This window comes from Marmota monax, unplaced genomic scaffold (genome assembly GCF_021218885.2).
Source record: "Marmota monax isolate L192 unplaced genomic scaffold, Marmota_monax_Labrador192_F-V1.1 WCK01_AAM20220418_F8-fsc00108, whole genome shotgun sequence".
NCBI classification, from domain to species: Eukaryota; Metazoa; Chordata; class Mammalia; order Rodentia; family Sciuridae; genus Marmota; species Marmota monax.
The window spans coordinates 6,077,675-6,139,240 of NW_026694593.1; the positions used below are offsets into that span (position 1 = coordinate 6,077,675).

General features: G+C 40.4%; 1 protein-coding gene and 1 pseudogene across 3 annotated transcripts; one reads left to right on the forward strand and one right to left on the reverse strand.

The window, feature by feature from the left end:
- Window positions 1-4,997: 4,997 nt before the first annotated feature.
- Anp32e (acidic nuclear phosphoprotein 32 family member E) lies at window positions 4,998-20,420 on the forward strand. 3 transcript variants are annotated; one of them, XM_058571998.1, is made up of 8 exons: window positions 5,044-5,061; window positions 5,281-5,405; window positions 8,364-8,513; window positions 9,378-9,500; window positions 11,198-11,363; window positions 12,924-13,096; window positions 17,165-17,219; window positions 18,090-20,420. In XM_058571998.1, the coding sequence occupies exons 2-8, from the start codon at window positions 5,352-5,354 to the stop codon at window positions 18,158-18,160; spliced, it is 792 nt and encodes a 263-aa protein (XP_058427981.1). In that variant the 5' UTR covers window positions 5,044-5,061; window positions 5,281-5,351; the 3' UTR covers window positions 18,161-20,420. The 3 variants fall into 3 exon arrangements, with proteins under 3 accessions (XP_046277695.1, XP_058427981.1, XP_058427982.1); XM_058571999.1 differs by lacking the exons at window positions 5,044-5,061; window positions 5,281-5,405 and adding an exon at window positions 5,892-5,998; XM_046421739.2 differs by lacking the exons at window positions 11,198-11,363; window positions 17,165-17,219; window positions 18,090-20,420 and having other exon boundaries at window positions 4,998-5,405; window positions 12,924-13,079.
- A 13,402-nt stretch (window positions 20,421-33,822) lies between these two features.
- On the reverse strand, window positions 33,823-35,552 carry LOC124077267 (T-complex protein 1 subunit gamma-like; annotated as a pseudogene).
- Window positions 35,553-61,566: the final 26,014 nt, after the last annotated feature.

Below are 61,566 nucleotides of genomic sequence, written 5' to 3' on the forward strand. Positions count from 1 at the left end.
TATCCTGATGCGTATTTCTTTTTTTCTGTGTGTGCCAGACATGGAACCCAGGGGGTGATTAACCACTGAGTCATATCCCCAGCCCTTTTTATTTTGAGAAAGGTGTTAGATAGAATTTGATATAGGCAACGCCATTTTGAAACATATCCTCCATCATTTTTTTTGGGGGGGGGCAGGGATTGAACATGGGGGCACTCAATCACTGAGCCACATCCCTAGCCCTACTTTGTATTTTATTTAGAGACAAGGTCTCACTAAGTTGCTTAGCACCTCGCTTTTGCTGAGGCTGGCTTTGAACTTGCCTCAGCCTCCCAAACCACTGAGATTACAGGTGTGCGCCACCATACCTGGCCATATTAAAACCAGGTCCACTCTGACTCAGCCAGACCTAAACCCTAGACAATACTCCATCATCATGCAAAGAAACCCCAAAACACTCCATCATCATAAGAAAGGAAATTGTTGGGCTCGTGTTGTAGCTCAGTGGTAGAGCTCTTGCCTAGCATATGTGAAACACTGGGTTCTATCCGCAGCACCACATTAAAAATAAGTAAGTTGGGCTAGGGATGTGGCTCAAGCAGTAGCGCGCTTGCTTGGCATGTGCGGGGTGCTGGGTTCGATCCTCAGCACCACATAAAAATAAAATAAAATAAAATAAAGATGTTGTGTCCACAGAAAACTAAAAAATAAATATTAAAAAAATTCTAAAATTCTCTCTGTCTCTCTTTCTTTAAAATAAATAAATAAATGAATAAATAAATAAATAAAAATAAAATAAATAAAGTATTGTGTCCATCTACAACTTTAAAAAAAAAAAATGGAAATTGTTATGTGGGACTGAAATCCTAAAAACACATAGGGCCTTATGAAGGTGACACCACAAGGACCCTTCCCTGACAATCCCTAAGTAATGGCCTAATTCCCCCCTTCCTCATTCCCCTATATCTACCCCAGGCTGTAAGCAGGAAGACAGGTTTCAGTCTCCACTGGGCCGCCCTCTGTAGGTTTGTCCTGGATAAACTTGTGTTACTATTGAGCCACCTCTCCTCTGTTTATTTCCTTCACTCACATCTTTCTTCACAAGGATCTGGCTAAGCTGATTAGGTCCTAGCTAAATTGCTGAGCCTGGCCTTGTACTTGACATCTTTCTGGCTCAGCCTCCCAAACCGCTGTGATTACAGGTGTGCACCCCTATGCCAAACTACTACTACTACTGATACTACTACTTCTTCTTTTTTCAATATTTTTTTCAGTTGTAGATGGACACAATATCTTTATTTTTATTTATTTTTATGTGGTGCTGAGGATCAAATCCAGAGCCTCATGCATGTGAGGCAAGTGCTTTGCCACTGAGCTACAGCCCCAGCCCACTATGGCCAACTTCTGATGCCTGTTTCTTTTTGGTGAACTAAAGGAATCTTCTGAACCCTTTCACTCATTCTAGGTCTTTTTCATCTTCTTTCTCATGACTTAATCTTACTTTTCAGTCTACCAATTAACCTTGCCTAACAACTTCGTCTTAAGACATGTTCCAGTTCATGAGTTTGGTTTTTCTCCTGGCTGTATTTCACTTCCCATTTTAACACCAGTATACCCATCTTATATCCTGGTAATGTTCTTCATCTAACTCCTCTCCAGGTACCTTCCTTTCTGTGTATCAGCCATACAGGTGAGATCAGGGCAGACATAGGTAGCTGATTGTCAAAGAAAAGGGATAGCACCCTCCTTCACCCAGTTGCTAAAAGTGCAGGGGGAGGGGAAGGATCACATTTTCCAACACAAGAAATCACCCTTGGATGGTTCTCTTCCTGCTCTTTTGGTCTCTTTTGGTCAGGTAGGCAGGATGGGAGGAAACCTGAAATCTATAAAAGGGGAAAGTCACCCCCATTCCCTCAGGCACCAACTCTGGACCCCCTCCTCTCTGGAGGAATCTCTCTTTCTTCCTCTCTCTGTTCTGTTTCTTAAATAAAATTTACTTTTTGTCGTGCCTCAATGTTTCTAGGCTGTTTAATCTTCAACACCAGGGGAACAAGAACGAGATCCTGATTTTCAAGACAGGTTTCGCAGGGACTCTCTCCTTCCCCTGTACCTTATTTATCACCACCGACCCCCCATGCAAGGGATCAAAGCCAGGGTCTCACCCATGCTAGGCCAGTGCTCCACCATTAAACCACCCTCCCAGGCTTAACCTAGCTTGTTGGTTGAAAATATAAAGAGGTAAGTTTCAAAATGTCACGGTAACAGAGATGAAAGAAGACATGAAAGTGGGGGCGAAGGGTATGGGGGGGGAGGCTCACTTTGGTGGGTCTCTGGGCTGTCATGGTGTGTTTTCTGCTGCAACTACTCCATGGTGAAATGAATGTGCGTACCGTACTTCCCATCCTGTCTCCTGTGCTCCAAGACAAAGACCACGCTATTTAACCCCATGATTATCTGCTATCTGTCCTTTGGCTTCCACAAAATTTTTCTTTCTTCCCGACCTACTCCTCAGTTTCCTTGAGTAGTTTGCTGGACAATTTCTCCCTTCTCTCTCTTTTCCTCCTCAACCATGTTTTACTCTCCTGGGCCTGATAATCTTATTAAATACACCTTATGGACATCTTATTTTTTCTCATGGCCTCAAATATCACTGCATGCCAATGATTTCTAAATCAGGATCTTCCTCCTTGAGCTCCTCTGCATTTCATTCTAGACTCTGCATGTCTCAGGTGGGATTAGAATTCAGGATTTACTACCAAGCTAGAACTAAAATGTTGCTCTTTCTTTTTATTTATTTTGGTACCAGGATTGAATTTAGGGGCACGTAACCACTGAGTCACATCTGCAGTCCTTTATATTTTTTTTGTTTTGAGACAGGGTCTCACTAAATTGCTGAGGCTGGCATTGAACTTGCAATCCTCCTGCCTTGGCCTCCCAAGTAGCCAGGATTACAGGCATGATTTAAGATGCCCCCTGCCACAATACCTTTATTCTATTTATTTATTTTTAAGTGGTGCTGAGGATCAAATCCAGGGCCTCACGTGTGCTAGGCAAGTGCTCTACCACTGAGCTATAGCCCCAGCCTCCAACTGTGTCTTTTGAACTATTCTGTTTTCTTCCCTTGTTTTTAACTCTTCCTTGAACTGTCGCTCAGTACATTTTGGCTCAGTTTTCATGTCATCTTGGCTTCCTTTAGCATTGGTTGCATTAAAATAAACAAAACTAGCTGGTGGTGGTTCATACCTGTAATGCCAGGGGCTTGGGAGGCTGAGGCAGAGGAATCTTGAGCTCAAAGCTAGCCCCAGCAATTTAGTGAAGTCCTAAGCAACTCAGCAAGACCCTTTTTTTTTAAATTTACTTTTATATTTTATTTTTAGGTGGACACAATATCTTTATTTTTTATTTTTATGTGGTGCTGAGGATCGAACCCAGTGCCTCATGTATTCTAGGTGAGCGCTCTACCACTGAGCCCCAGCCCCAGCCCCAGCCCTGTCTTTAAAAAAGGGCTGAGCATGTGCCTCAGTGGTTAAGTCCCTGGGTTCAATTCCTGGTATAAATAAATAATTAAATATTAAAAACAAACGAATTCTTATACTGCCCCAGAGGTGCCATTTTATTATTTAATTATTAATTCTAAGCCTATTTGTTTGTGTCTATGGGGACAAGAGTATGGGTGGAGTGGTGAGGAGTCTGTGTTGGAAAGTAAAAGATCTCTAACCCGAGAAATTGGAAAGTGCAAACAATTCTGGAAGTCGAGGGACTAATTTCACTCACTTTCCCCAAATTATCTGGAATTTCTTTGGGTATTTATCCTGAAAATGGTGTAAGGAAATGCAGACAAAATTTAAGCCAGAATTAAGAAAAGTTAGACCCTAAAGACAAAAATTTTAAAAAATCATTCTTATTGTCGGGCACGGTGGTGCATGCTTGTAATCCCAGTGGCTCTGGAGGCTGAGGCAGGAGGATTGCAACTTCAAAGCCAGCCTCAGCAAGGGTGAGGCACTAAGCAACTCAGTGAGACCCTGTCTCTCAATATAATACAAAGTAGGGCTGGGATGTGGCTCAGTGGTCGAGTGCCCCTGAGTTCAATCCCTGGGACCCCCCCCCCCCCCCCCCCCCCCACAAAAATCATTCTTAGCCTATTGTTAATATCCCAAATAGGTAGACTTATAAAACACACTTTATCTACAGATTTCCATGGAAACTGGTGTACCAAAGGGAAATTAGAAAGGAGAGAAATTGTTGTGCTGATTCTACGCAAATTAATGTCTGATTTTCATTCGGTTAGCGCTGTTCTTCCTCCAAGGTCTAAGCGTTTATTACCAGCAACAAGCACCTCAGTAACAATTCATCCAGGATACTTTTATTTAAAGGATCCTAACTTATAGGCTTCACTCAACTTCTCTCAATATTGTTTACTCTTCCATGGTGGAAGTTAAAATATCTTTATCCTAGCTCTGGTTCCACACTGCGGAAGGCCTCGGTCCCCTCTTAGTGAGAAGCCCGTCCCCAGCAGGGGTGCCACGGAGACCGGCTTCTAACGTGATGTGCGCGTTGCCCTACACCTTGGCCGCAGCAGAGGCTGCGCTTCAAAACCGCCAAGAATCAGTGCGTGCCGCCCGCTGGATCGTCAGTTTCGCAACTTGGGCATGCCTGCTCCCTCCCTTTAATACTGAAACCGGCGGAAGAACACAAAAACAAAAACAATAACAAAACCGACCCTAAAAGCGAAAAACAAATCCAACAGACATCAAAACCGCACAAATGCCCAGGGAAAGCGCGCCAACCACACAAAGAAAAGGAGGGGGGCTGCTGGGATTCAAAATCGTTTCGCTGAGACGTACACCCCCCTGGACCTATCGGAGTTAACTGCGCGCTTGGTCGTAGCCAATAGACGCAGAGTTTCTGGTCCAGGTCCTCCCTGAAGACTGATGGACATTTAGCTAGCCCAATGCAATAGGGTGACGCTAAAGAACCAACCAATACGTTCGGAAGGTGGGTGGAGTGTAGGCCAGGGGGTTGGCGGTGCCGTGTCATGGAGGCTCAGTCTCTGAGCAGCCATTGAAGGGGAAGGAACTGCTGGTGTGTGCGTGTGTGTGTGTGTGCGCGCGTGTGTGTGTGCGTGCGTGTGTGTGCGCGCGCGGGTGTGTGGACAAGGAGGTGGGGGCAGCCGAGTTAGAGTCCCAACTCCTTGGACTCCATTTGCTATTCTTTTCTTTCTCCCCCACATCTATCTGGTGGTAGTGGGCGTTTAAATTTGCGTTTCTTTTCATTCATTTCCAAATCTTTTTAAAATTTCAGGGTTGGGGGGTAGTGGGAAGAGCAGGAAAGGGGAAAGGAGGCGAGTAGGAGCAGAAGAGCAGGAGGAGGACATGGAGATGAAGAAGAGGATTAACATGGAGTTAAGGAACCGAGCCCCGGAGGAGGTGAGATGACTCAGCCCCCACCCCTTCCCCACTGCCCCCGTATCCTGGGGGTTGGATTTCTGGGTGCTGAGGGTGGGTGGGGAGAGCTAACAGATCAGTCTCCACCGGGGGTCCAGGTTGGTGGAAATGTTTAATTTTGTTTAAAATCATTAGGATTTTCTACTTAAAATGGCGAAGGGCTTAAGTTTCTAGGGGCGTATGTGTGCGCGCGGGGGCTCAGCCCCTTTCTGCGCTCCTGGCGTCGGGCGTCCTGGCCTCGCGGGGGCGGGAAGAGCGCGCGGGGCCCTCGGCTGCCGCGCGGGGCGCGTTCCTCCCGGGGCCGGCGGCGCGCGCGACCCCCCGGTCCGCTCGGCCCCTGCGCAGCGGTGGCCGCCTGCGAACTTGGTCCAACTTTTCTGCAGTACTGCCAACTAGGGCTTTTGGGGGGTGGGCGCCCCGGCCTCTAGGCCTCGGGGCGTCGGGCGTCGCGCCGGCCCTGGCGGAGGTCGGTGGCCGAGTCCGCTCCCCCGCTCCGGGGCGCCCACTCCCCCGGGAAGCGGCGCGCGCCGACCGCCGCCGGCGGAATCTGGGTCAGCGGCGACTTCGGACCGCGGGTGGGTACGGGGAGCTGTCGCGATGACCGGCGGTGGGGAGGGACGCGAGCGTGACCCGCTTCTGCCGCCGCGGTGTAAGTGTCCAGCTGGTCTGAACTTGATTCCCGCTGACGGCTTGGACCTCGGCGGAGGGTCTGCGTAGCCTGCGCCCTGGAGGCTCGGCGAGGCTAGCGCGGCGCCCTCGCCGCGGTCGCCCGAGTTAAAGAGCCGGCGCGGGGAGGGGCCACGCGAGGCGGGGACGCGGCCAACTTTCCCGGGGCCGGGCGGGGGCGTCGCGGGGCCCCGCGCTGCCCTCCCCGCCGGCGGCGGAGCGCGGGCACCGGGGTAGCGACCCTTGTCTTCCTGGGGGAGTCCCCGCCCGGCGTGGGGTTCCTGTCGGTCCCGCGCATTTCTCTGGTCGCAGCGGACGGCGGCAGCAGCCGGCTAGTTTGCGGTCCCAGAAATGACCCTTGGTACGGATGGCAGTCCCAGGCTCTGCGGGACCTAGGGCCGCGCCCGCACACGCCGGCCGAGAATTGCCCCGGTGCCGCCTGCCTTCCGCGTGGGACGGTGCAGTGGGGACCCGGGGTCTTGCCCCTGCCCCGCTTCTTCCCGGGTCAGCGTCCCTGAAGCTGGCCGCGGGCGGGAGGAGGAAACAGTCATACCATCAGGGTCAGCCCTCGGAGAACGTGAACTTTTCTAGAACTTATTCTTAGGGGCTTCAGAAAAGAAACAGGACAAACACAACCACACCTAAAAAGCGGTCTCGGAAGCACATGTTTAGAATGCCTTCATTATTATTTTATATGTCTTGGGACAGAAAAAGGGACTTGTCCTCTCTCCTGTTCTTTTACCTAGTGAGCCGAGTAATTTCCTTCCAGTTCTGGGGTTGCAGTTACCTTTCTGCAGGCTCCCTTCCTGTGCCGGGTGTGATAACGGTCCCTCTGTTTGTGTATATTTGTGTAGACCGTTTACAAAGCACTTTTAACGTTTATTTACTTTTCTCTTTCCGACATACTTGTAAGGTGGATTGTATTATTCTAGAATCCAGACTAACAGAGGAGTCGTAGGGCAATTCAGTGATTTCCTTACGTGGAAGAACTGGCTTTCTGACACCAAATGTAGTAGTCCTCCCCACTCAGTTAAAACTGGAAGGCATAGCTCTACCGCACACCAACTGTGTGACCCAAGGCAAGTCATTCTCCTTTATTGGTCCTGGGTCTCCTCATCTTCAAATAGGAGATCATGGTGCCATCTCTGGTTTACTAAAATAATGCTGTCAAAATCATACTCAGATAGAAAAGGTGTCATGCTTAGTTGCTGATTTTTAGCCCTTTAATATAGTTTTGCATTGGGAGTAAGAGAAGCAGGGTCTCCTCGTTCCCCCTTAAGGTTAAACCCATTTACACACTCATCAGTAACTTTTGTTTCTGCAATTCTGACCTAATAGGGAATCCAGCCCCCCACTCCCAAGAATGGGAAAATGTCCACAAAAATGTACCACAGTGACAGAAATAACATTTTTCCAAGGGTGTATCATTCTGGATGATATTGTTTGTCCTCAAATAACACTGGCAAGATGGGCTGACCCAGAAGGAGCTTTCTGACATTTCTTCTTGAGGGGTAACAAGGTTTTTTAAGTTCCTGTGGCATTTATCAACCAAAGATGAAGTGGTTTAAAAGTGATAAAATGGTTTCCTCCATTCCCTACTTTTTAGGTAGGTTGTTCACGTGAATCTTTTTCCAGTAGTCTAAGTGTTCCCTTCCTGCATAAGTATATGTCCAGATGGTGAGGATCCTCATTAGGATCGGAAACATTTCAGTTGGAACTTTTTTCAAAGTTTTGTTTTTTTAGTACCAGGGATTGAACCTAGGGGCACTTAACCACTGAGCCACATGCCTACCTTGTTTTGTATGTTTTATTTTGATACAGGATCTCACTGAATTGCTGAGGCTGGCTTTGAACTTATGGTCCTCCTGCCTCAGTCTCCTGAGCTGGTGGGATTACAGATGCACCATGGTGCCTGCATGAAGTTTTGTTTTCTATACCTTAGTGACTCAGTGGTTTGAATCAGGCATTGAATTTGTTACTCTTAAATTTAATTTGGAAGATAGCTTGTAGTGATAACTAGATTTTATATTAGCTGGCAGGGGGTGGAAAGGATCTGTGTAAGGCAATTTTTTTTTTTTAAGTGTGGTCATGCTGTGTTACCCTGGCCTGGAACTCCTGGTCTTAAGTGATCCTCCTACTTACCTGGGATTATAGGCAACAGCTACCATGCCCTGTTTAGGATTTGGTGTTTTAATATTCACATTTCCACAGTGTCAAACCAGGTCTGTTGCTAAACAGATCACAAACTAATCATTAATGTATTCCCTCTCACAGGTGACAGAGTTAGTTCTTGATAATTGCCTGTGTGTCAATGGGGAAATTGAAGGCCTGAATGATACTTTTAAAGAACTAGAGTTTCTGAGTATGGCTAATGTGGAATTAAGTTCATTGGCCCAACTTCCCAGTTTAAACAAACTTCGAAAGGTAAGTCAAGATTAATGTACAAGCAGAATGATTTCAGTGCCAAGGGTTATTATGTCTAGTCCTTTGCCAAATGAAATGACTATTCTGCCTGTTAGTGAGAAAATTTTGTTTCTAGAGATAGGAAAAATGGTTTGTTGAATCATCTCTAAAGCTGCTTTTAGAAATTTGAATTTGTTAGTGGGATTACTTTATGACACAAATTTGGATTTTCTTTCTTTTTTTTTTTCTTATAAAATTCTGTTTGGTTGTAAATGGATTCAATTCCTTTATTCAGTTTAATTTATGTGGTGCAGAGGATCAAACCCAGTGCCTCATACATGTCAGACAAGCACTCTACCACTGAGCCGCAAGCCCAGTTCCTTCTTTTTTTTTTTTTTTTTTGGTACTGGGGATTGAACCCAGGTTTGCTTAACCACTGAGCCACATCTTTCTTATATTTTATCTAGAGATGGGGTCTCACTGAATTGCTTAGAGCCTCCCTCAGATGCTGAGGGTGGCTTTGAACTCCTAATCCCTCTGCTTCAGTCGCCCCAGCCACTGGGATTGTAGGTATTCACCACCATGCTTGGCATGAATTTGAATTTAACATCTACCAAATATTTTTCTTTGAATCATGAAATCCAATTGTAACACAACCTAAACCAGAGCTGAATTAGGAGCTCATCATATAGCGTTCTCATATGTCATTTAACAGGCACAAATGGGAATTTGAAAATTAATGATGATAAATGCACCCCCCCCTTTGGTATACTTTTTTTTTTTTTTTGCTGGTGATAGAACTTACCTAAATTGGTATGCTTTTAAAATCTTAGGTCCATCCTAAGCCTTCATCTTTCCTTGTTTCTCCCCATGTTGAATATATAGTTGGAACTTAGTGACAATATAATTTCTGGAGGCTTGGAAGTCCTGGCAGAAAAATGTCCAAATCTTACCTACCTCAATCTGAGTGGAAACAAAATCAAAGATCTCAGTACAGTAGAAGCTCTGGTAAGTGGAAAGGTTTTATCACTGGACTTTCTTTTTTTGTTGTTGCTGTTAAATTTTCTCAGATTAGTTTGTGTTTTACCTTAGTTATTTTTGTTTAATGCAAAACTTCTGAATTTGTTCTCTCTCTCACCCCCCCCCTTCCCCCCATGTTGGGGATTTAACCCAGGGGCACATCTCTACTGAGCCATATCCCCAACCCTTTTTATTTATTTATTTAAAATTAAAAAAATAATAATTTTTTTGATACTTTTGAACCTAGGGGCACTTAACCACTGAGCCACCTTCATAGTTCTTATATTTTGAGCCAGGGTCTTGTTAAGTTGCTGAGATTGGCCTTGAAGAAGTTGCCATCCTTCTCTCTCAGTCTCCAAGTTCCCAGATGAAATTTTTTTTTTTTTTTTGTACCAGGGATTGAACCCAGGGGTGCTTACCACTGAGCCCATTGCTAGCCCTATTTTTATTTTTTATTTTATATAGAGATAGGGTCTTGCTGAGTTGCTTATGCCTCACTGAGTTGCTGAGGCTGGCTTTGAACTTGAGATCTTCCTGCCTTAGCCTCCCAAGCTGTTGGGATTCTAGGTGTGTGCCACTGCTCCCAGCCCCAGATGAAATTTTTAATTTGTTCTTTTTAGACAAACAAGGTAGTACCCAAAAGAATTTTTAAGTCAGTGAAAAGCTATATTTATTATTTCATCATCAGCTTCAAGATTTGACTATCTGGTTTCAAAATTTTCATTATTTTAAGTTCTATTGCTTTTCATTCCTTCTTGATAATTTTTTGAGTTACTTTAAGTGTCCCCTAGTTTTCTGGTATGTGGGAAGGAAAAGACTATTTAGTAAAACTCTGAAAATTGTTGCTCTGATTTTTAAAAAGATTGGGAGGTCATTGAAAATGTTGAAAATATAGCTGTATTTTTTTTTTTTTTTTTTATGGGTACTGGGGATTGAACCCAGGGGTGCTTTACCACTAAGCATATCCTCAGCCCTTTATTTTAAAAATATTTTTATTTTGAGACAGATTCTCACTAAGTTGCATAGGCCTTTGCTCAGTTGCTGAGGCTGGCCTTGATCCTACCGTTGATCCACATGTTTCAGTCTCCCAAGTCTTTGGGATTACAGGTGTGTACCACTGTGCCTACTTTGTGTGATTTTTTTTTTTTTTTTGTTACTGGGAATTGAACCCAGTGTCACTTAACCACTTAGTTATACTCCAACCCTTTTTAAAGGTATTTTTATTTACTTTTTTTATTTTGAGACAAGGTTTTACTAAGTTGCTGAGGGTTTTATTAAGTTGTGAGGCTGGCCTCAAACTTGTGATCCTCTTGCCTCAGCGTCTCTGGTCCTTGGGATTACAGTGTACACCATCATGCCTGGCCTATGTGGTTTTAAATTGATCATGTTATTGTTGTTGCCTATGCACAGGTTTGGTCATCAAAAGTGTGTTGAGTGTCCACTAGAAATAAGGCACTCAGTTAAGATCCTGGAGGTAACAATAGTAGATCAAACAAAGTTTTGGAATTTATATGCCAGGGGCTAATTAAGAGAATTGGCTGTGTTTTATAAAATAACTCTTAGTTATAAAATTCTAACAATCCAAAAGTCATTCTCTCTATTTCAAATATATGTTTTCTGGATTGTGAATTAAGAAGAAATAATATGGTATATTAAATCTTGACTGAACATCTTTACTTTTCTAGCAAAATCTTAAAAATTTGAAAAGTCTTGACTTGTTTAACTGTGAGATCACAAATCTGGAAGATTACAGAGAAAGTATTTTTGAATTGCTGCAACAAATCACATACTTAGATGGATTTGATCAGGAGGATAATGAAGCACCTGACTCCGAAGAGGAGGATGATGAGGGTAATCACTCTAAATACTCATAAATGTGTCATAATTATAGTCTCCACTCTAGCCATGCAAATAAGATTGGACCTGGAGGTATAGGTGGAGGGAAAAAAACCCACATAAGCTATTGGTAAGACAAGAAAATTTTAAATCCCACAGCTCTAGCCTATATTTCTTCTTTCAGATTTCTAATAGCTTCAGGGAATTTAATGATTTCTGTAATATGAAGCTCTGTGACATTTTACATCCATATAAACTTGTGTAACTACTATCCAGTAATAGTGAAAACTTCTTAAATAGTATTTTTTTAAAAGGATCCATTTATAATAGCATTATTTATAATAGCCCCAAAGTAGAGACAACTCAGGTATCTGTCAACTGATAAATAGGTTAAAAGCATGTGATATATCCATACAATATAATATTATTTCACCATGGAAGTGAATGAAGTACTGATACATGTAAAAGTGAATCTTGAAGACAGTTTGCTAAGTGAAAGACATCATACAGAAAAGGCCATGTTGTTTGGTTTCATATATACCAAAGGCCCAGAATAGGCACATCCAATAGAAATAGAAAGTAGATTATTGGGGTGAGATTTAGGGGATGGGGACTGATAATAGGTATGGTTCTTCTTTTTGAAGTGGTGAAAAATATCCTAGAATTAGATTGTGAATATACATTTTTAGATGAATATAAGACTAAAAGATGAGGTGACAGAATAGCCGTTGTTAGTAATAGGATGATATTTATTTTTGGGTCAAAGTTTTCACTATTAAAATAATTTCTTTTTTATACTGGGGATCAAACCCAGGGGTACTTTACTACCTTTTTAATTTTTATTTTGAGTCAGGGTCTCACTAAGCTGCTTCAGGATCTTGCTAAGTTGCTGAGGCTGGCTTTGAATTTGGAATCCTCCTGCCTCAGCCTTGGAAGTAGCTGGGATTACAGGCATGTGCCACTGGCCCAGCAAAGTAAATTTGTTTTGGATAAATAATGTTATAAAATGTTGGAATGAATGATGAACACGCAGGTTTTGAAGTGTCCACGAAGTAAAACCAACTTCAGTGCACATTGAATAAATACCAGTATTTAGAAACCATTCTCAAGCAATAAATATTTGATGTTTTAAAATGGTACTCTTAAATACAAAAAAGGGCTGGGGATGTGGCTCAGTGGTTGAGTGCCTCTGAGTTCAGTCCCCACCCCGTGCTCCCCAAAAATGGTAATCTTAAAAGAAAAAAGTCACCATGAAATACTTTTCCACTGGTTGGCTTAAGAGTTTAAAGTGATTGGGAAAGGGTAAAAAGGATGAACGTTACTAGAAGGAAACATTTGTCCAGACATTTGCTCATCTTAAAAACAACACACACACACACACACACACATAAATGTATACGTGTAAAATATATACATATATATTTAAAATGTTTTTTAGTTGTAGATGGACACAATACCTTTATTTATTTGTTTTTGTGTGATGCTGAGAATCAAACCCAGTGTCTCACATGAACTAGGGAAGTGCTCTACTACTAAGCCCCAGCCCCACATATATATTTTTAAATATTTTTAAAGATGGAGATGAAGATGATGGAGATGAAGAGGAAGATGAAGCTGGTCCACCTGAAGGATATGAGGAAGAGGAGGAAGATGATGATGAGGAGGAGGATGAAGATGAAGCAGGGTCAGAATTGGGAGAGGGAGAAGAAGAAGTGGGCCTTTCTTACTTGATGAAAGAAGAAATTCAGGTGAATAAATAAATTCAGGTGAAAAAATTAAAAATTAATTACTTAGGCATAGGGCTAAGTACTATAAAAAGTGAGTTGGAGAAATCTGAGAGTTGTTTCCTAACTTGTGAATGTGTATGTATCTGTCTGCTTTTTTTCCCCATTGTGGTCTATCCCATACTACATCTAGATAAGCATAAACACCTATTGATTATAAATCCCAGATATCTTTCAAATCCACTCTGCTTTCAGTGGTATGGTATGGTAGAAACATTTTATAGGTGTTTCTAGCCTTAGTTTCTGCATTTATAAAAGTGAGATTATACCAACCTCATAGGATTGTTTTAAGGATTTGACAAGATAATGTAGGTATCTAGTCCCTGGCACATTGTAGGTACATTGTAGAATGTACCTACAATTATTTCTTCCCTCCAATTATTTCTTGCTTGATAACTCTGAATATAGCATTACTACTTAGAAATATCCCCTGCAGTGCTGCCTGGGTCGTCTCATTTGCAAATGTGATCCTGTCACTAGCCTTCTGGAAACTCTTAATATCTTTCCTATTGCCACCCAAAGATACAAACCCTGCATTGTCTGTTTGGCTTCTGTTTCCTTCCCTAATTTCATCTCCCTCAGTACCAAGTTAAATTATCACACTAAACTATCCCTTGCCTTTATGTATGTGTATTAATTGTTTAGTTTATCTGAAATGACTTCCTACCCAGGTCCCTGATGGACTTCATTTTTGTTTGTGCTAATTAAACATAAATATAAGTGAAGCATGTAAAAAGCACTAATTTTATGAATAGCTCCGTGAAATTTCACATGTATATTTGCTTGTGTGATAGCCACCCCAGTCATGCCTTGTAAACTTTTATCCTTAAACTCAACTCTGGTGCTAACCTTAATTTTGAAGTTTTCTATATTTTTTCTTAGAAAATCATTCCTTCCTTTGTTATCTTTAAACCTTGATTAGGCTTCTATTGTCTGTAGATAGTTTTTTTAAAAAACGTATTTGGGTACTTTCTGTGCAGCTGTGAGCTCTTAAAGGGTGGGGAATACTTTTCATCTTTGCACCTCAGCATTTATTACCTCGAGTGGCACAAAGAATGAATGATCTTGGCTCTTGGGAGTTTAGTGAAGTTCCTTTTTCCTAATGTTAAATTGAGGTTTCTTTCATAACTTTAAATAATTTTTCATTATTTTAGGGGATGTAGCTCAGTGTTTAAGTGCCTGCCTAGCATTCATGAGGCCCTGGGTTTGATCCCCACAGTGGTGGTGTGGGGAGGAAGAATTCTTATTTAGACTAAATATTATTTGTTCTCCTAATTACTTTTACATCAAGCAGGTCGATAATATCTGGTCAGTGATTATTTTTTTCTGATACCATTTTAAATATGAAACTACTGTGGAAAATAAAGATGTATATTTGGTTCAGGCCCTAGTGAGTTAGGAACTATATAATAACGAAGAATAGAACCTTAAATATTTTAAATCTTCACAGAATATTTTGAATATTTATTTTCAGTCTGTTCGGTTTACACCAACATACAGCTTAAATGTTTTTCCCATAAATTTTTATTTATTTAATAAAATAAGTGTCTTGTTCGTTAACATTTGACCTTTTATTTTTTGTGCCAATAATTCCTCCTTAATTCTAAGTAGTATTAAGTCATTTAAAAATTACTTTCAACTAACTGCAAATGTTAGCTTTATCATTCCATTGAGTATTGTGAAATACTAACCCCAAATGACATGGCCACATAAAGAATAAAAAATTCTGTGATAATACATATAACCTTAAGTCACTGTAGGAGTAGCAGGGACCAGAAGGAGTTTTTGTTCCTGAGATAATCTGAATGTTGAAAATTTAGTCTTGTTTTATTTTATTTTTATTGTTTTTATTTATTTTTATTTGCTATTGGGGATTAAGTCCAGAAGCACTTTACCACTGAGCGATATCCCCAGCCCTTTTTATTTTTTATTTTGATACAGGGTCTCATTAAATTGCTGAGGTTGGCCTTGAACTTGTAATCCTCCTGCCTCAACCATAGGAGTCACTGGAGTTACAGGCATGTGCAACCAGGCCTGGTCTGATGTCTTGGTTTTAGAAGCTAAGTGCCAGGGAATGCTTTAGAGACGATTGAGATTTAAAAAGAAATTAGAAGGAAAGAGAGTGCATATTCAATTAACTTTTTAAAAAAATTTTTATTTTATTTATTTTTATGTGGTCCTGAGGATCGAACCTAGTGCCTCACATGTGCAAGGCAAGTGCTCTACCACTAAGCCACAACCTCAGCCCATTCAATTAACTTTTTATTTGATTTTTAAAAAAATTTCTTCCTATTTCACTGTTCTTCAGAGGCAAGGAATTACTATGTGTAAAGAAGGACTTTATGTGTGTGTAATATAAATCATTAAAAATGGAGATGAGGATGCTTGGGTGTGGTGGCGCATACTTATAACCAGAGGCTCAGTAGGCTGAGGCAGGGAGGATCGCGAGTTCAAAGCCAGCCTTATCAACTATGGGGTGCTAAGCAACTCAGTGAGAACCTGTCTCTAAATAAAACACAAAATAGGACTGGGGATGTGGTTCAGTGCTCAAGTTCCCCTGAGTTCAATCCCTGGTACAAAAAAAATAAAATAAAATTTTAAAAAAGTGGAGATGAGGGCTGGGGTTGTGGCTCATTGGTAGAGAGCTTGCTTAGCGTGTGCGAGGCACTCAGCACCACATATAAATAAAAGAAAAGGTCTGTTGACAACTTTAAAATTTATTTTAAAAAACGGAGGTGAGGTAAGACCCTCAATAACAGTTACATCGTATCTCAAAAAATAAAAAAGGACTGGGGATGTAGCTCAGTGATAAAGAACCCCTACGTTTAATCCCATACCCTCCCCCCACCCCTCCACCCCACCCAAAAAAAGTTGAGAGCTTTGGGAGGATTGGGAATCATGGTGTCCTTTTATTACTCATCGACAAGTGAGGAAACACTTCCCACTAATGAGAAGACTGTAGTCTCTACTGAACAAATTTCTGGCAAAGTGAGTTTTTTGGGGTCAGGTCGGGGGGGTTGGGTACTGGGGATTTAACCCAGGGGCAGTCAAGCCCTGAACCACATTTTATTTTTTATTATTTTATTTTTAAGTTTTTAAAAAATATGTATATTTTTTAGTTGTAGGTGGACATATACCTTTATTTTATTTTTACGTGGTGCTAAGGATTGAACTCAGTGCCTCATACATGTATGCTAGGTGAGTGCTCTACCACTGAGCCACAACCCTAGCCCCTTTATTTTTTATTTTGAGACAGGTTCTCACTAAGTTGCTTAGGGCCTAAAAAAAAATTGCTGAGGCTGGCCTAAACCTTGCAGTCTCCCTGCCTCCACCACCCAGGTCACTAGGATTATAGGTGTGCGCGATCACGGTGACCTCAAAAGCTGAGTTTTTATTGATAGTATCTAAAAGATGATTTTTAAAAAGGTCTAGAACATGAATCAATTAATTTGAAACAAAATTCAGAGAAAGAGCTCTTTTAGACTTGGACTTTTCTAAATCATCAAGGAATAAGTGTGATTAGTAGTTTATATTTTTTTGAAAATTATAGCTATATATCCTCTATGTTGAGGCTAGGATTCAGATCATTCTTAACTTGATCTGTAAAATAAAAGGTCTCATTTTAAAAAGAGTCAAAAGTTGTGCTGTCCTACCTGTGCTAGTAGGTAGATGTGGCTATTTAAATTAATTAAAATTAACTAAAACTAAAAATTAAATTCCTCATTTGCACTGGTTACATTTCAGGTGCTCGGTAGTCATGTGTGGCTGGTGGTTATTGTATTGCACAACACAGATATGGTACATTTCCATTGTTGCAGAAAGTTCTTTTGAACAGTGGTGTCTAAAGCATAACTTATTTTTATAAAGAACTAGATACTTAGTTGGATTTTAAAAAAAGATATAAATAAGGAAGAAGTTGTGGTTATCAAAACACAGGGTAACTAAAGTTTCTTTGCCTTTGTTGGGATATACTCAATAGTGAAAAATATGTTATGGTTTATTTATACTCAAACTGAATATTTGAATTTCAAGGATGAAGAAGATGATGATGATTATGTAGAAGAAGGGGAAGAAGAGGAGGAAGAGGGTGAGTTACATTAGCCAGAAACAAATTCTAGAATTAAAAATATTTTTTCATGAACTTTAATAAATGAGTCTGTAATACAAATTGTCACTGATCCTTTTGATTTTGCTGTTTATCATAGAGTGCCTTGAAGTTACAAAAGTTTTTTAAAGAATAAATTTCTCAAGGCATTCCTTAATTCCATTAAAGGGATAGCTCATAACATGTATTTTAAAATAAAAAACGAAGAGATAGGGGAGCTACCCTGAACTCAATTTATTACCTTTTTAAGGTCTCTCATTTTGAAGAGGGAAGCCTTACCTGTAAGAAAGGAGAGGAACAGTTGAACTCAATATAATATTCTTTAAGATCTGGTATCCAGGGTAGGGGGACGCGACTTGCTCTTTAGTATTCTTTACCTATAGGTCTTTTTAAAAATTCACTAACAGGGGCTGGCGATGTGGCTCAAGCGGTAGTGCATTCGCCTGGCATGTGTGTGGCCCGAGTTTGATCCTCAGCACCACATACAAACAAAGATGTCGTGTCCGCCGAGAACTGAAAAATAAATATTAAAAAATTCTCTCTCAAAAAAAAAAAAAAATTTACTAACAGTTTCTTCAATATGAAGCCTAGTTTCTTCATCTGTACTTCATGACTTGGCCACAAGGGTGCATAGCAAGCTATCATTATTTGTGCATTTTTTAGTCTGTTAAGTCTGTTTATACACTGAAATAAAAAGAAATTTAAGACTGGAAACTTAATATATATACATATACATATATATACATATATATTTTGTCAACTTTTCACTAAGTGTCAAAACTTTGTAACTTAACAAATACTCATTTGTTGAAATTAAAGTTTTTTACACTTTTCCTTCCATTCTTCTTTTAGAAGAAGAAGGTCTCCGGGGGGAGAAGAGGAAACGAGATGCTGAAGATGATGGAGAGGAAGAAGATGACTAGATCATTCTAAGACCAGATTCCCCAGCATTCCTGGGTGTGCAATAGAGTGATCACATCTTTGTTTTTTCATGTACGATAGCTATCCCTACAGAAGATAATGTGTAACTTTTTATAGAAAAGTGTGGTTTTACTATTTTTGCCTTATCATTCCAGTTAAGATTTACTAGTCTGTTAATGATCATATTGTATGTAGAGAAAAAATTTCATTGACACTTCCCCCTTAAGACATTCTCTAGCAATTATATTTAGAAGCTTAATTTTTCTAATTCAAATTCAAGTTCATTGTATTAGTAATTTTTAGTCTGTAATTAAAACATGATTGCTTTTACACAGGTGAAGTTTGGTGCATTTCATTCATAAGATTTTAAAGTTATTTATAAATTAACTGAAATTACAGTCATCTGTAATATGAAATGACAGTAGTCTCTTGAATAAGTTGATTATTATTATTATTTTTTTTTTTAGAGATGATCCAGGGATCTTTATTTTGAAGGCATTGATTTTTTTTTTTTTAAAATAGCTAAAGATATTTGGGTGGTTTTTTTTGTCACATGAATTAAGTTGGAAAGTAGAAGCAGAATAATAAAGGTTCTATTCAGCAAATTATATAGTTTGTGGATTTGGGGGAGGTTCTAGACAGTAATATAATTCATGGATTTTGTGGTGATTGATAAGATTTTATTTTTGAAGGAAAAATTGCTTATACTAAGTGAGACACGCAGGTGAGCCCTCTCTTTAGGCTGCAGATCATGACATGCCAATGGTTGTTTATTTCGTTTTGTTTTAGGTGTGCATATTCTCATCAATTTCTTTATGATCACCTTCCCTTCTTGTTGACTCCCCTCTCTATCCCAAAAGGAAGCTGGGAACTTCTGGATACCCAGAAAACCTTTAGTCTTATACCTCAACCACCTTTTCAGATCTCTCTGGGTTTTAAACAGAGTGGAAGAAACTGAGAATTTTCTGCGATACAAATATTGTTATTGATACAATTTCAGGCAGCAGGCTCTGCTTATTGTAAATCTTTCTTGACTGACAATATGTAAGACCATATAAGTAGGAGGAAGAAAGTAAAGAAGCAGGGGAGGGGTTTTGAATTAGCATCAATGTTCAAGTCAGTTTTTAAGTTGGCATTCCAAATTATTTGATACCAACCCTGCGCAGTATTTATAATTTTTCTGAGTAGAACCTTTAGTTGTTCCTATAGTTTTAAAGTATTACCAGATGTAGCATTTAATTGGAATATTGTAGGCAGTTGGAAAAATATTTGGGATTAAATATTAAAATTAAGACTTATTTTCAAGTGAATGTCCATTAAAATATAAGAATATTTGGGATAAGTATGAGTGTGTGCCTACTTACATGGTTACTAAATAAAATATAATGAGTACACAGTACATCTCTGTTTTTGTCATGGAGGCTCCATGTTCAAGGTAACTGCTTTGTTCATCTTGACTATCTTAAAATTTTTTCTTTGTTTTGAATATTTGTAAGGTTTTTAAAAGTTAGTGTCAGTAAACTAATTGAAGCTATTCTTCTACTGGGACACATTTAAATTACTGAGTATAGTACTGCTGCTGATTGTTTTTTTTAGTTTAAAATGTATGACTTGGCGTTTTAAAGGTTATTTGTGGAGAAACTAAAACAGTTGCACAACTGACTGAAATAAAACACTTGGAATAAATTTAGTAGGGGGATCAGAAAGTACAAAAGATTGACATTTTTTTCTCCTAATTTTTAACAATTGATATGCCCTGCTTTAGTCTCTAAGAATTCTCATTACATACTATGTCCAGATTATAAAATACTTATTTTTAAAATGAAATCTATATATTGACTTTCTTATCAATCATCTTATTGTGCAATCAAAATTAGAGTTCTTTGGTTTGAAAACAACACATAGTGAACCTCCAGATAACTTTTAAGAACTTATTTAGCTTTGTGGGTGGTATTTTCATGCAAATAAGTAAGGGGGGTTTTATATTTTGTAGAAGTTTGGGGTCCTATTTTAATGCTCTTTGTATTGCAGTATGTATATAGTGTTTTAAGTTCTTTAAGAATCTCTCTGTAAACGTTGAGGTTAATACTTTTGTGCAACTGTGTTTTTGAATAAAGCCATGACAGTGTTAAAAACAAATCAAAAAGCAGTACTCATGATCATTCTTTTATTGTTTCTGACTATTCCCTGTTTTTCCTGTGACTGCTGTAACTTAAGTTTTTGAAATGGAATTGCTTCAAATAAATTGAAGATTTGTTATAATGATTAGCTTCAGTGTATGATATTCACTTTTTCAGCAATACTGTTGGCAGCTTTGAAGATCTTTTTAAAAACAAATGAAAGTTTCCTCATTCAAATTTGGATGTGATAAATAGTTTAACCTATCATCTTTCTTATTAACTTTTTTCCAAGAAGCAGGAAAAAATTCTTTTTTTTTTAAAATTTTTTATTGTTGGTTGTTCAAAACATTACATAGTTCTTGACATATCATATTTCACACTTTGATTCAAGTGGGTTATGAACTCCCATTTTTACCCCATATACAGATTGCAGAATCACATCAGTTACACATCCATTGATTTACATATTGCCATACTAGTGTCTGTTGTGTTCTGCTGCCTTTCCTATCCTCTACTATCCCCCCTCCCCTCAGGAAAAAATTCTTGATTCATTTAATTTTCCTTTTGGAGTTGCAATTGAACCTGTACTTTTATTGCCTGTAGTGGAAGTAACTATTACTATTATTACAGTTAAATTGATTATAAAATACTGTACATTGCCAGGTGTGGTGGTGCACTCCTGTAATCCCAGCGCTTGGGAGGCTGAGACAGGATGATAGAGTTCAAAACCAGCCTCAGCAACAAAGGGAAGGCATTAAGCAACTTCATGAGACCCTGTCTCTAAATAAAATACAAAATAGGGATGGGGATGTGGCTCAGTGGTTTGAGTGCTCCTTAGTTCAATCTCAACAACTGTACATTAATAGTTTTCCTAGGACTGGGGATATAGCTCAATGGTAGAGTGCTTGTCTGCATGCACAAAGCCCTGGATTCAATCCCCAACACCGTGTGTGCACATGCACACACAAACACAGTTTTCTAATATGAGCCCATCATTTCCATCTGTACTCTGTAATGTGTAACTTCAAAATCTTTTGATGATATAAATAGATATAATTCTTACATGTTTAATTTTGAAAAAGTAGGTATTTCTCTGTACTCTGGGTTTTCCCCTGATAAAAGTTTCACTTGTGGAGAAGTCTGGGAAGTATGTTTTGTATAGTTAAGGCACAAGTATAATGCTAAGTAATGTTTTTAAATTGCTTTTTGGTTTTATGGTTAATATTGCAAACGTATTTTAATTATAGAATTCTTCCTGAGGGATGGAAAATACTGAAGAATTTTCAGCTGCAGGTATCTACTATGACTTTTGTTTATGTCTTCAAAAAATTCAAAGCCTTTACCCTCTTGGTTAAAGAAAATGGTAGAATCCCCACACAGTTTTTGGTGAGGTTGATAGGTAATGAGGCAATTCAGTGAGAGACTGATTCAAAACACTTAAATATTGTTTATTCCTTGTTCTGTATTTTAAAGAGAGGCTTTGAAGCAGATATTTTTCTAGTTGCTGGAAATTTTTCCTGTTTATAGTATAGGGTGTAATGATACTCTGCAGCTGTAGCTAAAATAGCATTCTACTACTGGTGCCTTTTGCATATACTAATTAGCCTAAGATCTGAGAACCCTACCTTACCTTGAGACAGTTATTTGGGTTATTAGTCTATTTGAACAGCCAGTCTTAACTGGAAGGACAAAAGATTATACCACAAGTGGAAATTACAAAATGAACTGATCTCAGGAGCATCTTTAAAAAGACTACATAATGGCAGGGGTGGGGGTGGGGGAGACTACATATTGATAAAGTAGTTTTATGTCATAGGAGTGTAGACACTTTGGTAAAACCCTGAAGTAAGATTACTTCATAATAACCCTGATTAAGAAAGACTCAGAAGTAGGTGTGACTTTGAATTTCATTTATATTTACAAATAATTTAACATTTTATGAGGCATCATTTGAATTTGGCTACTTAAAAAACAACAGACACATTCACACTAATGCTTAATAATGATACATGCTACACACAACACTGATGAAAACAATCTATTCTAACTTCACGAAATGATAAGCCAGGCTCCCTGTAATCCCATTCCTGGGTTCAATCCTCAATAACATGCATGCAAAAATAAATAAATAAATTACATTCAATAAACTTGCCTATTTTTTCTGATTCTCCTATTAAATACTTCACACCATCTTTCAGGATGAGGTCCATGATCTCCGCCCTTCACTGGGACTTTGCCTGATTAGGCTTATTCTGCAGCCCCAGAATTGGCTCACAGGCTATACCCGTTTCTCCATGTGAAGGGAATTTCTCCCAGAAGGATTTTTTTACCTTTTTTTTTTTTTTTTTTGGTACCAGGGATTGAAACCAGGGGCGCTTAACTACTGAAGTACATCCCAGCCCCCCACCTTTAATTTTTTTTTATTTTTAAATTTTTTTAGTTGCAGATGGACACAATCTTTGTTTACTAATTTTTATGTGGTGCTGAGGATCCAAACCAGTGCCTCGCAGTGCCAGACAAGCACTCTACCAGTGAGCCACGTCCCCAGCCCTTTTTTGTATTTTGTTTAGAGACAGGGTCTCACTGAGTTGCTTAGTGCACTGATAAATTGCTGAGGCTGGCTTTGAACTTGGAATCCTCCTGCCTCAGCCTCCCCAGCCGCCGGGTCCAGGCGGGGTGGCGCCGGCATTTCTTAGGGCAGTGTAGTGCTTGACGTCATTCATGCGGGGAGCTGTGACCAGTCGGTGGGGCGGTATTAGAATCTATACTAGAAGGAACTGGAGTTAAAGCAACTGAGAACCGAGACCTGAGCCAGGAGGCTGGGCGGGAGGCTGGGCCAGAGCCAGCCCCAGGCCTCCCCTCCACGTGCTCGAGCTGGGGGAAACCCTGAAAGGCCGCGCCCACCACGACCCTCCGGGGCCAATGGCCACGTTAAGTCATCACCCTTGAGGGTTTGGGCGGTGGGGTTACTGGGGATTGACCCCGGGGCGCTGTGCCTCGGAGCCACATCCTTTTAATGTTGGGGACGGGGTCCTGCTTAGTGGCCGAGGCTGGCCTCGACCTCGCAGCCCTGCCTCCCAGCAGCCGCGGCAGGGTCGGCCGCGCGGGGTTCTTTTCCGGAGGCTGGAATGAAAGCCACCAGGACAACTGATCGGAGGTGGGCGCACGGACCAAGCTCGGTCGCATCCTGGGGACACGTACCTCGACTCTCCCTGCCCTGCCCCAGCCTCACCCCGAGATGGGTGGCAGGCTCTTTTTCTGGGTGCTGTTTTACCACGGGGCGCTCTCCCGCGACTCCGGGATCGCCGGGGTAGAAAGGACGCGCGATCCGCCGAGACCGAGGTGGACCTGAGACCGAGCAGGCCCCTCGGTCCTGAAGGAACTAACGGGCGCCTCCGGTTCCACGCCGGGGACACCGAGCGAGAACCACCGGGTCCTCCGAGTCGAGAACAGAACCGAGAAGTCAGAAACGGACACACCGAGTCAGGGCTCCGCAAGGACCGGGGCTACCCGAATTGCTCCACAAGGGCTTTTCCCTGAACCTCCCGGATTGGGCCCCAAATGCCGCAATCCCGGTCACGTGACGTCTCCCCGCCCGCCCTCTTCTCCAGAGACCGAGGGCCGGGCGCGCTCCGCCACACCCTAAGCGCAGGCCTGCGCATGCGCGAGCTGGCGCGACGGACCCCGGAACTTCCGGAGCCGAGGCCTGGGGGAAGCGCTTTGGCTTCGCCTGGAGTTTCCCGCTCCCTGCGCCGCGGACTGGAACTCGGCCGTTAGCTCTGTGCGACCTTCCTCTTCTTTACCGCCTTTTACAATTTTCAACTCTTGCTTAAAGATTAACAGAGCCTCTGTTTTCTAATTTAATTTCAAAACCTGAATTACCCTCAGTCCCACATTCGTGAACCTCCCCGGCTGCTCTGCAGTTACCAACGTTGGTGGAAATGAGGGCTAACTAACCTTACCCCAACCTCTAAGTGCCGCGTTTGGAGCTGAGGCTGCTTTGTCTGTCCCTCTTGTTTGTGCTGCATCTGGTTCAAGTTGACACTTGGGTCCACTTGGCCTTGGAACGTGGCCTCTTCTCCCCAGGAGCTAGCTTACCGTCCCACGTAGTACCTGTTTTTATTTTCCCTGTCTTAAAGTCAGAACTGCTGATGTGATTAGTCAAGTTGTACCTACAGACGAATGAATTCTGGAAAATAATACACAGTTCACATGTAAAATAATAAAAGTAGCAATGTTTGTAAAACTGCCAAAGGACCCGTACCTGTTTCTATAGAATTAGCAACTGTAAATGTTTAATATAAGTAAAACTAATACCAATAATTTCTTAGGCATTTTTAGTATCTTTTACAAAACAGCCACAAAATTGGGTAAAATGAAGACCACCTACTTCACTTGACAATTAAGAGATGAGAGTATATTTGAATTATATTTGTTTGTTTATTTTGGTTCTGGGGATTTAATCCAGGAGCAATTTGCCCTGTCCGTCCCCAGCACCGCCCCTCTTATTTTTCACTTTGAGACAGGATCTCAATAAACTGATGAGGCTGGCCTTGAACTTGCAATCCTCCTACCCCAGCCTACCAAATCCCTGAGATCACAAACTTGCACCACCACACCTGCCTATACCTGGATTTGAGAAGTCAAAGTTTCCTGTTTCCTGGCGTGCGGTGGCGCACGCCTGTAATCACAGTAACTCGGGAGCCTGTAGAAGGAGGATCAAGGGTTCGCCGCCAGCCTCAGCAGATTAGCAAGGCGCTTAGCAACTCAGCGAGACCCTGTCGGTAAATAGAATAATAAAAAGGGCTGGGGATGTTGCTCAGTGGTTAAGCACCCTTGGGTTTGGCACCAAACCAACACCACCACCACCCTTGGGTTCAATCCCCGGCACCAAAACATTTCTCAGAAAAGGATTTTCCTTTTGACAGAGTAAATATTAGGGAAGAGTTATTGTTTTCTGTTTGTTGCTTTTCATCTTAAATTGAGGGATTGTGCATGTTTTCAGCATTAAATTTGTTTTTCAATGAATCTTTATTTATTTGTGGTGCTGAGAATGGACCCCAGTGCCTTACACATGCTAGACAAGTGCTCGACCACTGCGCTATGACTCCAGTGCCTTCAGCATTGTTTTGATGCTGCCACAATAATCAAAACAGTTATTAGCAGATCAAGTTAATAGTGAATTTGTTTTACAAACCACAGGACATTGAGAATTGCCTGCTGAGACAGGGGTTATTGCCATCTGGTCTATGCTATGAAGCCAAAGCATTACAGTGATCCTGTGATAAACTTACTCTTCATTTTGTGTCATCTGTTTTCCTTTCCACCACTATTCTGTATCAGCCTTGAGGTTATTATATCAAAGAATAGGGAAAAATAAGAGGTTGCATAACAAGATACCATGTAATGATAAAATATCAGTTCTGTGGTCTGTCTTTAAGGCTTTGATCTTGAAAATAAAATATAATGTACTGTAATGGTTATCAGACTCACTGCATATTAGATTTATTCACTATTTTTACATCACACTACTAAATTTTGCTTTCTGTTGAGCATGTGTTCAGTCTTTACAAGCTATTTGCAATTAACAGATGAAGAAGAAAAAAAAAAAACAATGGAGAGTTATGTCCAAGTACTTTTTGAGGCAAGGAGGCATATAGCTGTGATCAAAGGCATCAAATGTAGAATGCTTATTTAACAAACTTCTCAGTACCTCTGTTTAAGACACCTAAGTCGTAGGAGAGCACAGATGAATAATTCACAACCCTTTGAAGAACAAAGTGTAAACATAAGATTATGAGCCAAGAGAGAAATGGCAGGCAGAAAAATGGCTGAGCTGACAGCTTGTGCCCAGGAAACTCCAAGGGTGCCAAAACTTTGATTTGCTCACTTCATTGAAGGTCTGATCATCCATTTTGCAGGGCTTGATTTTGTTAATGTGAAGTTAGTTGATCCATTTATGATGGAGAGACTTATACCATGAAAGATTATCAGTTGCCAGTTGCATGCCTGTAATCCCAGTGGCTTGGGAGGCTGAGGTAGGAGGCCCTAAGCAACTCAGTGAGACTCTGTCTCAAAATAAAATATAAAAATAGGCTGGCACGGGGCTGGGGATGTGGCTCAAGCGGTAGCATGCTCACCTGGCATGCGTGCGGCCCGGGTTCGATCCTCAGCACTACATACAAACAAAGATATGTCCGCCGAAAACTAAAAAAAAAATAAAAAAAAAAAAAAATTAAAAAAAAAAAAAAAAAAAATAGGCTGGCATGTAGCTCAGTGGTTAAGCACCCCTCAGTTCATTCCTGGTACCAAAAAAAAAGAAAAGAAAAGAAAGAAAAAGAAAACTCACCCGTTAAATGTCAGCTAGAGTGTGGATTTTCTAATTTATAGGGAGGCTATATCTTTACATTGACTGCATTGTTCTTGCTCTTTAGTAAGAATATAATATTATCTGCAAATGCAAGTTACAGAAGTATTTAACATTTTCTAGTAGCCATATTAAATCATAAAAAGAAATGGGTAAAATTAGTTTTAATGATATATTTTATTTAACCTAACATATCCAAAATATAATAATTTTCCAACATATGACCTCTGTGAAAATCATTACTGAGATATTTTACTTTTTTTTTTCCATTTAAAGTCCTTAAAATTTTAGGTGGATTTTAACATCTCCATTTGATGTTAACATCAAATTAGCCACATTTCAAGTACTTATGTCACTAGAGGGAGGTCTTGTGCATCTCCTTTCTGGGAAAAGGTAACTGAGAAGCCAAGTTAATGATCATCAGTTTCTCTGGTGAGTATAGAATCAAAGTAAAAGGTGCCGCTGGTCTGAAGGGGTATTTTATAAACTTGGCAAGAATGGTGGACCTGGTCCACAGGAGAGTACCCTTTTTAGTGTTTTTGTTAATTGTTGTATTAAATATGTCTTACCTCAGTAGTACTAGACTAATTTGCCAAATGCTTGCTTCTTTTGATTGTATGCAAACCACTTTCCTCTATTAACGTACTTTCTTTTCTTCAAACAGGTTTTAAAATTTTTTTTTCTTTATAGCTAGTTATATTTGATTGCAGACTGGTCACTCTTTGATTTGTGTATTCCTAAATCTCTTTATCCAAGTAATTGCTTTCTTTTTGGGGTATCTATTACCTTTTATGTTTGATAATTCACCCATGGGGTGTGTGTGTGTGTGTGTGTTTTAAATACATGCATTTTTTATTGTAAATGTATTTTCAGATGGTAAATTACAACCATACTATGAACAATTTGGAAAATAGAGAAAAGCAAATAAAAATTGGCATTTTTATGCAGTGATTTCTTAGTCTTTTGGCAGTGCATGTTTTCATTTAGTTGAAGTTATAGACTACAAATTTATGTTGTTGTAATAATATATAAAAGGAATTTTCCCACATTATTAGAATTTTAAATAAAATAGAATTTCAAATAAATGGAACTTCAATCTGTGGATTGAAATTGGCGTAATATATCCAACTTTTTTTGGGGGGGAGGATGTTATTCTTTTTGATAAAATAACACTATAGTGGACAGCTTGACACTGGGATCGCCTTTCCACATTTTAGAATACATTTTTAATAATGAAGTTTCTGAGTTAAAGGAAATTACTATATTTATGACTTTTAATTGCCAAATTGTCTTCCAAGAGGATTTTTAACAAGCTATCTCACCTGTCCTCATGTTGGATATTATTGTTCTTAAAACATTTACTTATTTAATAGACTTGTTCCATTCCTTTATTCATTAAATATTTATTGAGCACCTATTATGCCACAGGCAGTGTTCTAAGTGCTCTGGACACAATAGTGAATAAAATAGACAAAATTCCTTGCTCTCTTCTATTCTGGGTAAAACAATGAACCAGGTAAATAAAATAAGTGTGTTAAAGGAAAAAAATAAGGATAAGGCAGGAAGAAGAATATGAACTGTCATTGGGGTGAGCATTGAAATTTTAGTTAGGGTGACTAATAAAATTCTCACTCAACATTCTAAAGCTAATTTTTAAAAAAAACTTTTTTTTTTTAGTTGTGGATAGATACAATACTTTTATTTTGTTTATTTACTTTTTTAAATTTATTTTTTAGTTGGAGTTGGACACAATACCTTTATTTTATCTATGTATTTATTTTTATGTGGTGCTGAGGTTTGACCCCAGGGCTGTGCACGTGCAAGGTAAGCCCTCTACTGCTGAGCCACATACCCAGCCCCTTATTAACTTTTTAAATATAGTGCTGAGGATTGAACCCAGTGCCTTCCATATGCTAGGTGAGTGCTCTACCACTGAGCTACAATCCCAGCCCATAAAGCTGACTTTTTGGCGGGGAGGGTACCAGGGATTGAACTCAGGGGCACTCAGCCACTGAGCCACATCCTCAGCCCTATTTTGTATTTTACTTAGAGACAGAGTGTCACTGAGTTGCTTATGGCCTCACCGTTGTTGAGGCTGGCTTTGAATTTAGGATCCTCCTGCCTTAGCCTCTGGAGCTACTGGGATTACAGGTGTGAGCCCAGCCCTCACTGAACATTTTAAATTTAAATTATAAATCTACAGAAAACTTATAAGTATAATAGTAAAACCTTTTAATTTTCTGAGTCATTTGAGAGATAATTACCCATACATTGTTCTATTTCCCCAAATACTTTAGTGTATCTTTCCTACAACGGAGGACTTTCTCATAAGTGAGCAAAATGTAACCTTAAAAAAAAAAAAGGTATTAACATTGAAACACTAATACTATTTTAGCCTTAGGCCCCACTCAAATGTTGTCAGTTGTCCCAATAATGCTCTTTAAATTTTTTGTTTCATATATATATATGTATTTTTTTAGTTGTTGATGGACCTTTATTTCATTTATTTACTTACATGTGGTTGGTGCTGAGAATCAAATCCAGGGCCTCACGCATGCTAGGCAAGTGCTCTACCACTTAGCCACAACCCAGCCCCATATAGGTTTTTTTTGTTGTTGTTGTTATAGATGGACAGAATGTCTTTATTTAGTTTATTTTTATGTGATGCTGAGGATTAAACCCAGTGCCTCATGCATGCTAGGCAGGTGCTCTGCCACTGAGCTACAGCCCTAGCCCCATATAGTTGTTTTTTTAATTTGTTCTTTTTAGTTATACATGAAGTAGAGTATGTTTCAATAATGTTCTTTATAGCAAAAATATTCAGTTCTGAATTATGTGGCTTTTAGTTATCATGTCACTTTAGTCTGCTTCAGTCTGAAAGAGTTTCTTGATATTTCTTCAAATTTTCTGACCTTGACATTTTTGAAGATCAGGTCACTTATTTTGTAGAATGTTCTTAAACTTAGGTCTGTGTAATGTTTCTTTGCGATTAGACCAAGGGTTATGCATTTTTGTCAGGAATGTCATAGAATATTGATGCTGTATTCTCATCGTATCTTTCTCTTTTTTAAAAATAATTTTTTAGTTGTAGTTGGACACAATGCCTTTATTTTATTTATTTTTATGTGGTGCTGAGGATTGAACCCAGTGCCTCGCACGTGCTAGATGAGCGCTCTACTGCTGAGCCACAACTCCAGCCCCCTTATTGTATCTTATGGGGAGGGCCATAATTTTGATTTGTATCATTACTGACGGTGTTTGCTTGGATCACTTGATTTAGACCTTGTCTTCCAAGTTTCTCTATTGTAGTCTTCTGCACTTTGTGATCAAGTATGTACTGGGAAGATGTTTGATCATGTTCCTCATCAAAATTTCAGTTTGTTTGAGTACATCTAGATGTATAAGCTCATGATTTCTTATTTTACCAATGGGCTATACCAGCATTTTCTATTTTAGTCAATGACTTCTATTGTGTTTGTTGATACAGGTCTCACTATGTTGCACAGGCTGGTTTTGAACTTGCAATACTCCCACCTCAGCCTCCCTATTAGGTGGGACTGCAGACCTGCATGCCAACGTTAAATTAGTATCATGTTTTTCCAGTTGAACCAGTTGAGTAGTGTGTCAGGTTTTTCCAGTGGACAGTTTAAGATAAATGCCTTTGTCTATTTCATATGTCCCTATCAGTCTTTGAGTACTTCCTTGCTTTCTGGCACATAAGATATCTTAGGTTTATTATAATAGTAAAAAAAAAATAGTCTACTTTCCTGCCAGAACACTGGAATTAGCCATTTCTCCAAGGAGCCCTAGAGAAGCCACATTTTAAGTGCTAGTTATGCTCATTGCTCTTCCATGTTACTCCTTCCAGTTCTTCTCAAAGGTCAGAGAATATGTGTGTATACTCATTAGTGTGTGTGTGTGTGTGTGTGTGTGCGCACATAATTTTTTTTTTTTGTACCCAGGATTGAATCCAGGGGTACTTAGCCACTTTCCCACATCTCCAGCCATATATATATATACACACACACACATATGTATTTTTTATATATATACATATGCATATATAAATATGTATACTGTGTGTGTGTGTATATATATATATATATATATACATATATATATATATATAATTGTTTTCTTTTAAAAAAAATTTTAACTTATAGATGGACATAATACCTGCTGCTGGGGTTACCAGCACCCTGGTAGAGCAGATTCCTGCCTGGAGGTGTGAGCCTCCTGGGAAAATAAAAATTCTGAAAATAATCAACAAGGTATAAAAGTTAAAGACAGAAGTTAGTTAAAAAGGGGGGCACCTGGTAGGTTTTCCAGCCCTGACAGGAACTGGAATGGGACCACTGAAAAAGGCCCCAACCCTTTATTTAAGGGGAAGTACATCCGAGGTTTCAGTGTGGCAGGTTCTTGAGGTAAACGTGTTGTTTGGTGCTTGACCCAAATTTCGGGAGGCTGTGTTTGATGCTGGGGCTGTGAGCTAAGGCAGGGCATCAGCGTGATCTGGGCTTTCTCCCAGATCATGGAATTCTCCTGGAATTTCACCCAGTTCCCAGAAAAGCAACTTCTTCGACTTCATGGGTCAAATAAAATCCATAGTTCATACACAGCTCCCAACAAATACCTTTATTTTATTTTTTATGTTTTGCTGAGGATCCAACCAGTGCCCCAGATTACTAGGTAAGTGCTCTGTCATTGAGCTACAACCCCAGCCCTTATGTTTTATTTTGAGACAGGGTCTCATAAATTGCTTAGGGGCTCACTAAGTTGCTGAGGCTGGCTTTGAACTTTAGTCCTCCTGCCTCAGCCTCCTGAGCTGCTGGGATTATAGGCTTGTGCTACTGGGCCCAGTTTATATACATATATCCATATGTTAAATACATATTCTAAATACAATTGAAAATCATAAGTACATTTCAATTTCAATCCAACAACTCAGGGTCCATTCTAGTTTTATCTCTTTCTTATTTGTGCCTCTATACTCTTGACAGTAAGAAATCTAACTGCTATTATTGTTATTGATTGAACCCAGGGGGACTCAAACATTGAGCTACATCCCTAAGCATTTTATTCTATTTTGCAACATTGTCTTGCTGAGTCCTTGAGGATGCCCTTGAACTTGCCTCATCTCCCAGATCACTAGGATTAAAAGTACCTGGCTCTAGATGCCTTTATTTTGAATTTATTTACTTATTTGCATATCATCAGTCTCTTCTACTGCTATGCTTCCCCTGCCTGGACGCCCTCTGACCCCACTTTGGGGTCCACACCCTGACAACACAGCCGTCTCACCTTGCTGAGTCTCTGACATCCCTTGCCAGGCCACTTCTGCATTGTCCCTCCTTATCCTGCTTAGGCTCTGACATACCCTGTGGGCTAGTCGGCCTTATTCTGTTCCACCTAATATTCCTTGAATTTTTCATGAAAGGAAGAAGAGGAGGATAAGTAAAGGTGAATTTTTAGTGAAGACCCAGTGGAAATGGGAATGTTAGTCACATGGATGTCTTGGTGGGAACGTTCCAGATGTACCACATCAAGTGTAAATGCTCTGCCACAGGAGCATGACTGGTATATTGGAAGGACATCAAGGTCATGTGGCAACAAAAGGAGCAAGAGGGTTATAATAATTGGCAAGGTCATGGAGACCAGGGTAGAGGGAGACAGAAGGAGGTAAACTAGGCAGGGCTTGAAAGTTCTTCAGATTTTACTCTGAATAAGAATTGGAGATTTTGGAGAGTTGAACAGAGGAGTGAGAATGTTTTAGGCTTTACAGGTTCACTCCGGTTATTCTCCTGGGAACCCAGGGAGTGGAAGCCAGGACACCTTTTAGGAGGTGATTACAAAAATCCAGGCGAGAGATGATGGCGGCTTGGATCCTGGGGGTGGTGGTGGGGTGGGTGTGGATTGGAGGTGGAGCTGATGGGAATTGCTGACTGACCAGAGGTGGGATATGGGAGAAAGAGAGGAATCCAGGATGGTGTCAGGGTCCGGGGCCTGTGAGCTGGGGTGACACTCAGAGGTAGGGGTGGGGGGGAGGAGTTTTTGGCTTGAGCAATAGAAAAAATGGAATTCCCATTAATTGAGAAGGAGAAATCAGAGGGGGAGCTGGTGGGCAGAGCAGAAGGGTCCCTAGTTAGAGATACAGGCCGGGCTGTGGCTGGCGGTAGAGCGCTGGCTGAGCCTGCATGAGGCTCTGGGTTTGATCCCAGCACCAGATTAGAAAACCAAACCAAACAAAATAAAGGTATTGTCTCCATCTACAACTAAAAATATGTATGTATAAAAAAGAGTGAGATACATTTGAGGATCTTCTGGCACAAATTGGTGATATAAATTTTGGGGATCGTTTATAAAGACTGTTTTTTAAAGCCATGACATTGGCTGAAATATTTAGGGAATGAGAACAGATAGAAAAGAGAAGTACAGAATCCTAAAGCACTTCTATATACAGAAGTTAGGGAAGTAAAGGCCATTGAGGCTAAGAAAGCTATCTTAAATGGAAGAGAAAAGCTGGACATGCATGGTGGCCCGTGCCTGTAACCCCAGTGACTTGCTGTAGGGGCTGAGGCAAAAGAATCACAGGTTCGAGGCCAGCCTCTACTAAACTTACCAATTTAGAAAGACCCTATCTCAAAATAAAAAATGAAAAAGGCTGGGGATGTAGCTAAGTGGTAAAGAGTCCCTGGGCTCAACCCCTAGTTTGAAAAAAAAAAGAAAGAAAAAAAAAGAGAAAGAGTGGGTAAAAAATGGTTTCAAAGGTACTTTGCTGCTTTCACTTGCTTTTCTTTGAATGCAACCAATAGGTTCATGTTCATTTTTGTTGATTATTTATAAAACCTTTGTCAGTGGGCTTTTATGGCTTAATTTTGAAAATGTGTGATTTTTAATGTAATAATGGTAGTTGATCCTTTGTCAAGGTAGATGAAAATGTTTCTTCTAATCTATTCTTTGTCTTTTTAAAAATGTTTTTTTAGGGCTGGGGATGTGGCTCAAGCGGTAGCGCGCTCGCCTGGCATGCGTGCGGCCCGGGTTCGATCCTCAGCACCACATACAAACAAAGATGTTGTGTCCGCCGAAAACTAAAAAATAAAATATTAAAATTTTTTTTTAAAAAATATTTTTTTAGTTGTAGATGGACATAATACTTTTACCTTATTTATTTTATATTTTATAGGTTCTTGATATAATGCCACATTGATATGCTGTAATATAGATGGGTCACATCTTTGTTAATCATGACTCCACGTAACACACGGGTCTTCAGTGATGCCCCCAGGTATCTTTTCCACTCTTGCATATTTCTTGGTGTCAATCTCCTTTTGACCTTTTCTTCCAACTGTACAGTCTTGACAGCACCCATGGTGATGTTGCAAGCCAAAGACGACTACCGACTAGTTGCTTTGGTGGTAATGGCACGTTGATGATGTTCAGCATCATGTCACTGTTATTGATGTCAATGGGATACTGATTTTCTTTAGAGTGCTGATCATATCATCCATGCCTTGGGGGTAAGCACTGATTCCTACAGTTGGGTGCATCTGCTGCTCTAGGAAGTGCTCAGCCACAGACAGCATTTCTCCAGCAAGAATAATTACTAATGCGGTTCCATCTCCAACCTCTTCATCCTGGGTCCTGCTAATTCCAACATGGACTTGGCTGCTGGATGTTGGACTTGAATTTCTTGAAGAATGGCGTTGCCAGCATTGGTCATCATCATGCTTCCCATTGGGTCCCAAAGCATCTTCGTCATGGACTTGGGTCCCAAACCTGTTTGGATGATATCTGCAATAGTCTTAGCAGCATCGATGTTTCCAGATTGAACTTTTCTTCCAGATTCATGCTTTGTATTCTGGCTGAGCATGAGCACAGGATGGTGGCTTATGATGGCAGCCAATGCCGAGCTGAATATCCAGAGATGTAAGAACTGTCAGAACCTCTGGAGAGAGAGAAGCAGGGAGAAGCCTGTCTTTTTATTTTGATTATTTGAAAACTTAAAATATTTATGAAAGGCTAGAGGTGTAGCTCAGTGGTAAAGAACCTGCTTAGTATGCACAAGGCCCTGGATTCAAACACCAGCAACAAATCATTAAATAAATTTAAAAAGTATTTTGTGACTTGATTTATATTTTTTATTTGAGATTTGTCATATTCTTATGAAGCCCGGGATTTTGTAACACATTCTAGAGATTTGAGGGTTATTTAATTTTGCTTTTACTGTTGTGATTTACTTTTAATAACTTGCTAACTATCTAGAATTAATTTTGGTGCATAATGTAAGGTCAGGGTTTAAATCCATTTCCTCAAGCAAAGGGCCCAGGCAAGCAGCTGCAAACACTCTGTGGCTTAAACAGGGATTCATAAATAGAAGTTTCTGAAGGAGGCACAGGGCCCATGTTTACCATTCTAAAGAGAAATGTTCTTGCTTGAGCACACCAGGGTGCTCTGTGGTCAAACATGGGAGTGACCTTGAAAGTGTAGCTGAATTTGGGTGCCAGCTCTTTTTCTTTTCTCCCGTACTGAAATTGAACCCAGGGTCTTGCAAATGCTGCGTGAGTGATCTACCAACAAGATCCATTCTCAGCTCTTTTTAATTTATTTTGAGACAGAATCTTGCTAACTTGCTTATGTTGACCTTGAACTTGGGGATCTTCCTGCCTCAGTTTCTGGAGCAGCTGGCATTATAGGAGTATGCCATAATGCCCAGTTCTTTTATTATTATTTTTTTCTCTTTTTTGGTACTAGGTATTGAACCCAGGGATACTTTATCACTGAGCTACATCCCCAGCCCTTTTTATTTTTATTTTGAGACAGGGTCTCACTAAGTTGTTGAGGCCTCACTAAATTGCTGAGGCTGGCCTTGAACTTGCAATCCTCCTACCTCAGAATCTTGAGCTGCATGACTATCCCCAACTTGGTGCCTGGTTCTTTAGAGAATGTCTGGGAAGACCAACTGTTCAGCACTTGTAGACTCTGGGAGAAGCAGCAATTGGATGCCTCTGGATACCACCCACTTACTCTGGGGAGACCTGGGGAGATCCACAAGGATGATCCTTTGCATAATCCTTTTTGTCTTTGCATAACCCCCAATTTTTAGTTATCTCAATACTATTTATTGAATAATCTATGCCTTTGCCAATGATTCATGATTTTTTAAAAAATATTTTTAGTTGTCAATGGACCTTTATTTTCTTTATTGATATTTCTTTATTGATATTGATATGAAAATCGAACCCAGTGCCTCACACATGCAAGGCAAGCACTCTGGCACTGAGCTACAACCCCAGCCCCATGATGTCTTTTTTCATCATATATTAAATTCTTTTTTAAAAAATATGTTTTGAGTTGTAGATGGGCACAATATCTTTATTTTATTTATTTATTTTATGTGGTGCTGAGGATTGAACCTAGTGCCTCACATGCGCTAGGTGAGCATTCTACCACTGAGCCTCAACCCCAGCCCTATCATATATTAAATTCTTATGTATATATTTTACCTAAGAATTTTAAGTAATTAGACATATGTATTACATTTTTCTTATATCTAATTACTTAAAATGTTAGGATCATTAATACCACGATTTATTGATTGGGTTATTTGTTTTTTTGGTGTTACGATTTATATTAATACTCATTTAAATTTTAAATATCCTAGAGATTAGTGCTCTATCTGATGTGCAGGTGGTAAAAATTTGCTCCCATTCTGTAAGCTCTCTATTCACCTCACTGATTGTTTCTTTTTCTGAGAAGAAGCTTTTTAGTTTGAATCCATCCCATTTATTGATTCTTGATTTTATTTCTTGTGCGATAGGAGTCTTGTTAAGGAAGTCAGGGCCTAACTTAAAATTTAAATGAGTAGTAATCTAATCTGTAAAACATATGTGTACTATTACTTAATACAGGAATAGTTTGGTGTTAAAATCGTACATTATTATATGTGTACTAGTCCTTTTGCTGAGAAGTCTTAGGTTCTGTCTCTAGTCATTGTTAAATAATATTGTATTTTCAGAACTTATGGAATTTAAATACCATTTTCCAAGAAACTCTAAATTGTCATCCATGCAAATGAAACTGTGAAAGAATGTGGTGAACTTCCTTTTAAATGTCACAAACATTATCTTCAATGAGAGAATGTTTTCATCTCACTGGGAATGCTCACAATTCCCAGGAAGTAAGTGGAATCAGTATATATGTGCCAAAACCAGAATATACTTGTAAGTACAATCATTTTAGGGGAAAATACAAGTAAAAAATACAGTGTGCATTTCGGAATGTGCATATTACTGAAATATTAAATAGCTGCCAAGTTTAAAAAATAAAGATGACTTTTTTTTTTTTTAAATCTGATGCTGAGGATTGAACCCAGAGCCTCATGTGTACTGGGAAAGTGCTCTGCCACTGAGCTATATCCCTAAAGAAAGAAAAGCTTTTTCTTTGGAGACTTATGTTTTTATAGGTAAAGTGTATTCTGCAATTTTGATTTTATTTGTGATTCTGAAAATATATACAACTTAAAAGAAATGTGATTCATCCTTCCAAGTGTTTATAGCCTGAAAATGCAGAAGTAGTCTTAAGTGTGTGTGTGTGTGTGTATCTCCACACTCAGCCCTTTTTGTTTTTTATTTTGAGACAAGGTCTCACTAAGTTGCTCAGGGACTTGCTAAATTGCTGAGGCTGGCTTTGAACTTGCAATCCTCCTGCCTCAGCCTCTTGAGCTACTGGGATTACAGGCATGTACCAGTGTGCCCAGCAAGAATTAATTAATTAATTAATTACTCTTTTAATTTTATTTATTTTTTTCTTTCTTTGTTTTTTAATCAAAAGTAAACATTTGCCAGCTTCACAAATGAAAGAAACAAGTTGGGTCAGTTTTGACATCAGTCTGAATAAGCTCCTTATATATTGGAATTTTAAAAATACTAGGAAGCATTTTATCTGGCATGTTTTGGGGCTTTGAGAAAGAAAACTGTCAGATAATTAGGTAGTCATTCCATAATTTATCTCTCTTCCAATTTTCTTTTCCTGTTGAAGTATAAGACACATATCATATGAGTATTCCTGCTTAATAATCAGTCTCTGCTTGGTTTATTAAATACTATATTATATTTTACTAAATTTAAATGTGGGCTTGGGATATAGCTCAGTTGGTAGAGTGCTTGCCCAAGGCACTAGATTCAATCCCGAGCACCACACACACACACACAAATTTTTAAGTGAATTCACACATTCAACAAATATATATTAGGACTGGGGTTGTGGCTCAGTGGCAGAGTGCTTGCCTCACACATATGAGGCACTGGGTTTGATCATCAGTACCACATAAAAATAAATAAAGATATTGTGTCCATTATAACTAAAAAATATTTTAAAAACCAAAACAAATATTTATTAAAACTCTACTGTATGTCAAATCCTGTGCTAAGCATGGTGATGTACAGTGTCCTTAGAATTAGTAAGGGATTGGTTCCAGGACTCAAGATGATACAAAAATTTGCAGATGTTTAAGTTCCTTAGGTAAAATGGTGTATTTGCATATAATGGGTATACATCCTCCTGTATGCTTTATATTATCCTTCTATGAATTTGGGCCATAATATGGAAGTACACAATCTCGAATGCCATAATTCTGAATGTTGAAATTCCAAAAGATCAGAATTCCTCAAGTGCCGCAGTCTGGCTGGGCACAAATGCCGCAGTCTGGCTGGGCACAAAATCACGAGCCACCACACAGCATGTAGATTCAAACAGCAACTCTTTATTCCGGAACTCACACCAGCCGTCTACAATCACGTTCTGGGGAAATCCACGTTCTCTGCCCAAATCCACCTCCAAAGTTGGGCTGGGGTTGTGGCTCATTGGTAGAGTTTTTACCTTGAATGTGTGAGGCACTGGGTCTGATCCTCAGCACCACATAAAAATAAATAAATAAAATAAAATAAAGATATTATGTCCATCTACAACTGAACAATATATATATTTTAAAAAAGTGAAATGTAATCCCAGTGGCTCAGGAGCCTGAGGCAGGAGGATCGTGAGTTCAAAGCCAGCCTCAGCAAAAGTGAGCTAAGTAACCCAGTGAGATCCTGTCTCTAAATAAAATACAAAAAAAAAAAAAAAGTGAAATGTATAAACACACGCCACTATGGTTAGTAATTGTATGTACCTGTTGGAAATACCATGAAGGACAACTTAAATCTCTTGGTGAGATCCATCAAAAACCCCCATGGGAGTGGGATGCAGTGGCTTATGCTTGTAATCCCAGTGACTCAGGAGGATTGCAAGTTTGAGACCAGCATCAGCAACTTTGTGAGAGCCAGTATCAAAATAAAATAAAAAATAGGATGGGATGTGATTCAGTAGTAGATCCCTAGTACTGCAAACAAACAAACAAAAACACTTCATGGTCACTACTACTCTAACCCCAGAGACCCAAGGTCTCAAAAAGTTTTATAATTTGCAAATACAGATGGAAAGAAAGGACATCTCTTTATTTATTGTGACCATTTCAGAATTTTTGTGTACATACAGTGTTTACATTCAAAGTCAATGTTGTGATAATGCATATTCACAGTTGAATTTGAAAAAAATGCATGAAATAAATTAGAACTCTCTAAAAGTCTACATAATTTATACCTCCAGCATTGGAAATGATGCAAAAATGAAATACATAGGATGGTGACTTGTTAAAAAAATAGAGTTGACAATTTAAAATGGGGAAAAAATTAGAAGAGGAAAAACCCAAACTAAATAACTAAAAAGAAATGTTTATTTATTTATTTATTTATTTTTATTTTTGCTTCTAGAGATTGAAGCCAGGGGTGCTTAACCACTGAGCCATGTCCCCAGCCCTTTTTTGTATTTTTATTTAGAGACAGGGTCTCACTGAGTTGTTTAGGGTCTCACTAATTTGCTGAGGCTGGCTTCAAACTCGTGATCCTCCTGCCTCAGCCTCCTGAGCCGCTGGGATTACAAGCATGTGCCACTGTGCCAGATTTAAAAAGAAAATTTTACACATGGAAAAGTATATTATAGGGACAGATTATGGGTAATTGCACAAAAGTAGTCCCTAGGAACTGGCTGACTTTCATGATCATTAACTATATTTTGAAGTCTTGCATCAGGAAGAATAATGCTTTATTTTTAAAATTATTTTTTAGGGCATGGCTGTCCTTAGAGATGTTCATATTTATTTTCTTTCGTTTTTTTTTCCAAAAATGGTCATTTTTTAACCTTAATTTATTTGTTTTTATGTGGTGCTGAGAACTGAACCCAGAGCCTCACATGCTAGGCAAGTGCTTTATCCTGAGCTACGACCCAGCCCTTCACATTCTTTTTTCTACATGGTGCTGCTCTTTTTAATCTTTCTATTATTTGATACATGATGATACAAGCATTCATTGTTAATTTTTTTTCTTCTGTGCTGTGCTTCTGTGTTATTTTGGGAACCTGGAAATCCATTGTGCAGGCATTCATATACAGACCACAGATTTGGCGGAAACAATTCTGGTGATTGAAGAGCGACTCTTTTTTGTGAGTGTCTTTTTATCCTACTGTGCACATAATTATTTTTGACCCAGTCAGTAAGTTCACTGCCTTCTTTAGGCAAATGAGACTTTAATTCATTAGGAGTTCCTGGAATTTCATCAGTTGGGATGTATGCTAATGCAGACAAATGATGCATTTTTAAACTGAAAATTTTAAATTATCATTTCAATTGTACATATTTATGGGTATGGTGTGATAATTTGATTCATGTATACAATGTGTAATGATTGAATCAGGGTATATAGCATTTTCACCTCAATAAACATTAGAAAAAAATTTTTATCGACTTATTAGAAATGTACAAATGTTGCCATATTGTATGGCCCGTCCACTCACCTAAATGTTCTGCCAAATGCATCGGACTGAATGGGAAAAAAATAAACTTGTAGTTTAGTTTTAACTCTTGTAATTCACTTACCTTGTAATTCACTTTTAGAAGCCCTGATCACACCTAATTCCAAAACTGTTGTTATTGTTTAAGGATTTAATTGAAATCCATTTTTTTCTCCAAATCTACCAAATCTCTAAATAAGCATTTATAAATGACTACTTTTTCTAGTCATTAATACATAAACAAGCAGATAAACTCTAGAATTTTTTGGATCCAATAGGGTCATGAGTTATATATGTTTGATTTTAAAAAAGGAACGGTTTTGAAAGGGTCATCCATTAATAATCAAATGAAGCATGCGCTAGTTTTTCTGTTACATTTACTTGTAAATATAAGAAGTCTGCCTTCTTTGCATGGATTTTCCAAATCCCTAACCAAGAATAGTTCACCATTTAAGTGTTTTGTGACACTGGAGGAAACTTTATATCAGAGTTCAGAAGGTTTATGAGCTTGTCAAAAAAAATTTGTTTTAAGTTTTTATTTTCTAGCCAGGTACAGTGGTACATACTTGTAATCTCAGCTTCTTTGGGGGGTGGAGGCAAGAGGATTACAAGTTCCAGGCCAGCCTGGGCAGTTTGGTGAGATCCTGTCTCAAAGAAAGAAAGAGGCCTAGGGTAGGTAGCATGTGTGAGGCCCTGGGTCCAATCCTCAGCACTGGGTTAAAAAAAAAATCCTTATTTTTCCCATAGAGGGTATTTTGTGGAGGGGCAGAAGTAGTATAGGATTGAATAATTTGGGAACTATGTTACAAACAACCAAAGTTGCACTAATTCTTCCTTTAGAATTGGGCTTTCTACCCCCATTATAGATCGTTTTTTTAATTTTTTTTTTTCATTTATATGACAGCAGAATGCTGTCTTATTACACATATAGATCACAATTTTTCATATCTCTGGTTGTATACAAAGAATATTCACACCAATTCGTGTCTTCATACATGTACTTTGGATAATAATTATATATATATATATATATATATATATATATATATATATATATATTTTTTTTTTTTTTTTTTTTTAATGGGAATTGTGGTGTTCAGGATTTCTGTTTTCAAGATTTCAGCATTTATGGGCTGGGGTTATGGCTAGTGATAGAGCTCTCGCCTCACACGTGCGAGGCCCTTGGTTTGATCGTCAGCATCACATACAATAAATAAATAAAATAAGGGTATTGTGTCCAACTACAACTAAAAAATAAATATTAAAAAAAGACTTCAACATTTGGAATTTTAATCTTTGGGGATTATTATTTTTGTGATTTTGATTCTTAGGGATTTTAGAATTTAGGTATTTTGATCTTTTTGGGGTTATTGCATTTGGAACTGTGGACTGTGGGATTATAATTGGCACTGCTCTACATTACTGTAACATCTAATACATGTAAATGGTAGGTAAATAGTTGTTATACTGAATTGTTGAGTGCATAATGACAAGAAAAAAGGTCTGTACATGTTCAGTACAGCCACAGTTTATTTTTTTCAAATATTTTCTATCCATGGTTGGTTGGATCCCTGGATTTTGGAACTGTGGGTGTGGCAGGCCAACTGTACTAGAGAACAAGTTATGGGCTGGGGATATAGCTCAGTCGGTAAGTGCTTTCCTTGCATGCACAAGGCCCTGGGTTCAATCCAAAACAATAACAATAAAAACAAAACAACAAGTTATACTTGCTGGTCTCTTGGATATAGATTTTGGCTAAATTTTCTCTTCCTTCTCTAGCTTTATTGCTATAGTTCTCTATAAGTAGAGAATTTTCCAATAATGACAATGCTTAAAATAATAGTTTTCCATTTAATGAAAGTGAGGATTTGCTGATAGATGTATTTTTACTTCAGAATATGTTTGAATTGTTTTTTATAATTTAATGTATTTTAGTAGCAAACTTCTAGGAACAGCACAGAAGGCAGACATTAAAAATATGTGCTTGTATATAAAATAACTCTATTAGAAGACAACAGTGAATGGGTATAAACATCACTTAGTTGCTGTTATTCAGGAATTTATTAGTTCTAAGAAAATCTGGGCTACAGATGTGGCTCAGTGTTAGAGTGTTTACCTAGCACGCATGAGGCCCTGGTTTTGATCCTCAGCACCACACACACAACAAACAAACAGACAAACAAAACAAGACCTTATATCTAGTATTGTCCAGAATTATTTTTTTACAGGTTTATTTATAATTGGTATTACAGCGAAATACTAAGACTTATTCACTCAGACTTTTTTTTTTTTTTTTTTTTAACTAGGGATTGAACCCAGGAGCTCTTAACTACTGAGCCACACCCTCAGCCCTTTTTTATATTCTATTTAGAGACAGAGTCTCACTGAGTTGCTTAGGATCTTGCTAAGTTACTGAAGCTCTTTTGTTTCTGAACTCCTGATCCTTCTGCCTCAGCCCCAAGCTGCTGGGATTGCAGGCGTGCCCACCATGCCCGCTCACTGAAACATTTTGATTTGTATTAATGTCCTGAGTTTATATAAAAAATTCACATACAAGTTAAAAAATTCACATACAAGTTAAAAAATTCACATACAAGTTTGGGAAAATACACGATACCTGATTTCTTTCTCTTCCACTCTCAGTCACATACTTAGGTGCCTTTGAACCCCACGGGAGGAAGATATATCTAACATTCATAAATACCAGTAATAGGAAGAAGAGAAATTGGGGGAGTGTGGGGAATGAGACAGTAGCTGCTGCTGCCTCTTTTTCTTTTTGTACCTGGGATTGAACCCCGGGGCACTCGACCCCTGAGCCACATCCCCAGCCCTATTTTGTATTTTATTTAAAGACAAGGTCTCACTGAGTTGCTTAGTCTCTAGGTTTTGCTGAGGCTGGCTTTGAACTTGGGATCCTCCTGTCTCAGCCTCTGGAGCTCTGCACCTGGCTGAAACAGTAGCTTTTTAAGCATTCTCCATGCATACAACATGTTGGTGAATGTCTTTGCCATATTGTTACAAGTTTGGCAGGGATAGCACCTGTGTTGGTGCTCCAAAAAGGCCAGCCACTTAGGCCTCACTTGCTTCCTGCAAAGCACCAAGAGCTGTTTTGAAGTCTCACATGATTTCTTTTTCTTTTTTTTCAGATCTTTTAAAAAAAATTTTGTTCTTTTTAGTTTTCCATGACAGTAAAAGTATTTGACATATCATACATACATGGAGCATATTTGGCATATCATACATACATGGAGACTTTCCATTCTTGATGTGAAGTCATGCTGGTTGTGTATTCACATATGAACATAGGAAAGTTATGCCAGATTCATTCTACTGTCTTTCTCATTCCCATACTCCCTCTCTCCCCCCCATTCCCCCTGCCCAATCTGGTGAACATCTACTCCTCCTACCCCACCCCCTATTGTGAGTCAGCATCTGCATATCAGAGAGAACATTTGGGCTTTTGGAGGGATTGTCTTATTTCACTTAGCACCATAGCCTCATTATGGCAAATGCCATAATTTCATTCTTCTTTATATCTGAGTAATATTCCATTATGTATATGTACCACATTTTCTTTACCCATTCGTCTATTTTTTTTTTTTAAAGAGAGAGTGAGAGAGAGGTAGAGAATTTTAATATTTATTTTTTTAGTATTTGGCGGACACAACATCTTTGTTTGTATGTGGTGCTGAGGATGGAACCCGGGCCGCACGCATGCCAGGCGAGCGCGCTACCGCTTGAGCCACATCCCCAGCCCCCCACTCGTCTATGGAAGGGCACTTAGGTCGGTCCCATAGAGGGGAAGTTTGTGAGTAAATTCTACGGACTTCTGATACTCATGGAGCTCCACATCACCAGTTTTCTTCAGCCACCAATAGAGGGCACACGCTTAAGAGCTGCTTTGGTAGTCACTTGTTTCCAGAGCGCTCCTTATTTTGGTGACAGAGAGCCACCAGCAAACACAATTCTGCATTGCTGTTATGCTTTTTTTTTTTTTTGAAGGTGAGATGTTGGGAGCCCTGTGTCACCGTTATGGACACTGTTAGAGCCATTAAGGACAGGGGGCTGCTTTTCTGGGAACTCTGGGTGAAACTCCCTGTTCAAGAAGGCCCAGAGCATGCTGGCTCCCTGCGCTAGCTCACAGCTCCAAGTTCAAACACAGCCGAGACCTTTATTTAATTTATTTCCTTTTATGTGGTGCTGAGGATAGAACCCAGGGTGTAACCTGCCAAGCGCCAAACAACCTGTTTGGTGGCCCCTCCTCGGCTGTTTTTCTGAAGAAGCTCCCTAGGATTTCCTTTGGTCTGTACTGCTGTAAATAAGGCAAGTGCGGGCTTTTTCTTGTTAGAGTCGGACCCATCTGGTCTGCTGTTAAAATATACCGCCCCTGCTTTTAAAATATATATATTTCTGGTTTTCTGTGTTTATTTTGTAGTACTACTTTCATAGCTTTTATTTCGCAGCCAGCCCACACCTCTAGCCCACACCTCCAGGGTTGCTCCCTCCCTTGCCTTCCTAGTGCAGGGTGGGTGGGGGGTGGACCAGCGATTGTACTCAGGGCACTCAACCACTGAGGCACACCCCCAGCCCTATTCTGTGTTTTATTTAGAGACAGGGTCTCACTGAGTTGCTTGGTGACTCGCTGTTGCTGAGGCTGGCTTTGGACTCGCAATCCTCCTGCCTCAGCCTCCCCAGCCACTGGGATTACAAGCCTGCATTACCGCCTGGCCGAGACCTCTATTTTTCATTGCTTTGTAATTATAAATAACTGATAATGTTGTGGTTAATCTGTTTTAGTTTCTAAAAGATGCTCTCTCAATCTGAAAATAAAACATCCAATGAAGAGGCTGGGTGTGGCTCGGTGGTAGAGTGCTTGCTTAGCATGTGTAAGGTACTGCAAATAAATAAATAAGATAAAGATCCATCAACATCTAAAAAATTTTTTTTAAATCCAATGATGAATAAAATATAATTAATACTGAATACTATCTAAGATTAATCTATCTAAAACTAAGATTAGCCTCTGGGATCATAGGTGTGTGCCACTGTGCCCTGCGTCTCCTATGTTCTTTTCTAAATTTTTTTAATTTTTAATTTTTAAAATTTGTCATTCATACACACACGCACACACACACATATGTATGGTACCCGGGATTGAACCACCCAGGGGCTCACATCCCCAGCCCTATTATTTTGGGTTTTATTTAGAGACAGGGTCTCACTGAGTTGCTCAGTGCCTAGTTTTGCTGGGGTTGGCTCTGAACTCAAGATGCTCCTGCCTCAGCCTCCCGAGTTGCTGGGTGGTGTGCGCCACCATGCCAGGCTCCTCCATTCTTTTTTCTTTCTTTCTCTCTCTCTCTCTCTTTTTTAATAATGTTATTGTATTTTGTAAACCTTTATTTAATTTATTTCCTTTTATGTGGTGCTGAGGATGGAACCCAGTGCCTCACACATGCTAGGCAAGCGCTCTACCGCTGACCACAACCCCAGCCCCTCCTACATTCTTAATGGCAAAAAAAGTTTCCATTAAAATGAGAGGAAAATTAAGGAAGCTTGCTGTTGCTTGTGTGAATAAATGAAGACCAATCAAATGAGAACAGGCAAATAAGAGAAGCAGCAACCCCTTGTGGGTTTTTTGGTGGTTGTTTGTTTATTTGTTTTGGTGGGGATTTACCACTGAGCCAAGTCCCCAGACCTATTTATTCTTTATTTTGAGACAGGGACTCACTGAATTCCTGAGGCTGTCCTTGAAGTTGGGATCTTCCTGGTCAGCCCTTCAAGTCCCACCACCCTGCTAACCCCTGGTTTTGCCAGGCACAGGCACGTGGTAGAAGGCAAGCTTCCGGTGGATTCTCCTGGGGGCTGCCTCAAGTGGGCCTTAGGTAATCTGCAGGATGTTGACTTTCTCTGGTTGGTTGATGTTGAAAGCCCAGATCAACATTAGGGAAGCCATCTGATTATACTCAAGTCCTGGCCATTTGGGGCCAGTTGTGACAGAGGTTATTGTTTGGCTTCCTGGATTGTCACTAGAGATAGCAACTTGGCTTGTGGCAAGTCTGACTTGGAGCAGGTTGGCTTCCTGGTTGTTTATTGTAAATAAAAGATTAATCTCTGGGCAGGTTACTACACTTTGTTTACTAATGCAATAAGTTAATAAATAAGTAAGTGGTTTAAATTTTTTGGGAAAATGTAGATGATGGAATCTGTATGCATAGCTGCTTAAATTAATTAAAAAGAGTTCAGGGCTGGGGATGTGGCTCAAGCGGTAGCGTGCTCACCTGGCATACGCGGGTCGCTGGGTTCGATCCTCAGCACCACATAAAAATAAAATAAAGATGTTGTGCCACTGAAAACTAAAATAAATAAATAAATAAATATTTAAAAAAGAGTTCAGTAAAAACACAAATTATGGCAATAATTAGTAGAAAATAAAGGAAAAAAATATTCTGTTCACTATATCAACAAACAAAAATCGTAGGTGTATATATACAACCCAAACTATCAAATTATTACCAGAGAGAAAAAAAAAATCAGAAGCAGCATTTAATCTATGTACCCTTATTTTTTCACCATTAAATAAAGGAGAGACATACTCAGTTTTAGGTGGAAAGTGTAGAGATTATAAAGATTTCAGTGTTTCCTGAATCAAAATTTAAAAATTTAGTACGATTCCCATCTGAACCCCCAGTGCAGGGTGGGCCTAGAGAGGCAGGCTTTGGGGCTGCAGGAGCCACCAGCACCCCACTTCCCTTTCTGCTGCTGAGGCTGGAGGACCCAGTGGGAAAATGCGGCCTTTGACTGAGGAGGAGAGCCAGGCCCTGTTTGAGAAGACAGCCAGATATGTCAGGAGAGTCCCCAGCAGCCGGAGGGAGGCTGGTTGGCAGCCGCTGTTCCAGGCTGCACCAGGGCCACGGGTACTAGGTGATCGAGAAGATTTTGAGGCTGGCCGCCTATATCTCTGGGGACCAGCTGGTGTCACTGCTTTGGAAAATTCACTAAGACCTCCGAATTCTGTTTGCACACGACAGCTCTGGGTTACTGGCACCCTCTGCCAAGTGCCAAGCGCGTTAAAGCCTGGGGCAGAGCAGTCCTTCCTGCGTGGAAACCTGTGTCGAAACCTGGTTTGGTGGAGCCCCTGCCAGCCCTTCTCAGCCCCTGGGAGAGGGGCTGCACCTCACAGCAGGGCAGACACCCTTTGGCCACAGCAAAATCGACACCAGACTGCAAGAGAGTAGACCCCATGGAGGTTGTGGTGTTCATCAAGCAAACACATGGGCATGGCATGAGGAGACCCTGACTTAAAGTCATCGCAAGAACGTGACAGCTGTGTGGAAGGGCCTCGTTGTGTTTCCTGGGTCCATGCAGATGCCACCATGCCACCATGTGGACTTGCAGCACTGTGACCTCTGCAGGGACTTCTTGGTTTAATATTCTCATCATCACTGACAAGTGCAGGCTGGATTCTTACTCTACAGAAGTGGCTCGAAAGTGGGGTTTTAGGTCTTTGTGTTTGTGATTAAATAGAATACTTTTATATTTGAATCAGATGGCTTCTTGTTCTGGTAACAGCTCCTAAATTATTGGAACTGAGGACAAGAATAGCATATTATTGTTATTGGTGGTAATACTGTTTTCCCAGCTCATGGTAAGAACACAATGTATTTTCTTTGTTATTTATTAATACCACAAAAGACAGATATTGCTATATAAGAATAGTAGACCATGTTTGAGGTTTTATATTTGAGTTTGACTAAAGTAAAAAATGCAATTGAGTCAGCTAGTTTTCTATACAGTAAATGCTGTGTGGTATGGAAGAAAAACTTGGACTCAAATCCCATTCTGCCACTTATCAGCTATATGGCCGGGGACGAGTCGTTGAGCTCCAGTAAGCTTCATTTTTTTCTGTTTTAAAAAAACCTCAAAACTAAAAAAAAAAAAAAACCAGCTTTGGCCATCAGCCTAAGAATGTTTTTTAGGGTTAGGAAACATGATTGTAAAGCACAAGGCCTAGTGCCTGGCAAATAATAGGTGTTGGAGAAAATAGTAGGAGTTATTTATTTTGGGGGGGAGTTATTTTTATATTATAATTATATTACGTATTTCTTTTACTAAAATAGGGTCTTTTTAAATATTTATTTTCTAGTTATAGGTGGACACATGTCTTTATTTTACTTTATGGGGTGCTGAGGATCGAACCCAGTGTCTCACACATGCTAGGCATGCGCTCTACTTCTGAGCCACAGCCACAGCCCTAAAATAGGGTTTAAAAATTTTTTTGTTTGTTTTAGTCATAGATGGACACAATACTGTTATTTATTTATTTATTTGTATGTGGTGCTGAGAATTGAACTCAGTGCCTCACAAGTGCTAGGTGAGCACTCTACCACTGACCACTGAGCCACAGCCTCAGCCCAAGTATAGGGTCTTACGAGTATAATTTGATTATATTGTTTTGATTTTTACATTTTTTTTCAATATTTCTCTTTCTTGGATGGGATCACAGGTTGTAATTTTGTTTTATCACTCTTATTTTTTTTTTTAAAGAGAGAGAGAGAGAGAGAGAAGGAGAGAGAGAGAGAGGAGAGAGAGACTTTTTATTTATTTTTTTAGTTTTCGGCGGACACAACATCTTTGTTTGTATGTGGTGCTGAGGATGGAACCCGGGCCGCATGCATGCCAGGCGAGCGCGCTACCATTTGAGCCACATCCCCAGCCCTTATCACTCTTATTTTATAAAACATTTCTCTTATCAACCTTTACTTACCTGACTAGACTGAACTAAAAAGTACTATTACAAATCCTGAAATAATTCAGCACCTTCATCTTTCCTCATACCTTCCCAAAATTACTTAAGAATTATTAAAATATTTTATAACAAAGAATATTGCAGAGCCAGAAGTTTTAAAAACTACCTGTACTGTAAAACAAAACAATTTCTTAAATGAATATAATATTTTTAATTCCAAAGGTGACATCTCTAAAAATAAAATACTTTAAACTATAATAGATAAATAAATAAATACATAAATAAATTTCTAGTATATTTTTTTCTGGATGGGGGCAATTTTTTCCCCAAAGTTCATTTAAAAGAATAAACCAAAGAGAGTAAGACAAATGAGCTCATTCAATATATATTTACAGATTTCCTTGTTCCAAGGCCTAAGGACATGTGATAAACCCAGCCTAATTCCCTCTTAAGTGCAGGAGCCATCTTGTCAAAAGTTATAAAAGTTTCATTTCTGTTTTCTATAAAGTATTAGGATTCTATTTAGCCTGGCCGTATTTTGATGTTTTAAGCTTATTTGGAATGCCTGCCAGTGCCTGGAACTCACCCATGCCTGGCTCTCCCTGACCAGATAACAACCCTCTCTGAAACCCTAATGGCGCCTCGTAAATTCTGATGTTGGGGGCTGGGGATGTGGCTCAAGCGGTAGCACGCTGGCCTAGCATGCGTGAGGCCCGGGTTCTATCTTCAGTACCACATACAAAGATGTTGTGTCCGCCGATAACTAAAAAATAAATATTAAAAATTCTCTCTCTCTCTCCCTCTCTGTCTCTCTCTCACTCTCTCTTTAAAAAAAAAAAGAAGTGAACATTCTTTAAAAAAAAAATTCTGATGTTGGGATCTAAATTGACTCCCCAAGTGCTGAACCACTTAGACCATTAACCCACTACCTGCCTTTGTATTATGCTTGTCAAAATCCTGTTATCTGTAAGTTCTCAAGACCCTCCCCCCCTTTTGCAACTTTCTGTGCCATAAAGCTGTGCTCCTAGACAGCTGGAGCTGTCTTCTATCCCGTGGATTTTGGGAGAGACAGTCCCGGCTGGTTGGATTTACAAGCTTGCTTTAATTTGATTTAAAATTGGAGTCGGTGGTCTTTTCTTTGTGTTGTGGTTTAACACAAGTAGGAGAGAAAAGGTATCCTGTCTTCACTATCACAGAGTTTATGCTGAGGCCCCTATAACAAAATACGGATTAACGAGAGAAAAGCACACACATTTATTTAATATCAGTTTTATGTGACACAGGAGATATCAGAAACAAAGACCCAGAGAAAGGGAAGCTTTATGCTTAGTGTTTTGAAGAAGTAGGGAGTCACGGGGACGTGTGACCTGGCAGAGAGGTTTGACCTAATGGTAATAAACCGGTGGGGAGACTGAGCAATGGCTGTTTTTTCCGACTCCTCTCTGTGTCTCAGTGACTTCAGAGATGAGGACGGCTCTTTCCTCTGGGTATAGGGAGGGCACTTCTGGCATGGTGTGTGACCTGCTTTAGGGAAGAGGGGAGAAGGAAAGGTAAGAGTGGCCTTCCTGCTTTTGCTGTTCCCTCAAATGCCAGTGGGCCACCGGCATCAGATACATTACGAACAGGATATTAACAATGTAAGGTGATCCGGTCAAAGCAAGATGTGTTATCTTCTTTTGTTAAGTGCTATTATCATCAACAAACTTAATATAATAAATGTTATAAGGTCTAGACCTGAAAGGAAAAAATTAATGACAAAAGTCTTAAAGAAATCAAGCAAAAGTGAAGTGTGTTTCATCTTTTCTTACTGAATTCGTATTGTTGCTGAAAGCTTCATCCTTGTCCCCAAACCAATCCACTAACGAGGAAAATGTTTTGAGAAGAAGGAAAAAGAAGGTTTGTTGCTTTGCTAGCAAAGGAGAGACACAGGGACCCCTGTCCCAGGGGCCTGACTCTGCCCATGGGCAGGAAGGGTTGGGGGGGCAGCTTTTAAAGAGGAGATTTAAAGGCCACATTCCAGGTGTCCTCTGTTGGAGTAATTCACTTGTTAATTTGGGGGAGAGTCATTTCTGATATCTTCAGGGGTCATCCCCAAAGTCTAGATTACTTATGGCAGTTGTAACAGATTCCTATATAGATGTCCAGGGCAGGTGTGTGCTCTGTCTAGGAGGGGAAGAAAGGTAAACCTGTTTCCCTGAGATTAAGAAGGAGATTAGGGAGGAGCTGGAAGAGAAGAGAAAGAAACATGTCCATTTTAAAAATAAGTTGCAGGCTGGGGTTGTAGCTCAGTGGTAGAGGGCTTGCCTTGTGAGGTAATAGGTTTGATCCTTAGCACCACATAAAACAAAACAAAATAAATGCATTGTGTCCATAAAAAGAAGAAGAGGAGTTTTGAAACAATTCAAATGAAAGAGGAAACACTGGAGTTCAAAGGAACATTAATGATCATGAAGTCCAAGGCCTTTCGTTTGGTAGGTGGAAAACAAAATCTGGACAGGTTAAGTGACTTTACCTAAAATATGTAGGGAGGAAGTTCTGATCTTGTGTGCTTAGACACAGAGTCTGGAGTAACCGGACCTGACTTTCAATCCTTACTCTACCACTTACAAGTTTTATGATCTGTGAGGATTATTATATAATCTCTGGGTCTCAATGCCTGTTGCACACCAAGTCTTTAATAAATATTAGTTATTAGGATGTATGTGATATAATGAAGAACATATATTATCTTTGTCCTTGGTTTCTGGCCCGGAGCTTCAAAATCTCTTGGAATTTTCTGAGGGATAAGAGTGTCTTTTTAAAATTCATTGTAAGTTTCTTATTACTATACCCGAATTTATGCTGATGAATTGACTCATGGAAGGTCCTTAGATATTTTCAAGGAAGGATCTGGCCACACCAGAAAGACCTAGCATATAATTAGAGGATTAGAACTTTCAGCTCTGCACCTCTGCCTTCCCCCAAATTCTTTTCTCCTTCAAGGAGAGAGGAACTAAAGATTGGTTCGATTTGAGGACAGTGATTTACTCAAGCCACTTACATAATGAAACCTCAGGGAATCTCTGGATTCGGGGCTCCGTGGAGCTTCCTGGTTTGTGAACACACTGACGTGCCAAAACAGTGCTGATGCGCCCAGATTCCATAAGGAGAGGGTGGGAAGCTCCCTCCTCCCCTCTTTACCCTCAGATCTTACTCACCCTATACATCTTTGATATTTGACTGTTCTTGAATTATATTCTTTATAATCGAACTGAAAACATAAATATAGTGCTTTCAGTGGCTTCTGAGTTTTTCTAGCAAATTGTTGAAACAGACAAAGCTGTGAGATCCCCTGAACTGCTAGGTGCCTGGACAGAGAGTGGATGAACTGGACACTCAGGACACGCCGCTGGCGTGTTGCCCTTGAGGAATCTGGGCTTTCTCTGGGTGGTCACTGTCAGAACTGAATGGCAGTACTCTTAGCTGGTGTCACAGGGTTGGTGTTGGAATGCAATATGACTAATAGAACAACAATGATTATGCCACTACTCTCCTAGTCGCCCGATTCAGTCCTACCTCATTTCTTCTCTCCTCATCAGTCTCTCTGCTATGTCCCATTCTTTTTTGTTTTTAAAGTTTCTTTCTTTCTTTTTAACCCTTATTTCATTTATTTATTTTTTATGTGGTGCTGAGGACTGAACATATGCGAGGCAAGCTCTCTACCGCTGAGCCCCAGTCGCAGCCCCTGGTACGCCTCATTCTTTTTTAATTTTATGGGACTGTTTTATTGGAGGTATCACAAATCTCTATTCCTGAAGCAGTTCTCTGATTTTCCCTATTCTATTTCTCCTTTTCCACTTTAGTGACTTTTACATAACAATGACAAATTAATTTTCCAAAAATGGACAACTTTGTTAGTCATACTCCTTTACTTTAAAATATCCTGTGGCATCCCCATGGCTCATTCATCCAGGTCTTCTAGGCCCCGACCTCTTTTTCTTGTGTTAGTTCTCTTCTTTCCCTAAATATAGTCTGTTTTCTAGTTACATTGAAATTCTCATTACCAGATACTGTGGGGTAAATTGTGTTCTCCAAAAAGAGATGTTCAAGTTCTACCTAGTACTTGTGGATGTGAACTGATCTGGTCTTAGAGTCTTAATTAAATGATGACATCCCACTGGATCAGGACCGTGTCCTTAGAGGGAGATGACAGAAGAGTCCCAGGTACAGACATAGAGAAGGAGGCCCTGTGAAAAGACCCACAGACACCACAGGCTGCAGTGGAGGCCGAGCCTGAGGGGGGTGTCTACAGGCCAAAGAATGCCGTGACGCTGGGTGACCTCTGGAAGCCAGGAAGAGGCCAGGAAAAGCCCCATCTAGAGCCGAGATGTCAGGCTGCTGGCCCCCGGAGCCACAGAAGAGTGAATTTCTGTGTTTTTTTTTTTTTTTTTTTTTAAGTTTGTGATGCTTTGCTTTTGCTGCTATAGGAACCAAGACACCATCACACTTCGTTCATGCTCACACTTCTCATTCTGCCTGGAATACCCCAGATCTAAGCACCCAGATCCCAGACAAGCAATTTTACGGACTTGGGATCCCAGGGCTTCTTGTGTCTATCCACAGGCTTCTTGTCTGGTTGAGTTGTTATGAGCAGCCGTTACTCAGTCCCTTATTCCAGGGGAAACTCCTGAAGGGCAGCAGTTGTCTTTGTAGCTTTCGCCTTTTATAACAATGTCTTCTTATAACGCCTCTTTAAGTCCAGTTGGGATTAACTGCTTCATTAGAGAAATGCAAGGAGGGAAAGATCTCAAGTGTACTTAAAAATGGCTAGTTTACTTTTCTTGAGAGATTATTTATTAAAACTCACTCTGCATTTGCTACTCAAACTTAAAGCATAAAAATTGGTGTAGAAACTTGGAATAGAACCACCATTTGAACCAGTTATCCCACTCCTAGATTTATATCCCAAAGACTTAAAATCGGCATACTACAGAGACACAGCCACATCAATGTTTATAGCAGCTCAATTCACAATAGCTCAACTGTGGAACCAACCTAGATGCCCTTCAACAGATGAATAGATAAAGAAAATGTGGTATAGATACACAATGGAATATTATTCAGCCTTAAAGAAGAATGAAATCATGGCATTTGCAGGTAAATGGATGGAGCTGGAGAATATCATGTTAAGTGAAATAAGCCAAACCCCAAAAAACCAAAGTTGGAATGTTTTCTCTGTTATGTGCATGCTAATTCATAATAAGTGTGTGGGGGACTAGTAAAGAGTGAAGGAACTTTGGATTGGGCAGAGTGTAGTGAGAGGAGGAGAGAAGGTGTAGGGGTGGGAAGGATGTGGAATGAGACAGATTTTATCACCCTAGGCACTTGTATGTCTACAGTATTGGTGTGACTCTACACCATGAACAGCCAGAGGAATGAGAAGTTGTGCTCCATTTGTGTACAATGTGTTAAAATGCATTCTACTGCTATGTATGATTAATTGAAAAAATAAAAGAGAAAGAAAAAGAAAGCAAGCAAGCTGGGTGTGCTAACCTGTGAGGAATGCCTATCATCACAGTGACTCAGAGGGCTGAGGTGGGAGGATCACAAGTTTGAAGCCAACCTCCTCATTTAGCAAGACCCTGTCTGAAAATACAAAAGGCTAGAGGTGTGTTTCAGTGGTCGAGCACCCTTGGGTTCAAGCCTAGTACTGAAAAAGGACTTTAAGCATGAAGTTCTTCAGAGGTGTTCCAACAAACCAAGGAAAGAGGAAGAAATCATGTAAAGCGTTCCAGAGGGAAATACAGTGGAATCACCCGGTTACTAGACGCACCTAAATCCATATATTACCAACGTGGATTAAACTGTTGAGTACCGAGGACACCTTGATGCCACGTTGGTGCCAGTGGTAAATCAAGAATGTTCTGTTCTGAATCAGTGTATTCTGTGGATGCTGTTTTCAAGGTCAACAGACTAAATGACCATTGACTGTGGCTAAGAAGAAAGGAACTCATGCTCTAGTTGAAGCCAAAGGCCAGATGAATTGAAATGCGACAGGAGGAGATGAAACAAGATAATTACTTTCTTAACTGTAAGGACTAAAATAAAACAATTTCTCTCTTTTCTTTTTGATCCAATTTGGAAATAATTTAATTAATGAAATAAAGCGGAGGGGGGCCTGCAGGGCTAGAGGATTCTGTCCAAGGCTGACATGCGCCAGCACCCCAGGTGGCCAGTGCTGGACCTTGGGCAGGAGCAGCCTGGGCCACCAGAACCACGCCCCGCCCATGGCCCTGCGGACAGTAGCCACCAGATGGCTGCAGTGTGTTAGGAGGTGGCTTCTCGCTCTCCTTCGCCAGGCTTGGCACGCATCACGTCCCAAGCCAGGAGACTTCGAGGTTTTACCAAAAAGCTAACTTTGGCAGAAAGAAAGAAAGAAAGAAAAAGGCAGGATTAAAAGCCACCGCAAGGAAGGCGGTGTGTTTCCCCAACAGTGCGGCATAGACTCGCACTACACCCCCCTCTGCCGTCCTCCCCCACTCAGGTCAGAGCTCCCAGGTCTCGCGAGTCCAGTGGGTCCAGAACCCGGGGAGGGCGGCGGCTTCGTCCACCCGCGCACCTGGGCCCGTGCAGGCTTGGAGGCTTGCGCGCTGCCCAAGCCAGGTCCTGCCCAAGGCCCGGGCACTAGGCACCTTTCGCGGCTGCGGGCTCCTAAGGGACAGTCACGAGAGGCAGAAGCTACAGCTTCACTGGTCGTCCCCAGGCTGCCATCGGCCTGTGCTGTCGCATCAGGGCACACTCCTGGGGGTCCCCGCTGTGCTGCAAGTAGCCCCAGGGCCTCCCACCCACAACCGAGGAGTCTCCGGACTGAGGCCATAGAATGGCAGGCGGAGGTGACAGAGGCTCTGCCCTGGTGGAGCATTTTGTCACTTGAGGGGTCGGTGGGTGCCGTGCCGGTGGTGGGCTCCTCTGGAGGAGGACGGACACAGCCCCAGTGTTGTGGAGCGGGGAGGGACTGCGGTCCCTGCTGAACCGAGGAGCAGAGGCTCACGCCCCTCTGGACTCCTCTCCCGTGCTCAGAGACCCTTTGTCCCCCTGGAATGGAAAACAACCCTGATCACTGTCCCCTTCTCAGAAGCGGTGACAAGTGTGATTCCACTGGCGTCGAGAGCCGGCGCTGCTCAGGGCTGTGGTGAGCGGGGGTCCTGCCTGCGGCTCTGGGGCGGGGGAGGGGAGACTGCACCTCTCCGACCGCCGCGCCCCTGGACGGCCCCGAGGAGGCCGCTGTCGCTGTCTCTGACAGTGCACCCAGGCCTGCAGGGGTGGGCAGCGCTGTCCCCTGAGGTGAGCAGAACCTTCACATGGATCTTGGGTCTGTCTAGAGGCTCTTCGGCTCCGCGAGCCTCCACCCGCTGGCCTCAGGGCCAGGGGGGTGTCCGAGGAGCTGTGGTTGCAGATCTCGGTTCCAAAGTGGCAACCCTCTAGCTTCCTGGGGGCCCTGAGGCTGGGGGGGGCCCTAGGCTGCTGGAGGACGGTCTCTCCACGGTGCACACGTCGTCAGTGTCAGCAAGCAAAGAGGCGACCGCGACCAGCTGCTCTTCCTGTCGCTTTCGCTGCTGTCCCGTCCCGGCTGAAGTTGGAGAACGCAGCTGGCGGCCGGCGCGGGCCGGCGGGTCTGCTCCCCGGGCTCCGGGCTGCGCGGGGGCGCCCTTGGGGGCCTGGCGGGGGCGCGGCGGGCTGTGCCCAGGGTCGGCGAGGGGTCCACCTGCCGCTCCAGTGGCGGCCACTCGCTGCCGAGGGACCCACCGCCGCCTCATCCCGGCCCCGTGTTTCAATGTCTTAGGTTTCACTTCAGGGAACGACCCATTTTAGCCAGTGGAGCAGACAGCATCTGGAGGAGACGTTCTTGTTTTTCATGAAGGTCATAAACGATACAAAGTTTTCAGAATCACGGGAGTGTGTCTTTCTCCAGTTTGTCAAGGTGTTGGCAAAGCAGGAAAAGTTGTTTCTTCTTGGAGTATACCCTATTGCTGTAGTTGTTGGAAGGGATTACGACTCTTAAAAGTTGTCATTGTAGCCAAGTGCGGTGGCACATGCTTGTTAATCTCAGCAATTTGGGAGGCTGAGGCAGGAGGATGGCAAGTTTGAGGCCATCCCCAGCAATCTAGGGAGAGCCTGTCTCAAAATGAAAAAAAAAAAAAAATATATATATATATATATATATATATATATATATATATATATATATATATATATCTGGAGTATAACTCAGTGGCACAGTGCCCCTAGATTCAATCTCGAGTAACACACACATGCACACCAGAAAAAAGAAGAATGCAGGAATGTTTGGATCAAGGGGATTACTGGAATTGCTGCATCAATGGAGGCCTACCAGCGAGCCTTTACAGTGGCAGCTTCCACTGTTACACACTGGAGAAGAGAGATGAGAGTGATCATCTGCCAGTTCTCTCTGTCTACATATAGGAGATGATATTGACATATCAATAACAACCAGTTGGTGGTCTATTTTGCACTATTTATCCACTGCAGCTGTCTCCTACAGACACTTGTTTTTAATGACTGCTAAAAAGGTTGGCTCTCTGCTACAGGGTCACATCCAAGTAGTGTTGTCAACTTTGCCATTTTTGTCTTCTGAAGTCAGACTCTATTTTGTGAGTCCTGTTTCAGCCTGTTCAACAGCCAGTATGGTTGGGTAGCTGGGCTTGTTTTATCTCTGGAGATTTGATAGGTAGCTACTTAAAATATGCCGCATGTCACGTCCACTAAATTTGTCTTGCAATACCAGAGTAGAAGCTCCTCACTGTACACATGTTGGCCTTAGGATTTTATGTTTGAAATGTATTATTTACTTAAAGGTAAATAGCAAATATACTGTAGTGAAAACATGATAATTATTAGGAACCAGAGAAAGAGTAGATACAGTTTGATAATACCAAGCTGATAATAATATGAGATGCAATTATTCAAATGCTAAAATTCTGACTCAACAGGATAGTTAAAGTACGAAGGGGTTATGAAATATTACTGTGTTAGTTTCCTATCACTGCAAACACAAATGATGCTGACAACACAGATTAATTTTCTTATAGCTTTGGAGGTCAGAAACATAAAATTGGTCTATGGGATTAAAATTAAAGGGTCAGCAGGGCCATGTTCCTTGAGAATCCATCCCTTGCCTGCTGCAGCTTCTAGACACTCGCCTGTCTTCCTTGGCTCATGGGTCCTTCATCATCAAAGCCAGGTATTACTTCACTCTGATTTCTGTTTCATATCACATCTCCTTCCCCGACTCAGCTGTATGTCTCCGTCTTGTCTTATTTGGTACTAGGGATGGAACTCTTATTTCTTGAGACAAGGTCTTGTCAAGTTGCCAGGTTGGCTTTGAACTTGCCATCCTTCTGCCTCAGCCTCCCAAGTAGCTGGGATTACAGGCATGCACAATTGTGATAGGCACCTGTCTCCCTTTTTTATTTAAAAGAACCCTTGTGACTATGTTGGGTCCAGGATCATCTTCCCATCTGGAAATCCTTAACTTAATCACACCTGCAATTACTTTTGTCATGTAAGGAACATATTTAAAGGTCCTGGAAATTAGTACTTGGACCTTTTATGTAGAGAGTCAACTGCCTCCCATAGATCCTTAAAATAAAAATCTAATATATTTTTTTCATTAAGGAGTTTAAAATTAGTTAAGAAATTAGCAATGACTGTATAAACTAATTTCTAACACATTTAAAAAAACTGGATGCTTTAAAATAATTGCATATTTCAGAATAACCTGATTTTTTGCATAACTGAAAAAAGACCCTTCCATCTGGAGACATATACCTCTTCTTACTCTTCAGTTAGAGTAACATCCTTCCAGATTTTGTGTTTCCTTTTAGCTTTTTATTTCCATTCAAGTCATAACTCCTCTAGGGTCTAGTTTTAAATATATATCCTAAATCATTATTATTGATTATCTTTTAAAAGATAAAAGCCTAAAGTTTGTATTTTGCTTTATTATATGATTATAAGACTTCCTAACTGCATTTAATTAGAAAAGGATGAAATCAACATAAACACAGAATCAGTAAAACAACAGCCTCTTCAGAGGAGGAATTGGAGTAATCACAAACTGCTCTACGTTGCTAACAGGATTTCCATTTCAAGATTCTGCTAATAAGAGCTTGACAAATGTAGAACTATAATACTTGCAATTTCACTAAGTAACACATAAGATAACAAAGCAACACATAAGATATTGGGCTTGAATGTGTTAACAAAAAGCAATAGTTTAAAAACCATAGTTAAAATTGTTTATTAATATGTCTTTTTTTTCTTTTTGTGAAATCAATAAAAATCAGTGAGAAATTTAATGAGGGGAGGAAGTTAATTCTCAGTGCCAGTCCAGACTTCTTTTTTATATCTTAGATATTTAGGCATCAGAGTTATTGATAGGTTTTTAAGTTCGTAGAATCAGGATTTGCAAACACAGTTAGTGTACTGGAAGAATCATCATTCATGGAAGATCTGAATAAACCTTTCTAAAGTCCAGATTTGAAGCTTCATTTGATATATATTTTTTTTTTAGAATTTTAATATTTATTTTTTTAGTTTCAGCGTACACAACATCTTTGTTTGTATGTGGTACTGAGGATCGAACCCAGGCCGCAAGCATGCCAGGCAAGCGCGCTACCGCTTGAGCCACATCCCCAGCCCTTCATTTGATATTTTGTGAGAATTTCTGTATTGTACTAATGATCAACAGAGTTTCTCGGTTGTGCCTGTGTGGTTAGTTAATGCTGACCCTCTAAGATTTGTTGTATGGGAGTCCAAGTGCGTATACTTCCCTCCCACATTTCCTTGCATTTGGCCAAAAAGGCAAGCTTTGTTTTCTAACCATTTTGGAAGGGAGTGAACGAACCTAAGAAATAAAGCTGGAATAGAAAACTACAGATAAAAAGAACAACCGGTCAGCCAGGACTTTAGCTGGCAGGTGGGGGTGGGGTGGGGTTGCAGGAGGAGCTGAAAGTCGTGATTCTGTTTTTTGTTTTTCATGCAGAAAGGCAGGTCTTTATCTCACTCAAAGGAATTAGTCCAGAGGAGGAATCTTTTTTTCTTCATAGTTTTCAGACGTAACATGAATTCTTCGGACAACATTCAGGCTAAAGCGGTGGTTCTCAACCAGGGGTGATTTTGCTCCCCTGGGGACATTGAGCAATGTCTGAGATATTTTTGGTTATCACAACTGGGCTGTGTGTGTGGATGCTACTGCATCTGTGAGTAGATACCAGAATTGCGGCTGAACCACCAACAGTGAGCAAAACAGCTCTGCAACAAAGAATGAGCCGATCAAAATGTTGATAATGTGAAGTTGAAAAATCTTGGGTTAATAAGATGTTATTTGATTTTTGGCAGACTTTCTTTGCTTTGATGTTAGATGAAAGGACAGTGTTTAAAATTTTTATTATAAAAGCCTAAGCACTAGAGGGCAGTACCTGCCCAGTAGTTGCAATGGATGTTTCTTTAGGGGTCTTTGAGGACGAAAGAGCTCTGGATTTAGGTAACCAGAAGGTAAGTGACTGTAGGAGACACTTAAAGAACTATTTAAGTAATTCTATACCAAAAGACTGTTTTAATAACTACGGCTTGAAGTCAGTAAAAGCAGAGCAAACAGCCCCCCCCCCCCACTTCTTTTCATAATGATGCCTCCTGAGCTGTTGCCAGAGAAAAGGGAAGATTCACGCTGGGTTTTCACACACAGAAACACCAACGTCATCGCCACTTACACTTCTGTTTGCTCTGTCATGAAGCAGGTGATGGGAAGTTGCTATTCCTAGGGCTTGTGGGTCATGGCCATGCTGAGGAAGGTGTGTCTGGAGCAGGAAACAAACAGAACAGACAAGCAAAGCATCATGATGGAGCCGGTTCACATTTCAGAGCTGGACTCAGCTCTTTGATTCTCTGAAACAGATTAATAATAACCCATTTGTTGCTTGAAGCTATTTACATTAGCTAACTATGCAAGAATGCAATGCAACTTTCTCCTAAGGTTCTGTCCAAACTTAGAAAGGAAACAATTGTTTTTCCTTTCAAGCATCAGAGATCCAGGCTCAAACCTGTTTTTGATTATTTTAGTAACAGTTGGTTCCCCTTTCCCCCAAATAGGACGAATTACTTGCTAAATGCATATTAAATGTACACCTTCCTTTTTTTAATTGTTAAAGAAGGTGTATGACAAGGTGCAGAGAATAGACATATGTGAATCTGACACTCAGCTTAAAAAAGTAAATCTCCACAATGCAGCTG

What these genes read in the sequence shown, in the direction of transcription:
- Anp32e (XM_058571998.1), top strand. Translation starts at nt 5,352, where the DNA reads ATGGAGATGAAGAAGAGGATTAACATGGAGTTAAGGAACCGAGCCCCG. An exon ending in GGAACCGAGCCCCGGAGGAG is followed by an intron (nt 5,406 to 8,363) that starts GTGAGATGACTC and finishes TCCCTCTCACAG; the next exon opens with GTGACAGAGTTAGTTCTTGA. An exon ending in GTTTAAACAAACTTCGAAAG is followed by an intron (nt 8,514 to 9,377) that starts GTAAGTCAAGAT and finishes TTGAATATATAG; the next exon opens with TTGGAACTTAGTGACAATAT.